Source organism: Phalacrocorax carbo, chromosome 2 (genome assembly GCF_963921805.1).
Source record: "Phalacrocorax carbo chromosome 2, bPhaCar2.1, whole genome shotgun sequence".
Classification (NCBI taxonomy): domain Eukaryota; kingdom Metazoa; phylum Chordata; class Aves; order Suliformes; family Phalacrocoracidae; genus Phalacrocorax; species Phalacrocorax carbo.
In genome coordinates, this window is record NC_087514.1 from 43,037,615 (window position 1) to 43,095,497 (window position 57,883).

Here is a 57,883-nt window from a genome sequence, read left to right on the forward strand (position 1 = left end):
TGCGCACTCAGCCCACAGGACCGGATTAGAGCTGCTCTGTGATAAAATCCGAGCAATGTGTGCTGCACGGGGCCTCTGCGCTGGCTGCTTCCCTCTGTAGCTCCCTTCCAAGGGTGCCGCATCACCTTTCCTGCATGGCTGGACACTGATTTTGGGAGTGGAATCTGGGTTGCCCTGGTGGGAAGGCAACATGACGGAAAGAAACCTGAGAATCTCTCTTCTGCTACAAGGAATGGATTTGGGGCTCATGCCATCCCTGGTACCGGGTGTTCAGCTAGAATAACCAGGCATCAGCAACAAATCATGACTTCAAAACTTCTGCTGTATACTCTTACAATATTATTTATTCACAGCTCTTTGTGTTAACCCCCAATGGTCTTAGGAAACACAGTTTATAGTGCAAGCAGCAAACTGCAGCATTGCTATTTTCTCATATGACCCGAAAAACCAACAGTTATCACACCTCAGCAGCTAAGTGTCACCACCTCAGGCCACTGACTCATTTTGACCTGCTTTTAATGAAAAACGAACCAGGAAAGGACAGTGCAGGTGCTAGCCTGCATCAATGGGGGCTGGCTGCCAGTTGCACTGCCTTCGTCCCCTGGCTTTCTTCAGAGACCCATGGGGAGCTTGAAGCGTTTAGATGCTGTGAAGAAGGTACCTGGTATCACCTCGCTGCCTATTCGGGTCACATTGGCCAGTTATTCTTTACCCCCAGCACAGGACAGCTGGTTCCCAGGCCTAGCAGCTGAAGCATCTGTGGTATTTTTCTCTAAAACACAGTTTTCCTGGTGTCCTACAGCAGTTGGGAGTCTTGCTGTGGCCAGTGTGGAGCAGCTCATGCATTTACTTCCTCTGCGACAAGCTGTGGAAAATGGTCCTGCTGGTGGGCATCCTAGCATTGCTGCTTGGTGTGTAGTCTCAAAAACATGACTTGACACCTGTCACCAAGGTCATCTGATCACTCTTCTCATGTACATGAAAAATGAAGTTCCCTGCATGGCCCAAAAGGCAATACAAAACTCATATTGCAGATGAAGACAGGAAAGGAAGAGGCAGTGTTTGCTTAACACAACCTGGACTCCAGCAGGAATTTGATCTGTTCTTAATATTCCTTTATCTAAGCTATTGTGAATTGCCATGGATTTTGCTATTCATTTTTGCTCACAATGGTCCTCCTGTGCAAGGCAGCAGCAACTTTAGCATGAGCAAACCTGTGCAGTAATCCAGTCTGCTCCCAGGCATTCCCTCAAACACCTGCACTAGCCTGGGCACCACAATCTGCTTTTAAATCTCTCTTAAAACTCATGAACTTTCTGCAAGACCAGATACCTATAAACTGTGATCTATAAATTCTGGCTCCTTTCATTTCTCACCCAAGCAGTTGACTTCCAAGCTGGGACCCACTGCTCCTTGGAATTTCTTCTCCTGGCAGTTTTCTAAGGTTCCTAATCCTCACTTCATCATGTCTGTCCACATACTCCGAGCTGGCCAAATACTCAGGTTCACTTCTGTCATGGTTCGTAGCTGTCAAACAGCTGCTCATCACTGGTTCCTCCTCTGGGCTGAACAGAGATCATGAACCTTCTATGGTTTTCTGAGCCTTCTGTGCTGGGAAAGGTCTTTTTTTTTTTTTTTTTTAGCTAACTGGACAGTGGTAATTTTGCAAAATCAACCAAGTTAGATTTCTTCTTGGCAGACTTTCATTCTTCAGCCACCGCATCCATTTGTGAACCAGTTTCCTACTTGCAAAAAGATGCAATGATTTCTCCATTTTGAAATTTTACAGTAAGTGACAATAATTTTGGATTACGTCATTCTTCTCATTAACAGAGAAAATAAGCATGCAAGAAGTCAGACTGTTTCCTACTTCAACCTATTTATAATAAATGCCTCCAGTTCTTTAAGCAAAGCTGGTAAATCAGAGCAGCAGCAGAGACAAGCAGCATGGTCAATCCCAGCTGCTGTAAAAATTATCTCGACCTCTCTTCGACTCTGTGCCTCAGGCCAAAACATGAGGTGGACCTGCTTACAAAGCAATTGCAAAATAGTTACATTTTGGACATTCTTATCTGATTTCTGAACTATTACAATGCATCCAGGTCTTGTTTTTGTGTTGGCTGTTTTCTGGGTTGTTTGTTTTATAACTGCAAGGACTACAGCTTTCTTTTTAGACGAAAGCTCTTCCTTTTCTATTTTTTTTGAGGCAATACTCTTTACAAGCTGCAAAAAAAAAAAATCAAAACGCTGCCAGTAAAGTCACAAACCTTGGCAGCAAGAAGCAAAAGTGGACACAAACAGTGTCTCTCGCAGCCGCTGCAATCCAGGCACCGTGGCATTCAGTTCTGCAGCCTGAACACAGCTCCGCTGGCCCTGCGCTCTGACCTGCTCCCAGGACTCAGCTCATTCCTGAGCCACCAGGACCACTTGCTTGTGGAAGATGTCCTGCTCTACATTACCAAACCACGAAGGTTGTTCTCAAACCCGACTCTTAACAGCACCTGTTCTAGACAGGGTTAACGAATACCCCCACTGGTAATTTCTGTATTGGGTGAAGAACCATCACGAGACTCGCTTTTCTTGGATGAACTGGGCTTCTCGGTGTCAAACCCCAGCACTAAAGCACTTCCCAGAGTGTGGTTTCTCCCGCAGCAGGAGCCGCAGCCCGGGGTTCCCCACACAGGCACTTCCTGGGGAACTCCAGCTTCCCATTTGGGGATGGTTGCTTTCCAGAAGTAGAGGTCTGAGCCTGAGCTGCAGATAACATTGCGCCTGCTGGGAACATCCAAATGCGCTGAGGTCCAAGGGAACCCTTTGGATAAGTCCAGCTGCAAACTGCATCCACGGAAAATCATTCCTGCACCAGCACGGACGTCTGGCATGGGCAGCCCCCCGGACCGACCCCCCCAGACTGACCACCCCCAGGGCAATGGGCTCTGCCAGTTTGGAGTTTTCTTGGGCAAAGCTGTCCGTGTTTAACCTTCCTAGGCAGACTTTCAGATTAAGTTTGCATATACCGGGAAAGCAGAGTGTACAATTTGCCCCCGTTTGACATAATCACAGGCTGTCCCGGTACCTGGAACAAATTAATGAATACCTTAGGGTGGGTTTTGCCGTCAGATCATAATACCGCCTTTCACAAAAGCTCTTGCCACTGTCACCATTGCTGTGTCTGACACTGTGACAATGTGATGAACCCCCGGAGCAGTGCACTCATATGGTAAATATATTTATTCAACCTTCAATAACTATGCAGAGGAATATCCTCTCTGATGCCCATTCTTTGGCCACATTTTTAGTACAAAAGATTGCAGAAAGGTATTTCATTACTCCCAACACAACAAAGGCACACTGCAAGCCCCTTTAGTCGTGTTTATGCAGTGCTAAAGCTCTGGTGGTGCCATTGCACTCCCCTAATAAACCACAGGGGTTTCACAAGAAGGTTGCAGCACAGCACTGAGAAAGAGGAAGAAAATGAGTTGAGCCACAGAGGGAGACAGGAAGGATCGCGCTGCTATCAAACCCAGACTGCCTCCAACAGCACATTTTTTTTCCTCAGCAGTCTGAGAACCCAGAAACCTGGAGTGACGTTTTGGGTTTTCAGTGAAGCCTGTGCTGCTGGGTAGCGCCTTGAAACTCACTCTAGTTTTAGAGCATCGTGAGGTGATGGGCCAAGACCTGAGACGTGTTGAAAGGAAGAGCCCAGCAAACACACTTGCATGAGACTTGAAAAAGAATGCACAAGGGGTGCATGGCAGAACCGTGCTCTGACACCCAGAGATGCCCCTGCCGTGACACGTGCTAAAAAGACACCAATCCTTGGATCTATATACAGACAAATCCCCAGCTAACTCAGGTTGGTGGGAGGAGAAGATAAATGGTGCAACCCTGCAGTATGTTGCAGGGTTTGTTTTGCAGAGCTGTGTGTGCAGCCCAGCTGGGGAATTCCCTGGTGCAGGGAAACCCTTCAGGAGAGCCCAGCTGCTGTCAGGGCTCCCAGGCAGGCTGCTGCCCTCCCCACCTCCAACCCAGGCAACAGCCCTGCTCAGCAATGCCCAGGCACTACCAAAGCTTCAGGCATCTTTGGGAGACACCAGAGGACCACACCAAGCAGAGGTAGAAACCAAACCCTGAGGTGGTTTTAGCTGTTCCTGTTGCTTCCTTTTAGCTAGCGATCCCTTCTGCAGCCTCCTGATGAACAAGCTGCCTTTTTTTCCCTCTGCGAGTGTGTGAATGGGCAATACGCTGTCGGAGCAGGCTGGACCACTTGACAGCTTCACCATCTGACAACTGAAGCAGGAGAGGATCTGAATCGATTTCAAGTCCGATTTTAGAGCATTTGTTCCTTCACCACTGCACACACTTGCAAAAATACCTCTGTTCTGTTTTCATACAAGTATCTAAAACTTCCTCACCACTGAAAATCAACTTTTTTTAAGTACTCTGGATCACACCAAGATATTCCACTGGCAGGAAAACCAAGATTTTTTGTGTTGGAAAGGCTAAGCTAGCAATGCTAAATTAGTTCATGCTACACATTAGGACTACCTTCCTTCCTTGGTATTTGGAGGTGGAAAGATTTGTGGCATGGGGGGAAAGGACAGTTAAGGCAAACAGTGAGTATGAGGCATATGAAAGCAGAGAGAGTAAACCAAATGAAAATGACCCAATTTTCTACCGATTTGTTCAATGAGTTACTGCAAGTAATTTTTCCCTTGTGCTATTTATGGGATTTCTCTCTTCTAAATGTTACCATGGTCATTGTGGTGTAACACTAATTTGTTTACATAACCTGAGTTGCGCATATAGACCCAGATGTTACTTCAGAACCACTACACTTGGGGAAGATTTTCTAAAACCTACACATTAAAACTTCATGGAACAGTGATTTTTTACCATAACACTAACGGGGCCTGCTTCAGAGAAGGACACAACACTAACCGTCCTGCCACGAAGAGACGGTTGCTCAGCCCTGCTGATGCTCTGCTCCCCTTGAATCTGCAACTAGGCTTCAGCATTTTAACACACTTGTTTTAACTGTATGTTCTATCGCTCCTCTTCATACCATGGGCCAGAAAAAGAAACCGATGGGTTTGATTCAATATTGGATTTCTTTACGATAAACCTAAGAGATGAGGAGCTCTGGAGCACACTGGAAAGTATAAAGCAGTATATATTTATTGCATTTAGTCCAAATATTAGTTAACTTCCCCCCAAAAATCTGCATTTTTCCGACAGCTTATTTTGTGGCTTAAAATTGGTAAAAGACCAAACCTCTATGAGCATTGCCACTTCACAGTAGCAATGTAACTTCTTTTTAGTCTAACATATCATACACAGAATACCACTTGCATCCCAAAAGAGTATTAATACTCTGGGCATGCGTAGTCCAGAAATTTAACTGCATCTCAGCCCGCATTAACTTTATTTCTACAGTATAAAACAGAATAACGTTTTACAGAAGCTCGTATCATGAATGAAGCTGTCCTCTATGAAGTATTTGTTGGTTGAAATTACTAACAACAAAGTAAAAATACTCGTAGATGTATTTTAGGCTTAACAGACTGATTCGCAGCCTTGGGGAACTTCACCTGTTCTGTCCGAGTGGGAAGCTGAGAGCAAACATTTATCACAACCCAGCAGAGCGTATTCTGACTTCAAGTTTTGTTTAACTAAAAAGAAAAAAAACCCCAACCTTTTGTACTTGTTGGTTACAGAGAGGAACAGCCATGAAAGATATTCTTCTACTTGCGGTGCTTCATGTGCTTGCAAGGCTCAGCAGAGACCTTTGATAAATCATTCATTTTAACCAGCAGGTTCGTTATATTGCAAATAAATATTAAACCAGTACATGTCGTACCTTTCATGTCAAATTTCAGCTTCCACATTTTGCATACTGGGCACCGAACAAAATCCGATTACATTCCTGAAGGTAAAAGTAAATTCACTGGTATTTCCCCCATAGAGCTTGCTTTTACAGGAGCAGCATTGGCAAGATCTCAAAATGCTTCTGAAGCTACTCCTTAACTTTAGGGAGGAAAAGAGGACAAAAGAATAAGACAACAATCTCTGTATGCAGCAATAAGCCCAATACAGTAAAATTTTAGTGTAGAGAGTACTGTGACAATCACAGTATTAATTTATTCTTCATTTGGCCTCATGACTCTTGGATTTTTTGTGGAGCTTGGAGCGAAAAGTTAACAGCATCATTACATACATGTGCCACTGCCTCAGTAGGTTTGGACCTCCTATAATACCAGCACTCTTGCCAACCTCCCCTGCCTCCTAGTAGCAAAATTCTACGGAATACTGAAGAGCAGAGAATTTCTTTCCTTCACAATTTCCTTTAAATATTGACACAGAGGCTGGCACTATCACAGCACTTCCTCCTTGCTGTAGTACAGCAGCAAAATGCAATGATACAAATTAGTCAAATTCTCTTCAAAGTAATCTAAAATACCATACATGAAGCATGGATGGAATGGCCATTAACAGCTTAGCACTCGTCTGGCACTGGAGGATATGGTTGAGTGGTGGACTTGGCAGTGATAGGGTAGCGGTTGGACTCCATGGTCTTAAGGGTCTTTTCCAACCTTAACGATTCTATGATTCTATGGATGGACTGTCAAGTTAGAAAAAAAAATGATGTCCCAAGTGCTATTCTACCGTACGGTGAACTTGCACCAAGTCAGGTTGCATACGTGTTCTTTAACATCACATACATACACAAATACTTTGGTCTCCTAACTGATTTGAAGAGTTCAATTTCATTCCTTACAGGGGAAAAGAACCAAACCAACCTCTTATTTGGTTATGCTACACAGTTATTCTATAGAGTTTTGTTTGTCAGCACTAATGCACAGTTTACTGCGTAGCCTCTGCTGCCTTCAGTGTCCTGCTGCACTCCAAGCAGAGGAGAAGCAGCACTTATTGCCTTTGAAACTATTTCCTACACTCTTACCTGAAAAACAGGTTCAAAATTGATCTTGGGTACTTACCACAAATGCATTTCAGTGAGAGTGACATATCTATGCCCTAGATGCATCTCACCCTAGACGCATCTCACCTACCTCATTTTCTGCTGGAGAAAGGCCTAAAAGCCACTCTTCCCTGCCAAGCCCCAAGTGAGAGCAGAAAGCCCTCACCAGGGAGAGGTGGGCTCCCTCTTGCTCTACCTGAAGCCTGTGCAATGATGCAAAAAGCCTCAAAATGACAGGGGACACATACCCTTCTGTTCACTGAGACAAACTTCCAATGAGACGGTTTCTTCAAGATATCTTTGTAAATAAGAGGGCTAGCAAGGAGGAAAAATATAAAATAAATAACAAAACCCAGAGGGTAGAGGTTTGTGTCACCAGACACAAACACGTCTTGCTCTCTCCCTGTCCTGCAACAAGCCAGAGTACTCACTGTAAGACAAAGCAAAGCTGAAAAGGTTTCCCAGCGAGCATGGAGCCAGATGGTCAGATGCCTTTGTTTGTAAAGCACAGACAGCAGTTCTTGACACACGGTGGCTTTCAGGCTATTCTTTTTGACCCTCTGAACACTTGAAATCCGAGCAAGTACAGAAGTAGCACACGTGAGAGTTGCAAAGAAATCCTGAACTCCCCTTCAACTGGTTGGACTTGAACCTCGCAAGACTGCATTTTATAAAGATCTCTTTTCCTATGTTGACAGCTACTCGACATTTAGAATTTTGCCAAAGTTATTATAAAATATTTATTGACAGTAGCAATAAACAACAATTTTTTTAAACAAAACTTAAAGTGGAAAACGGCTGCAAGTAGTTTTTGACGAGCCAGCTGTACAAAAGCTTAAGCAAAGCAGCAGTCAGGGAGGTTGGTTTGGGAAGAATCCACACTGAGTTCAGGAGATGTCATGCCTTATTAGATCACCAAAATAAGCTGTTATTGTCTTCAGTTTGTTATTGAGAAAATTTTGTTCTATTTCAACTTTCCCGCCTGGCCCTGCTAAGGAAGCCACCTGAGAAACAAAGAACAAAAAAGCAAATCAATCAATGCACAAGAAAAGAGGCAGAACCCCAAACCTTTTATTCCCATGAGATACCACCTAAAACACATCTTTGCCTCTGTTAATACTAGTGACAATATTCCTTGTCACCTAATGCTTCTGGTACTCTTTCGGTGTCTCCTTTTACTCACAGAAGTGGTTTGTGGCTTTCTTGTGACTGAAAAATCCTCTCACTCCAAGCCATGAAAATAAGAGGACTTCAGAACTAGACATAAGTAGTTATCACTTCACATGCTGTGCTGAGGCAAGAGGTGCTAGCCTCTGGCTTGCAGGGTACTTGCCATTTGAGACACCCAGTTGCAGCAAAAAAAGTAAAACTCCTGGAATTAGGAAGCATAAAGGTTGCACTGAAAAGAGGGGGGGGGACGGGGACGGGAGGGACGGGACACACACAACTCAAACAAAAGCAGCCCCAAACAAGCAGAGGAGCTCACAAAAAACCAGTTACAGTTTTGCCGTTGGTACTGCAACCCAAAAAAATAGTAGTTGTGTGCACTGGAGTCTCAGGCAGTGTTGAGGGTAAGGCCGCAGGCAGCTGAGTAACTACAGACAGGGAGAGCCTGTCAGGCAGCGCTGGCCCCACCTCTCGTGTTTACAATCACTGGAGTGAGAATTTCACTGTTCATGCTCTGTTGACTGAGCTCAGTACTCACCTTTAATGCTTACTGGTTACAGACAGACAACGTTTTGCAGCGGACTTTGCATTTTGGACTAGAGCGTGCAATACTCTCTCCTCTGCTGTTCCTACTCGTGATGCCTCATACCACTTTGAGGGATGACGGCCATACAGCCTACAGATTTCTCACCAGGACAGACTGCACACCCAGAAAGACGATACCACCACCAAAACTGGCTGTTGGCTGTTTTTTTCCCCCCACACTGCTGACCCCAAAGACCTGTGCTGTGGGTGTGCGCAGGGCGTCCCTGCTCCACAGCCAGTGCTGCTCCGTGCTGCTGTTTTCCCTTCCTGATGTAGGAAAATGACCGCTACAGTTCCCGGTCCAGGGAAACTTCCTGGGCAGACACAAACTGATCAAGGTCTACAAACCCGCAGTAGATTTTTAACTGATCTTTAAACTAAGAAGTCCGTGCTGTTATCAGCTGAAACTGAAAGTGCAGGCTGCATTATTGACACTTACAAATTCCTTTGAGACTTGTCTCTGTAGTGCAGGTTTAAATATAAACATGCTGAACTTCCTCTATTTTACTGTAAGTAAAAAGTCAGCCCAGTAGCAGGAGGAAATAACAGATTAATCTAAATTATACTTTGAACCTTTCACTTGCCCAGAAAATTACACTTATCTAAACCAAGCATTTACTTTTCTGCTTTGGTTTTTTTTCCCTTTTCATTTTTTTTTTGTTTCTGCAGACAAAAACAAAAGCGTGGGCAGTTTCTTCATCCTTCAACTTAATGGTAATAGGAAAAAAAATCTCCACGTTCTTGTTAAAGAGGAACCTGCCACTTAAGTAAAAAAGCAGAAGCTGGCTGACTTATAAATAGCCAAGAATCTGAAACTGGCAAGTGATCAGGAATGTTGATTTTAAGACTTATCTTTTCTTACTTGAAATCCTAAAAGCAGTTAATATTGTGGGCAATCCACATTTTTTTTCTAGGCAGACGTTAAGTTTGTACTTCTAATTTATTATGAACAAACGCTGGGATGTCCCTTACAAAAAGTGTTAGAGACTTTGTACTTTATAGCTAATGTTGTTTAACTATTCTAAAATATTAATTGGATTAGTCAACTTAATTTAAGAATATTGAAGGTACTGTCTCAGGGTTATATACTCCTGCTTTCAGGCACAGTTTGTGTCACTAGCATATCTAAGTATGACTAATGCATTGATACTGAACACAAATGTTTACTAAATATTTCTCTTAGGAGACCAAGTAAAGCAAAATGCTTCATTGGTAACACAGGCAAATACTGCTCCTCCGCTGAGGGGTGGCATCCACCAAGGACACCTGAGAGGCTACAAATGCTGTGTCTAGTCTCTAAGTGTTAAATCCAGGAAAACTAACAGAAATTTCAAACAACTACTAAAAGTATTTGATAAAACCAAAGGTGACCAAAATCTAAATAAGCACATGGGCGTAAGCTCTGCAGGGATGGAGCCGGTACTGCACACTCCTCGCCCTGCCGACGTTCAGAGGAGAGAAACGCAGATCTTCTGTGAGGATGCTTATTTGTAAATTGCTGGAGGTTGCACATTTAATTACGTAGGACTTGCCAAGTTTTCCTCAGAAGGGCTCAGTCAACCTTGACAGCGTAATGAGGGAAAGCTGCCACACACCAAGCTTCAGAAAGGTGCCAGCTTGGCGGATGCAAGCCCTCTAAAAATAACAGCAGATTGAGAAATGATGCTTTCAGAAAAGCAAAGGTGCTCACCTATTTTTAGAAATACCACATGCATCTCCTGTTTTCATAGTGAACTGCAACAGTGACTATGGAAAGGCTTCTTCATTTTTTAGAAACTGGACTAGTCCAAAATTTATTTTGCATTTTCCTGTGAAAATATGACTATTCCCTGCTGGCAACTCTCCTCATCCTGGTCTGTTCTTTAGCCCAAACCCACATACTCGGGGGGGCAGACACTGCCTCCTTTGCTGCGCTGGGTAATTCCGCACGTGCCACACGCCTCCCCGGGCAGAGGCAAAGGGTGCAGCTTCAGCTAACGCCTCCCTGCATTCCTCTCACCTGGATGCTTCATCAGCTGCTGACGGAAATAGTCCACAGCTACAGAGAGAGCCAGAGAGCATTAAAAAAAGTGGCCAGCAGGTTTGGTCTCAAGTTTAAAATAGGAGACACCAGAAAAGAAATATGAAAAGGGACATGAACAAAGAAGATTACTTCAGGAGCACAAGTTGCTTAAGGTGCAAACTTGCTTTATATTTTTCAGGTGTACTTTTGAACTCTTAAGGTTTCCCTGCTAGCCTTGCAGGTTCTTTTTTATCATACTGAAATTCCTTTAGTAAAGTTCCTTCCTATCTCTTCCAGCCACCAACTAAGTATTGCCATTTTTTGTCCCCCCCAAGAAACTTTTCTGGGGTGTGAGAAATACAGGCTTCTTGGCTTGATAGGCAGTCACACAAGGACACTGTGATTCATTTAATTTTATAGAACACTAGTAAAAAGAGGAACCCCCCTCCCCACACAACCAACCTAAAGGGTAGGGGGGAGAAAAATCCCAACCCACTTGGGAAAAAAAAGGCAATGGGTGTTCTTCACACTGAGCATAATAAAACAAAATGATCTCAGGCAGTATTTTTCAAAATGTACAGGAATGCAGGTGAATTATGCCACTGCCATGGTGGTGCTGCCACCCTTTGACAGGCCAGAGATCTATTTATTTTTTTTAAACTTAAGGTGGGCAAACTACAATTCAGTATTCAAGTGCTATGAGCTTTAGGAAGACTGAAGTCCAGAAGTGCCACTCTGAAAAGCTGTACACTGGGAGCATCTTCTGGCTTTATCTTTTATCAAGGACAGAGAACAGACGTGAGTTTAAAGTGGGCTGCTTAAAAGCTGCCATTAACAACATGATAGTCACAGCTGAAGTGTATGCAATTACATTCATTAGAAAGGATCAGCCTGCAAAACACATCAACCCACAGTTTTTTACCTGCCAACTCACCTAATACCCAAGCACCTTAAAAATACAGTCAAATTAGTCTGACTTCCTCTCCTGGCCTCTCACTCTCCGTTTTGCTTATTGTTATATTTACTCCTAAATAAAGATGGCATTGCTTGGCAGGTCCCATTTGGCTAGGTCTCCAGTCTAAAATCACAGCTAAATGAAAAGGGACAGCGGTAGCTTTACTAGTCAGCCTCCCATCAAATTTCTTAATTCACAGAGGTTACCGTGTATTTTATTAAACTGATCTCTCTGCTATAATTTTCTGTTCTCTGATTGACACCAGATAGAATTAAAATAAGTAAATAGGTAAATGAGGTTTACTCATCTTTACGCTCCCTTCATTGACCTGTAATTTAAAATAAATGGACTTTAAAAAACAGAAACACAGCAAACATCTTCCTGACCAGGCACTAGACTTGCAGACAAAACAAGGCTTTGGTGTCTAACTCTAGATTATCTCAAAATGGATGATGAAGATGGGGTAGGAACAAAGGCAGGGGAAAAAAGAAAAGTACCTGCGTAATGTGTATGCTTGACTACCAAGGTCAAGAGCACTTTGCTCAATTCTGAGCTCAGGGAATCACCCTACACACTAGACAAGGAACAAAAAGTAATTAATATCTCCTGGCAGTATTTGGAATATAAGCTAGGTCTGAGACACCAACATTTAGGACAGCAAGAGCTCCAAGAACAGTGAAATTTCACTAAATTAGGCATAGCTATCACAACCAACAACAAGGGAAAAATCAAACTCCAAACCCAGTAATCTAGTAGATTCATAAAGTTTTGCACCAGTTATCAAATCTTCAAATAGTAAAGATCCACACAAAGTTTTCAACACAGAAACAGGAAGACATCTGAAAAGTGACTGGTTAAAAAAAAAAAATTATCAACAGTGCATAAAGACTAACGTAAACCTTTTCCTGCCTCCAGCCCTTCTTCAGTTTTTAAAAACACAGTATCGTGAGTGAATAAATGCAGCCCGTATGATCTTCCTAGTGGGCTAGTGGGGACTCTGTTACAAACCTATACGACACCAAGCAGACTGCCTGTAGGTCAACTCATGATGGATGGAACTATAACTGGCTGGTAACAAATAAATCACGAGCTAGTTTAAGTGGAGAGAGGCTGCCAATTTGCATTACGATCCCAGTTTATATAGTTCCAAGTCAACCAGTAGGAATCAAATGGGAGAATACCATAAATAAAATAAACAGAAGAGCATACGCCTGTGAACACCTTGCTAGTGCACAGCATTTATCGCTTCCCACAGGATCTCCCACACAAGAGTTGTGAACGTCGCACCACAGCCACCACACAGCTGCTCTCATGGAGTGCATCCTCCCAGTGCTGCCGCTGTTGCATCCCCAAGTAGTACACCCACTGTCCTGTGCTCCTCCAACAGGCCTATGCTCCTCAAAAGCTATACCGGCTTGCCTTCAGCAAGGTTCAAAGAACACAGACATTTTTGAAAACACTTTGATCAGTCGAGTGATGTGGTCATGGAGAACAGAGGCTGCAGTGCTACAGTCTTGACTAAAGTTCAGAAAAAAACCAGGTCTTGATTGAAACTTAAAAGACAGAACCAGCTTTTCCTTTGCACAGGCCTAAGTTAAAACCCTTGAGGTGCTCTCTAAAGTTTCAAGGACAGGGAAAAACTGCTGCAGATACTGAGTAGTAAGTTATCTGCAGCCATCTAAAAAAAACCAACTAACCAAAACGAAAAACAAAACAAAAACACCCCCAAAACAATCAACCTGACAATGTTTTGCCTGTCATGCCTTTCTGCTCATGATTTTAAACCCAAGTATCTTGTTTGGTCCGTCAAATTTACAGAATTATGGTTGATGTGGACAGCAATCAACAATTAAGATTCACTGTTTATTCCAATATGTACTATATAATATATATTAATATATGTAATTATGTTAATATAAGAACATTAAGTTCTCTTAACCATAAAGTTTGTTAAGAATTTACTCCAATGCTTTATGAAGAGCAAAACTGTGTATATGATTTGATGAAGAAATACTACTCAAAAATGGTTAAAAGAAAGAATATTATTATTTGACACATATAACCCAAAAAGCAGTATTGATCCTCTCCCTCTATTACCCTACACTGTTATAAGGGCCAAAAATAGCTGGCTGAAAAAGGGGACATTTTGCAGAAGTTTAAAGCAACTCTAACAGGAAAAGACATTATTTTCAATAAATAAAATAACTCATATTTATGAAACTGTGAAGCAGACTCAAATTTTGAAGAGGGGCTGCTTTTCAATCATTCAACTTTTCAAAATACTTGACACTTTTTTTAAAAAATTAGATCTTTTCTCATACCCCATACCATCAAGAAGCCTGCTAGTGCAAAAAATTTAGAGCAAATTAATAGGGTCCGTGATGTGGTTTCACAACACGGTGGCTATAACCCTCTGAGCAGAGTCACAGTGCCACATCCCTTCTAGGGATCTATATTTAAGCTTCGACTCATCCATACAGAGAGAAAGGCTTCTGAACACTGGCATACCTTTCTTAAATCGTATGGGTTTTTCTTTTGTCACAGGCTGGATCTTGGATAGACCAAAACTTCTCTAACTCAAAAGACAGCTCTCAAGTTGAATAATTATGAGGCATTTTAACTCTCAGGATCATCTTCAATTAGCAGCGTCACTCCTATTCTGTCTTAAGAGCAGACCAATATTATTATAATAGATTCGCTTGCTCTGCTGTAAGGATCTGAAAGATTGAAATGTTATCTGAAAATTGGCCTCAATTATCCTGCTGTTTTGATATACTAACACACGACCCAAAATTAAAACTTGCACTACTGTATGCTTGAGATGTTGTATATACAACATTTCCAGCGGCTAGAAATCAGAAAGAATTAAAGATAACCCCATGGTAAATAGATAAATGTGTAAGATTGTCTTTTTGCTGAAAGAACAATCTGTTTCTGCATTAAACCCCAGGCATTGAGACTACATTTGGAGTTCTGTGTCCAGTTTTGGGTCCCCCAGTTTAAGAAGGACATGGAACTGCTTGAGCAAGTCCAGCAGAGAGCTACCAAGACGATCAGGGGACTGGAGCATCTCCCTTATGAGGAAAGGCTTGAGACACCTGGGTTTGTTCAGCCTGGAGGAGAGAAGACTGAGGGGAGATTTCATCAATACCTGTAAATATCTAGAGGGTGGCTGTCAGGATGATGGGACTAGGCTCTTTTCAGTAGTGCCCAACAACAGGACAAGGGGCCATGGGCACAAGTTGGAACACAGAAGTTCCACCTGAATATGAGAAAAAACTTCTTTCCTGTGAGGGTGACAGAGCAGGGGAACAGGCTGCCCAGGGAGGTTGTGGAGTCTCCTTTCCTGGAGACATTCAAAACCCTCCTAGATGCATTCCTGTGCCCCCTGCTCTGGGTGTGCCTGCTAAAGCAGGGGTGTTGGACAAGATGATCTCCAGGTCCCTTCCAACCCCTACCATTCTGTGATTCTGTAATTTGTACAATATGAATGTCTTCAAAGAATAGTGAAGAAGTTTAGGATAACCATGAGGGCACAATACAGTATCTGAGCAGTTAACCATCCATGGTCAGGGTAAGTAATAAACTCCTCATTCCTCAGTACCCCATCTCTCAAACTTGGCTAGGCTGGTGAAGATGTGGCCATCTGTCTCACAACATGCCAGGTCACCAACCAACGTTTTAGGCTCATCAGTTTACTGGGGAGAGCCATCATGCAGCCTGACTCCATTCTGACCACCAGTGAAAGAACAATACCTCAACAGCAGCATTCAAAACACAGCTTACATGAAGAGTCAGAAGCACCACTAAGTTAGTATATGAACACTTGGGAGGGTACGTTTAGGTATCTTATGTAGCTGAGTATGCCTTCTGCAATAAGGTCTTCCACCATTAGGAAGGTCCTACAGCAACAAATCCCAAGTTCCTCGTCCTTTGCTGCAAATATTGAGATACAGAAGTATTATCTGGTACAGAAAACAGCCCATGCAAGAGATCGGGCTACTTGGGATGACTCCTGGTCCCTGAGGTGAGTACACACTTCCCACTTTGCACAATGAGGCAGATCACAGCTTGCTGAACATTTCATAAACAACATTTAATCATTCTGTCTCAACAAACTTGCTTCTGAAGTCACTCATAAAGGTCTCTGTTACATTTTGCCTGAGTATTAAGACCTAAATGTAGGATCTCCCTCAGATACCACCCTTCTTCCCCTTCACCTGGTAGAAATGAAGCAGCCAAGAAGAGGAAGGATGCTGGGGAAGGTTGAGCATTCCCTGCTGCCACTAGAGTCAATCAACAGTAGAGCAAGGGGAAGAAATTTATTTCCATTCCCTTTCACCCCCTCTTTTCATCAAAACAAATTCTGCCAAGGCATGCATGTTTACTTTTTTTTTTTTTTTAATATCAGCTTAAACTAGTACTGCTAATTCCCACAGAAGACAAGAACAGTTTTCAACTACCCAAGTGTTGTTTTCACTTCATTTTGCTGGGGTATAATTTTCATTTAAATGTGCAAGCCTATCTCAAACAGCGATTTCCAATTTTTTCCTACTTTGTGGGAATTCTAAGTAGGTCAAACTTCTTATTTTGCTTTTCAAAAACACCAGTGGCAGCAAAATACAAGTTTAGCCCCCCACAACTGAAGCAGTATTAATATGCTTCTGACAGGTAGTTTCCACGACTTACCCTCTTTTTTTTTTTTAAAGGGACGTGAAAAAAACTTAAAGGACTCATGTAAAGATGCTGCAAAGAGATGGGTATCAACAAGGGTGTCACACATGAGCTACATAACAGACACCATTAATAAAACAATATATTTTTATGTATGTGCACATATATACAATTCCTGATAACTTAGAAAGAATATTTTGAAAGATTGATTGGACCTAAAAATGGACCTGCATACATTACAAATTTTCTAACAAGTACATGCTTGTAAACAAGATTTGATGCAATTAAGGGAAATAGTTCACGTTTCTTGTAAACGAACTAACCATATTCCGCTGGTTCGCTGCTCCCTCTTGAGGCAGAAGTACAGAAGTTCGTTTCTCCTCTTCCACCTAAACTCTGAACTTTGTAACGGAATTCAAAGAACCCCATCTCTCTCTACAAGAATAACCCCACGCAGAAAAGGCTGCGCCTGCAGACATAATAAGCACTGGTTTTACAATAAAATCACGTGGAACCAGGTTGGATGTCTTGTCTACTATTAAGGCAATGAACACCAAGTCCTCCGACACAACTATGTCAAGGTCAGCTACCAGCTGCTTTCACACCAGCAGCAGGATCCCTATTCTACATTAGCTATCTAGCTGTAGAAAGAAGCACGTATCTTCCACTAAATTTGCACCACCTTAACTAAAGGTTAAACAATATTTTTATTTTAAGGTTGCTTTAACTGCTGGGCATTTATTTCCATTTTTGCTTGAGGTCCACTGTCAGACAAGCAAACCTGCACTGATACACTGCCTTACAGTCGGTATAACCATTGCAAACCTCCGTGAAGATGTTAATTAACTCAGCTTCTACATCAATTTTAACTGACAAAGCACACAAGCACACCTTGGCTGTAGATTCAAGCCAGTCAACGAGAGACAAGAGGCAGAGTACTTAAAGTTTTAATAACTGCCACCTTACATGTTAAGCATGTTAGACCACCTATTTTAGGAGCTAAGCATCTCTGAAAGCCTTACATACGTGTATGAGCATTCAGAGTTAATATCTGAGGACACAGAAGAAGCAAATCTTACATTCCTGAGCAACGCCATCACAAATCAAACTCAAGTTTTTAAGTTTCCATTCAAATCCAAGGCATCAGATAATCTGTTCAGCAAATAATGCCTTATCCAAGTTATTCAGTTTTCAGGTATTAATCTCCTGCAAAAAATGTTTAAGATTTACTTCATCAAGCTTTTATAGGTGCCTAGAGTTTATGGACTACATTCACAAGCCAAGCTCCATCACTACCCCCTAGCAGTGGTGTCCACAGGCCCTTGCCAAGGCATTTGTTGCAGCAGAAGCCACCCTATCTGGTCCACAGAAAAGTAAGATGGATGAGAACTGCAGGCAAAACCATGAGCAAACTGCGAAGACAACTGTCTACACTAACCATTAGGAACTTCAATGATACATTTTTTTTTCCTGGAGTTTTACAGCCCTGGAAGTGTGGTGGCAGTAAATTCAGAAACTTAATTCTTAAACACAGCCAGAGACGAGGGCAGCCAAACCCATAACCAGTCTCCTGCGGACCAGAGGGGGGACCGCTAAGGTCATGTTTGGGACGGTCATGTTTTATACACCTCTGTCCACACAGGATTAAGACTACATTTGCCTAAACACTGGGCTAGATTCATGTTCTCTTCCCCCAGCCTCAGATCATCAACATTTAGGGTTGTTTTTTTTTAATACAGGCACAATCTCTAAACAAAGACACGAGGAGCTGATTTCTCTCCCTGAGAGTAGCACATAGCCTGGACAACTGACCTGAATCCAGGGCTCCAGCCACATGCTTTTAACAACTAAGCCGTGACCACAAAGCCATGTTTTTGAGAAACAGCAGTTACTCTTCAGCGATTTGTGTAAAGGCAAACCCATGGATATGTATCAAGGAACACTTAGAGCACACCAACAACATTCAGAGCCAAGATGTAGAGGTGGCAAGACACCTAACTCAACCATGTAGAGGTGCTGAGCTCTTCTGTAGGAACAGGTGCAAGCCTGGGGATAGTACTCTTATGTGAAATGTAGATGCCTTTGTGCATTTATAAATACAGTAAAAAGTGCTCAGTAGCAGAGCAGAAAATTGTTAAGGTTCATCACGGGAATGAAACATTTGATAAAATGCAGAAGTTGAAAGTATAGAACCTCTGCCTAAAATTAAGGTCCCTGTTCAGAGATTCATAAGCCACTTTGACATTTCACTAGCCTGAAATGCAAAACACAACCAAATCATCACCTGGTGCAGCAAATGGTGCTGCACATAGCGTCAGCTCATAGTGTGCTTATACTTAGGCCATGTGAATTTCAGCCTGTTCCTCAAGCTAGCTGTTTGCCACCAATGAATTCTGCAAGCCACCATGTGGCTTGAGACCTTGCCTGCTCTAACTCAGACACAGCTTTTGGAAAAGGAGGAAATAATCCTGAGAAGTTCTGTGGCATGTTGGAGGTGAGGAGAGCACCTCACTGCTCCCTGCTTTAGCTACAAGACATAATTAACATAGAAAATACACAGAGGAAACTAAACCAGACACTCAGGGGAATTGTTACAGTCATCTAATTACTTTTAAAAAATCTAACAAAAATCTCTAATACAAAAAACCCCAAACCAGTGAAACAAATTGTGTATCTAACTCTCTAATCACTGCAATGCTAGCAGCCCATATGGAACTACACACTTGTGTGGAGAGCATCACTACCATGTCTGGTGGCATGACATTTGTCTCTGACCTACTAATCAGTGATAGTAGTGACTGCAGGCTGTTCAGTGATTTCCTGCAACTCCTTCATAAACTGAAAGCCATGAAAGTTTAGGACTCAGCAACTTCTGAGATAGTAAGAGCTTGTTAAATATTTTTTTCTCCATTTAAAATGATGTATCTGTCTGGCACTCAAGAAATCTACCAGCTTTGGATCTTCTATACGAACCTCCAATCTGTTGCTTTATGACGGAACAGTATCAAAATCATGGAAATAAGCTACTGCTCCCATTTCTAAATATATCAAAAGTTCTGCAAACAGAAATCACTTAACATAAGGTTCAAACTTAAAACAGCCCACCACCACCGCCATTCATCTGAACAGACTTAAAAGTCTTAAGTTTGTGCTTACAATACCTATGTTTTAAGCCAGCTGAGCTTTTTGTAATTACCAAACCCTTATCCAGTAACACACCTGGTCAATGTCAGCATTCCGAGGCAGAAAATACACAATATTGTTGGTGATCTTCTTGGAGAGCCTAAAAATTTCAAATGTAAAAGCCAGTAAAGGAGAAAACAAGAATGGGGAAGGAGAAGTTGCTTTAGATTCATTAATTTTGAAAGTATGTCCCAAATTCAGTTATTATACAATTAAAGTATAGTTAGTCTTCTGGGCATGACTTAGATACTCTTCTGAAATGCAGAAATTAGTATTGTCTAAATGTAGAAACTCTATTTCACCATTACTGCCTTAGAAAGTAGAAAAAAAAACCCCTACACCCCACTTTTTAAGAAAATTTAACTGAACTACAGAGAAGTATTTGAGAAATTTGAATGTAGTTTATAGCTAGTACATTGGTTTGATATTTGTTTTCTAATCCATTTCGTGGAATCTCTCATGCGTGCATACAAAAATTTCCTTGCTCTTACAAATAGGGCTACATTTTAGCCAAATAGGAAACAACCGAGATTATTTTGGGAGAAAAAAACGCACCAGACTTCATATTTAATTAAACTACTGTCCTAATACCTTCCCAGATGAATGAGTGCTCAATACCGCTGTTAATAAGTTACTATGGAATTTTATACATTAATTAATGGGTTAATATCTTGCTTGCACTCTTCTGTGATTTCCCAAGTCATAGGCAGGTGCTATGATTGAGAATAGCTTGAGTAAGATATTTTAAATTATTTTATAAATCAATTAAAAAGTGGAATTAATGACAAAGTCGTGGCTCCCATAACTAGTTATTTTCTACATATATGCACACTCATGGCTATTTGATTACCTCAGGGTATTTTAATAAAATAAAGGAGTTAAGACTGCTAAACTAATGCTTTCATATAAGAAGTTACTACAATTCTCTAAAGGATTTTTTACTTTTAGTAACAACTCTTTATGATTTTTTTTTAAATAAAAAATGGTAATAAAAATATTTAATTTTAGGTGGTCAAAGCCATATAGCTGAGTTTGGGGGAGGAGACCTAAACAAATGTGGCACATCTGGGACTCCAGCCACGGGTCATATCACCCCCAGACAGCTAACTGGACATGCAAACCCCATGTTGAGAGGAAGGAGGAGAAAGAGATAAAACTGCTCATAAACTACTGAAAACCGCACCAACAGGTAACTTCAAAAGGATATCCATCTGGGCAAATCATGGTTTGGATGTCAAAGATTTCGGCAGTGGCGTAGTCAGGCCCCCCCCAGGGGGGGCTGAGGAACACAACATCTGCTTGCAGGTCAGCGGCCAGCACCATGAAGTCTCCGCACACGAATTCTATCTGATCTGCCACGCCGTACACCTCCGCGTTGTTGCGTGCAAGACTGAGCTTCTCTGGATCAATATCGATAGCAATCACTGCAAACAAAAGAGGGAGCAAACACACAGGTTAACATGACCACCAAAAGGACGTTTCAGAAGGAAGGTGCTCTTCTGCAGCCACCAGATACAAGTCACATCTATAATCTACTGGTGTGCGGTGAGTGACTACCTCAGTTCTGTAGGTCATGGTAGACATGACGCTATAGTTCCTCAGAGGGGAAGGACCTGCCCTTGCATGGCAGAAGCAGAGGTTCCACCAAGAGCAGAACCGCTGCGTTTACAAACCAGCAAGGGAAGCCAGGCATCCAAGACTGGGAACGTTCAGCTGCTGTTGCAAAGCTGGGAAGCTTTAGCTTTTGGCAGTCATACATCTACTACCATGACGATCCTCCATCTCAGCTCTCGTAGCGGACAGGTAAGGCAAAGAGAGGAAGTCCTCCTCACTTCAGTCTTGGCAGGAGCCTGACAGCTTAAATGGTGTCAGTTAGAAACTTACTCTCCTTCGTTAAACGTTTATCTGTGGCTGAGCACGTTGTACTGAAATTTGAGGTTAAAAAACCCACCCAACACAGCACAAGAAAGATAATACAAGGGCAGTACATAATCACAGAAATAAAAATTTACCCAGGAAATACACAAAGCTAAGTGAAATTTAGAAAAAAAAATATATAGAAAATATAGATATATATAGAAAATGTATATAGAATGGATCATAGAATCATTAAGGTTGGAAAAGACCTCTAGGATCAAGTCCAACCGTCAACCCAACACTACCATGCCCCCTAAACCATGCCCTCAAGTGCCACGTCTACATGTTTTTGAACACAAATGCAGTAGAAGCTACCATGTGTCTTGCTCAGAAATTACTGAGAAGCGTTAGACGAGCTGGTATTTCACCACAGGGTTTGATGAGTAGATAGTCAATGTTTTTACAGAAAGCACTCTCAGTGTTTCACTGCAATTTCATTACCTGGCAACAGGAACTTAGACTAATATTAAGTTATCGCTTTTCTGTATTTGATACTCCAGCACCTGGAGGTGATCCCATTCAAATGTTTTAAGTACTATTCACATGTAACCTGCTTTTGAATACACAGACTTGGCGTAACAATTGTGAAAAGGAGCATCTTTGTGGCATCTCTGCAGGATGGCACTGCAACAGAACTCAGCCTTTACCAGCAATCTTCGGAGCACCTGAGGGTCTAGTTACTATGTCACATAAAAACAACTTTAAGTAGTACAACTCAAATCCAACTCTGAGTTAAAGTAGTAGTTTTACAGAAAAATAGAAAGCTTATATTGTGAGTCTGATGAAGCAAAAAAAAAAAAAAAGCTTCTGTTGCTTCAGAAACACTGATAAAAAAACCTACAAAAATCAGCGAACAAAGCGCATACCCAAATTTTTAGGGAAAGAAATTGAAGAAACAAAATAATGTGCTATATACAACACCTGCTTACCTCTTTTTGAAGTCAACGCAAACTGAATAGCGTTTCCTCCAACACCACAGAATGCATCCACTATGATATCACAGTTGAATGACTGACTAACACGGATGGCAATATGCTCAGCTATTTTCTCAGGAGTAACAGAAAACCAACCCTCTGCAAAGGAAAGGGAAGACGTATGGTTTTGCCTCTTATTTCAAGGTCACCTAAATTAAAAACAAACAAACAAACAACCCACACAAACTGAAGGTTTAGCGTTAATCCCAACAATTTTGGCTTAGAGCATTCGACCAGGAAATATAGGCTTTGAAGATGATAAACTCTGGTCAGTCCAGCGATTTGCTAAGCAAACAAAGTCTCACTGAAGCAAACAGATATGCCTGAATCTCGGTAAATGCTTTGTTGAACTTAGTGCTGAGGATTCTGGCTTATCAAGGACAAGTCCACCAAGACGGCTATAAAAAACTTTATACATCACAAATACGCTCTGTAACAAATACAACCAGAAATATATTCTCTCTTATCCAAAATGTTATTTTCTTTACAGCAATGTCTGGTCTGAGAAGTAATCCATGTGTTCAAGTGGGAGAGCATTAGAGGCAAAAGGCTTACAAACCCAAGATACAAATAAGCAGTAATCCTAATTCCTCCTTTACCTATAAATTTGTGATTTGGAAGTGGTTTTCACGTAAACATGGAAAAAAGTAACTTTGAAAGTGACTACTGAAAGTCAGAACAAAACTAGATCCATCAGCATATTTGGAAGTTTCACAAAACTATTTTATAAAAAACACTGAAATAGAAATATGTCATCCAGTTTCTGAAAAAGTCCTGACCAAGCATAATTTGGGTACAGTATGATCTTCAGCAAACACCAGGATTAATGCAAACAGGGGTGTCCCATGCTGGAAGCTCCAAGACTTCTGTTCACCTGCCTGCTGTGGGATGGAATTAATCCAGAGGTGCACACACACACTCAGTAATGCTCGTTCTGTAAGAAAATCCTTAACCTGCGAGAAGGGCCACAGGTTTGGATACATTTTATACCACCAAGTCAGTGCACTCTGTACTAAACACACCTCTGTCTAGTTTAATTCCCTCGTCGAACCGAGAGAACAGCCGGTAGCGTTGTGCCCAGTACTTGGCCAACTCTGGATCGGCAGCAATCTCAGCAGGTATAGCTCCCAGCATCATTTTGTTCCTCCTTCTCCTTTTTTTCTCCTTCTTCTTTGCAGTCATTTTTTCATCTACAGCTGGAAGACACTGCAAAAGTTAACAATCACTGTTCTCGTAGGCTAGGAACATAACTGGTAGGTAGGTGGATACAAAATGCTCATGTTTAACACCACTGCTAAGTGTCCTTTATTGCTGTTTGCCAGATTATGCAGAGTAGTGGTTTAAGGTAAAAAAAAAAGCATCCTGTATTTCAAGGCAATAGTGTTACCTGACAGGTATCAGACACAGTCCTAAAAATCGTAACACTTCAACCATTATTGAAGAGCCTTAACAGGCTAGCCATCATCTTCAACTGACGGTAATAAACTCTACATAGTGAGCAAACAAGTGGATCAAGCAAATGGATCAGAGACAAATTTAATGCCTTATATATATATGTAAGGAATTTGAACCAATCTAGACAGGAGTTTTACAGTAGAAATCTACCATAACTGAAGTATTGTAGGAAGTATTAAACTGTATGTAGAAACCTGAATAATCCTGTTTTCCTTTGGTTACAGGGTTAATAATATAATTTTCTTCCCCTCCCTTAGAAAACAATTTTAACAACACATGTTCACCAAAGCTCAACAATGTGCAGCTGAGACCCGGGATTCTGGCGCTCCAGGAATAAACTACTTCCACTAGCACAGCTCTCAGTCGGCCTCATTACCCCTTGGACCTACAAGTCTCTTTGAATAAACAGAAAAAATACATACCACACAACGCTGTAGTTTGACAAGGCAGTATTAAGCCTACTACCAATTCATTTCCAGTTTATAGGAAAATGATGTACCTTGGTTGATGTCCTCTGTCTCTGCCCGGAGATAATCAGGAATATCCAGAGAGACTATCTGCCGCCCACAGCCATGCTCCTGCCTCCCTGCACCCTGCCCATCGGAGCTGTTCGCCGCCGTGTCCTGCGCTTCCTCCTCAAGGTTACTCCCTCCACATTCTGTGAAGGCCGCACTGGAAGATGGTGGCTTTTGTTTTTCAGTGTTCAGTGTTGCAGTCTGTGCAGCAGTAATGTTTTCCTGATCCTCTGAGTCGCTGCTCACCAACAATGCCTCCACATTACCCTGAGGGGAGGTTGTCTGGGATGGGGCTTCCTCCCCAGGTTTACTGACCTGCTTTAGGAACTCTTCCACCTGCAAGTGTCAAATATCATAGATGATTAGATGGTGCTGCTAACCAGCTACCTAAAGCATGGTTTAAAAGCCTTACGGTTCAAAAGCACCCGCCATGCATGCACTCTGTACCACATGTATTTTGAAAAAAGTAAAATATCCAGAGTCAAAACATTCAGGAAGTCCTTAACTGTGCTCCCTTTTTACAGCATTTGGAAACAAGTTGTCTTTGGGAACTAGATACCAGCTACTTGCAAAAGAGAAACTCACAAAATTGTCTCATAAATGTATTTATAAGCATTAGTAAGGTAATCACAGCAACGCTAACAATTAAACCTACCTTCTTCAGAGTTTTACTTTTTTTACAAGACGTTTCAGATTCCTCTGTAAAGAAGATGTGTGTGTTTTTGCTCTTCCTTGGTTTACGCATATCCAAGAATTTGGACCTGAGCTTCGCTTTTTTCTCCAAGTACTGCACACTTCGGTGGGTGAAATCTGGAATTCCACCATATCTGAAATTTAAAAAAGCCAAAACAAAACCAACTAACAAAACCCAAAACAAAAACAACCAAAACCCCAAAGGCCATAGTTGGTTCATTTCCAGTCTGGAAGCTTTAACATGAATGTTGATGTCTACAGAAAATTATTTAGACTAAACTGTTTCTTTATGAGACATTTGCTCCACACTTAAAATATATGTCACTGGATGTAGCTGCAAAACAATGTACCTTCAGGAAAACTTTAAGATTTCTATTTGAAAATGTTTACCTAAATTGGTTTTAGATTTTTAAAATTTTTTTTTCAATAGTTGTGTAACTTTAGGTGAAAACAATTTATCAGACCAGCCTGAAGAATAGGAAATGAAAAAATGTCTTGATTAGTAGAATAAAACCTCTTTTTGGTGGATGTAAAGAACCTCCAAAGCAGCTACTTTTGTCCCCTAGCAAATATAAGGGCAATCACTTAAATAAATTTTAAAAAGTAAAACAGAGATTGTCAACTACAAAACACACTATATATATATGTCCTAAACAACTGACATCTTGCAGAAGTGCTAGACCTAAGCTACAGTCCACCTGTACCCTCTGATGTTACTTCTACAGCACTGACCACCAAATCTTTAGGTCATACCACCAAAAGTGAAATTTCACTGGTCAACACCCTGGCAACACTTTATTAGTATAGCAACAATTTACTAGAATGAAACAACCTCATTCCAATACAAAACAGCTATAAACTATGACCTAAGCTTACAGGACTCCAAACTGAAAGGACCATTTGTTGTCAGAGCTTTTAAGGTCTAACCGAGTAGCTGACCAGCCATTTAACATTTACACAACTGCAAGTACCTTACGAGTTACACTTCTGTTTCAAAGCACTTTTCTTGTTCTTTAATTAGACCCCATAACTTTGCATGTCTCTCTAGCCAAAGGATGACAGTTTTATCAAGAGCAGACTATCTTTGGGAATCATCTTCAAAAGTTTTAACAAAATGGGAATGGAGATGAATGGTCTATTTGAATAATAACAAGAGAGCTGACTTGCTATGAAAAAAAGCCCTGAGTTACTCATAAACAATTACTTTTGTCCTGTGCCACACTTGAAACCCAAAACAGAGCAGGTTTCCTCAGGATCTTCCACTGGGTTCTCATCGACATCCAGTTCATGGCTAGGAAAAAATGCAGATGACAAAGTTACTTTCTGTAAAAAACGCTCTTACTTTACAGATATACCAAAACAAAAGTATTGAAAACATTTAAATGTGGGCTTCAGTAAGTTCTTCCGTGCACTGCTGAAACCAAGCAAGGCAGATAGCATCAGCCTATTCATATGCATGAGCACATACCTTTGTTTTTTTTCTTAACCCAATTTTAGATATACGTGTCCTTCTATTGGGGTTAAAATTTCCCAACTATTCTGAATGACCTCTTAAAACATATCAAGCCGTAAGTGGAACTGATGAAGATAGCGTTTGTTCACCCTATTTCCAAGTTACATTCATCATCTATTATGTCACCTATAGTATTATCTATTAATGCTACAGCAACAGCAAAATATTAGAACAAAACCAAAGCTATGTGATTAACCGATAATAATTCCTTCACCTTTGAGTTTGTAAATTTATTAGAGAGGAAGACCCCTCTCATCATCTTTGAGGCTATTAATTTTCTGAGAAGAAAGAAGAAGACTGTGACAAGGCAGAGGTTAGCTATTTTATGATTGCCATAGCACTCAGCACTTTACTGGCACCACACAATCCAGTTAAACAATACAAATTATTCCCTATTGTTCTTGTATCGTCTACACTACTTAGACCTAGATAAGCAAGTTGTCCTATCCAGTTTACCAATCTTTTGTACTTCAGTGGCACAAGAATAGTGCTGTTGCCTTGCACAGTCACTGAGGCCATACGGTTTTCATAAAGCAACAGAAGAGAAGAAATATCCACTGCTTGTTGCCAGGTAAAGTGATAAGCAATGATGGAACACTATGTGGTTTTGTACTGAAGTTTTAACCCACAATCTCAATCAAATAGTTACTATAGATCAGGAGTCTTCTGGACCTGGGCTTCTTGAGGAAAAAAAAAAATCATCTAAATTTCATGACTTGCCTTCTCTTGACTTTGGCATGTCTGTATTCAGGAGGCTCTTCATCCTCATCTTCATCTCGGTCATGAAGCAGCAACTGCTCTTTGTTATTTGAATTCAAGCTACACGACCCCCGTGAACCTAAAAAAGATAGATGAAATCGTATTTCCCTTCTGCATAAATCCATTCCTTTTCTTCCTGTCCCCAAAGTACGTCTGCAGCTACAGTTAGGTTGTTGCATATACTCAACTGTAACAAAGAAGGCACAAATGCCAAAAACATGTATCTTTACCTGTCTTCGTTTGAGGGGCAACATACCAGTACAAACTTCCAGTATTAGTTACACTGTAGAGTTAATAATCTTAAGTAGGACCAACTTCAAATTATCTCAGATAGCTCTCCAAGAAAAATGAAAAGCCTACAAGGTACAAATTTAGAACAGTTTCTTCCTTGCGCATAAATTTTGTTTCCATTTCATTAGCTGTGCAAAGATATTCACATACAGAATCACAGAATGGTAGGGGTTGGAAGGGACCTCTAAAGATCATCTTGTCCAATCCCTCTGCTTGAGCAGTACACCTAGAGCAGGGTCATTTAATAAGAGACAATTCCAACACTCCTCTCATTTCTTGTTGGAAAGGAAATTTTCCTTTCACTTCTCCCATTCCAACTCTACTGTAGGATCAAGATGGGACCACACCTCTTCTTCATTCCCTAGAAAGTCACTAGCAACAGAGTCAGAGGTTTCCCACCAAACTGAAGCCCCAGCTGCTGACACTTAACTCACCTGCTTCACCCCTCCTCTTCACCAGGAGAAATTTTACAGCAGTCAGGAAAGACGTTACACTGCTGCTTACAGCAAACACTGGCAGGAAGAACTGGCAGGCGAATGAGATGGCTCTCTCTTTTCTCTGCACGCTGAGCTGTCTGGCAAAAACGTCTCCAGCCCAGTCTTGTACCTCCCTCACAGAACTGCAGTGTAAAGCACAGCCACTGGCTTTCACCATACCACAGTATGACCTGGCACTTTCACTTGTTAGCACTAGTTGTGAACGTATGAATTTGGGATTGTAAAGATGACTGCAGCTCACTGACTAATTGATAACTCAGTGCTGGAAAGCACCTCTCTAAGACATCTGGTCCGCAGCAACACAGTACAACAAAACAAGAGTTTACTTCAAGCATGGCACTTTTAGACAAAAGGCAAAAATAAACCCTAACCCCAGAACTGCTGTTCTTAAAATCTGTCAGATTCATGAGAACATCAACCTGGGTTTTCATTCATTTTAGATTCTCAGTGAGAAAAGACACATCAGCTGAATGACACAGCTGCAATACCAATACTAAGGTAAATAAATAAATAGGCACTAGCAGTGCTCTCACTGCTTTCTGCAGTGCATTTGAAGATTTATGAAGTACCTTTTCTGTTAAAATCACTTCTGGCTGAAGAACACATTCAATATACAGGTTAGAGAGGAGAGACATGGTCCAGAGAAGCAGAGGGAAGAAAAAGTAATCATTCCATAAAAATACATGATCGACTTTTTTAAAATGGCATAATACAGACATGCCATTGTTTCTTACATAAAGCCACCTAGAGGAATTCTGGTAGAATCAATTTTAGCTGATTTTGTATTACCTGACTGGTTAATACTTTTATTTTCACAAGATGCACTCCTTTTCCTGGTTCCTCCATCACAGGGCTCCTTCTGGCTTTCACAGTCAGACGAACTATGTTCTTGAGGGCTTTGGTGAGCTACTGTTAGAGCTGCGCTGCTCTGCTCCACCTCCTCCAAATTCAGATTTAAATTACAAATCCCGGAGATTATTTCACTATGGAGCTCAGCACCTGAAGGGAGTGTTTCCTCACTTCTGGTGTTAGAGGGAGACATCTCCAAGCTCAGCACTTCACTGCGTTCAGCCCCTGGGCTAACCAAGTCCATTCTTCCCGAAAGACCCATCTCCTGGTTAACTCCATTAGCTTCCACACTGTCACCGTGTGAGCTCTCAGTAGTCCAACCTTGACTTGTCCAGTACTGAAACTGTTCCCAGTAATACCAGTACAGTTCGCTATAATGCTGCTCCCACTCCGCCCTGGTGTCTGGACTATTCCAAGGTTCAGAGGCTGTGGTGGTCTCAGACGATGAGACCTCTTGATGCTTCTCCAGCCAACTTTGCCAAAGAAGGCCCTCTCCGTACTCACTCCAGTACTTCTCCCATTTTTCTTTAAGTTTGCTGGATAAAGCCTCATTTGCAAGACTTTCTGAACTTTCACCGTTCCCTTTACTTACATCCTGAGGTTTGCTGCTGTTCTCACATTGCTCTGTAGCTAGGGCCAGCTCACCAGAAATGGACTCGATATGACCACCACAAGTTTGATTCTTGCAGTTCTGCACCATTTTATCCTCATGTTTTTGCTGTAACTCTTTTTTCTTCTTCTTTTTCTTTTTAATAATCTTCATGTTACCCCTTTTTCTATAATTTTCTGTTGCCTAAAATATAATGGAAAAACATATTTAGAAGTCCACAAGGTATACGCAGTCTTTTCTTGTCCTCTCTCCAAGCACATTTCAGTTTCCATTGTAACCTTCTCTCTCACTGCAATCCTGCTGTTAGCTTTCTCCCCACAAAAGGTTGTAGGGTTTATGGGTCTGACAGGGCCCCACTGCATAACCTTGGCTGACATTTCTGAGGAAGCCGTGAGAAAGTCTATAGAAAGACACACACACAAAAAAGGCAGAATTACAGACAGAAGTGGGGCTGCTGAGAGGGAAGTCATTAGTAGATCGAGGATTCAGAAGGAAAGACAACGTGAAACACTATAAAACACTAAAGGGACGTTGGTCAGGAATTGAGGGGTCACTGGGTTGAGCTCAACAGTAACATGGTATCTCAGGAACATCAAGGACCTATCTTAGGGGTCTGTGGAGGCTGACCCTTCCTGTTGCCTGGTAGCTGTCCAGCCAGCAAACGCTGTTCAGGTGTCTTACTAGGTTAGCGAACATATAATGCTCAGCCTAATGGAACATTAAATCCTTGCTATCTCTGGGTGATTTAAACAAAAAAGTATCCATTTATACTTGTAAATTCTGTAAATCCTGCAGCTGAATCTCTAAGTCTGAAGCGACTGACACAAAAGAGGGGTGTAATATTCTCCCCATCCCATACTGATCTCCAAGTTGGCTAACAGAAACACAAGGAAACAGCCTCCTCTCCAAAGAGGCAGCCCTTTCATTTGTGCAATACAACCATTTCACTTCTTACAACAAACTCAGACTACTACAGCTGTCTAGCGAAGACAGAAACCTGTTACTAAAGGGAAACACTAAGGTATCTGATGAAACCAACAAGTTACAACTCCCTTGTTTTGTGGGGCTTCCTGTGCTTACAGATATAAACAAGATAAAAACATGCAAGAATAGTGAGTTTTTCTATCAGATAAATGTACCATTTTTTTTTTCCTAAACTGCCAAATTAGGTTTGGCAGGTAAAAAGGTGGTGGTGATAAGGGACTACAACTCACATGGGCAAAAGACTGCAAAGGTACAGATATTACTCCAAATGTCCCATCAGCTGCAATCCTTAGTTTTGTTGCATTGACAAACGCATAAGGTGGACTATAAAGAAGTCAGGTTCAAAGAACTGGCATTAATCTTTCATCCACATCCCTCATAATGTCAGGCTAATACACACCGTGCAAAAGCACAAAGCTTAGTTATAATCTAGTAAAAACATACATTATTTTCTCATTCAACTTATTTGCAGTATTACTACATAGCAACAAAAATTGTGTGTATACTTTGGGCTTGAAGTTGGATGCCTGTAAGGTCTATTTACGTGCCACCAATTAAAATAATGTACAAGTTTCTCCTATTTATTTACAAATTAATCAGGTCAGAACCATGAAGTGCTCCGCACAGAAGTACTCTCTAACTGCTAGGGAGGTCTATATTCCATGAAGCGGACAATGTGGATATCCCACTGGCTTTTTCTCATCTGTGAACAACTTCAGTCTGTCTCTAAAGCCCAAATGCTCCCTATGGGAAGCAGAGCACCCAAAGCACTCCCACCCTTTGGAACAGCCTGGCTTTATCATCTGCAAGGGGGATCTGAGAAACTAGCGTTTTAGATTAGTATCTAAAGCTACATGGTTAAAGCAAACAGTGTGAGCGCACATGCTCAGGCTAGAGTGTACTAGCTGTCCTGATGCAAAGCATCAACGTTACCCTGGCTGTTTTAAACTAGCTCCCTCTAGTAGCAAGAGGAATATAGATATTGAAGCATAAAGCACAGCCTGACCCTGTTTAGTCAAATTGGCAGGCGGGTTTTATAAACTGCACACACCACGGTGCTGTATGTTGGTACGAGTATGTGAGACAGGCAGCTGAAAGCCAGCTCGGATACATTTCCATGAACTACAGTCTCAAAAATAACTGAGCAGACATGAGCTACTTCTGGAAACACAAAGTACACAACAAATAAAGCAAATAAAGTTTTACCGCAAAGTCCCTGTGGGCTGACTGCCCACCAAAGTGAAGAGGCAATCCCATACTCTTCATAAGCTCGGCCTCCGAGTCTAGTTCAACCTCTTCCAGATCAAGAGCATGATTAGTATCCTCCTTTAATGTCACATTGGGACAACGGTTCTCCTCCTCGGACGCTTGTTCCTCCCCTATTAAAAAGATTAAGTGAATATAACCCGCTTCAGGTACCTTAATGCAACAGCATGACCTACAAAAATTAGCAGGACTGCCTCTTAAGCTTCCTTTCCCATTTAAGATTTTCATCACAAGCATCTTATTTTCCCACATAACTATCAGTAGGAACCAAAATCTAACTTCGCCAGCCAAAACATTGCACTGGGTCTGGCTGGGATGGAGTTAGCTTTCCTCATATCAGCCTGTATGGCGCTGTGTTCTGGATCTGTGGCTAAAACAATGTGGATAACACACTGATGTTTTGGCTATTGCTAAGCAGTGCTTGCACAACATCGTAACTTTCTCTTCTCCCCACTTTGCTCTCCCCAGCAAGTAGGCTGAGTGGGGCAAGAAATCAGGAGGGGACTCTGGTGGGACTGCTGACCCAAAATGAAGGGATAATCAATACCATATAATGCAGTGCTGAGTAATAAAAAGAGGCAGAGGGTGCAAGTGCTTGGGGTTAACCCACCACAAACATTCACCTCGATAACTTGTGAACTACAATAACGCCCAGCAAACAACAGGGAAATTAGTATTAGGAAAATAAAATTCTTTACAGGAGTTCCTTTGGCATGTATCAGAGCAAGCTTGAAATACAAGAAACTGCTGGTTTTGTTACAAATCTTTCAAAAACACACTAACAAAGATAATACAATTTTACAGAAATGTAATGTGTGAACTACAAGACATAATTACCTCAGAAATAACTGATCAACTGTCAAAACATTGTTTGCAGATCAAATTTTTAAGCAACACCATATGTATATAAAATGACAAATACCACTGAGAAAGTAGGAACTGTATATTGATGAAACCAATGAAATAGAAAAGCTCTTGAAACACTTGATAAAACTGAAAACTTTAAGATTTGGGTTTTGGGTTTTTTTTGGTCAGGATATATTTACTGCCAAATTATCACACTGCACAAGACTCTTGTTTTTTTAAAAAAAATTGTGGTGGTGATTACTCTCACCACAATTCATCATATATGCACAAAATCAGGGTTTACATTCTCCTTCTTCACTCCATTCACACTGCCTCCATTTAACCTGCGCTATTCATTCCTAGATTCCATGGACATTCCTTTCTGTTCAGACTCCTTCCTTTCAAATCAAACTATTATGATACTGAGGCTAGCAAGACAGCAGTGGAAAAATTAGATACCAAGGGAGTTATGTTCAGATAGGCACGTGTGAGGAATCTGGGAGGATGGAGCAAGGTACTGGTGTTGAATTTGCTGGAGCATGCACCATGATTATTCCTAAAATACAAGCAAGTAGGGAGAGACTTACTCCTCTGGTCCTCCTCATACGTTTCCTCATGTACATGCAAATCATAATTTCCTCCATCAGGGCTATTGCTTCTTCTCTACTTCTGGCCCAGCAGATTAATCAGCAACAGCTAATGTCCCAGGCTGGGGCAGAGTCACCAGGACAGTATTACTCCCAGGCAAACATCTAGGATTTGCAGACCTTCTGTTATATAATTAAATTTGAGCTAGGGAAGTTGAAATTATGCTTTGAGAGCAGGTCAGGCACTTGTGAGCTAATCTGCTCTGTGCACCAGGTGGAGATTATGCGAGCTGGTAAATTTGCACAAACATGAATAAGCATCACACCTGGTTTGACACAAACTTCCACATCAAGATTACAGTAACTTGAAAGTTATCCAAGTGCTAAGTTGTTATTCACATCACCCCCATAACAAAAGTACTGAAAAACAAGCCAGAAATAAGAACAAAACTATGGGTTAGCAGTTATACGGTCCTACTGCATAACTTAGACAACCACACCTAACTCACTTTCAGTACAACTGCACATCATATTGCACAGTACGTTTTATTGCCTTACCTGTACTGTCATTGTCATCTTTGACATAGAAGCCTTTTAATCCCAGTTTATATAATTTTCGATCTCTGTAGAGACATTAATGCAGAACATCATCATTAAAACGAGGTTTTTTTTACAGTAAAAACAATCATTCAGTGGAACAACCTTCCCAGAAACACGGCAGAGTCCCTGTCGCTGGGGTTTTCAAGATGCGATTGGGCAGGGTGATAGGTAACCTCATCTAGGCTCCCTTTCCCACAAAATGCTGGCCCAGATGATCTTTCGTGCTCTCTGTGATTCTAAACACAGGAAGCAAAGAAAAAAATATGAAACAGGCGGCACTTTAAAGCCTGACGTGAAAAGGCTACGCGGGACGTGGTCAGAACGTGTTAGTGCTACACGGAATACCTGGGAATTAAATTTTTTGGCCCTCAAAACATTCTGCTCAAGTGGGTGGAATTTAGTGCCTTCAGTCCGAAACTGCAAATAAACACTGCAGCCACCACCCAGCGCTGAAGGCGCCTCATCTCTGCACATGCCTCCCTCCGTTAAACACCGCGTGTGCTTAACATCAGAAGCTCCGGTAACGGCCACGGCCTCCTCTCCCAAATCGCGCATCTGCGACCGACCGACCGACAGACAGACAGCCCGCCCGTGAGCGGCACCTCCCCCCCGAGAAACCCGCTCGTCCCTCTGGCTCGGGGAGGCTCCAGGTCCCTCCGCGGCCCTTTGGGGAAGGGGAAAAGGGGACGAGAAGGGGACGGGGGGCTTCTGTGCACCTCTCCCTGCTTGCGGCCGCACCAGCACGGCCCTTCTCCCCCACCCCCCCCCCCGCGGATACCTCCCCCGGCCACGGGGGACGCGGACACGCGGGGCCCGCCCGGTGCCGGCGGCGACGCCGCTACTCACTCGACGAAGGCGCGGGAGCAGAGGCAGAGGATGGTGCGGGCCGGCCCCGCCCGCAGCAGCAACTCCGCCACCAGCCGTCCCCGCGTGTCCTGCACCATCCCTGCGGTGGCACCCACGCCGCGGCACGGACCCGCCGCTGCCTTCCGCCGGAACTAGGAGCTCCGGCCGAGGGCTCGGGTCGAGTCGGGCCGAGAGGTGCCGAGTCGGGCCGAACGGAGCCGAGTCGGGCCGAACGGAGCCGAGTCGGGCCGAACGGAGCCGAGTCGGGCCGAACGCAGCCGAGTCGAGCCGAACGCAGCCGAGTCGGGCCGAACGCAGCCGAGTCGGGCCGAACGGAGCCGAGTCGAGCCGAATGGAGCCGAGTCGAGCCGAATGGAGCCGAGCGGAGCCGAACCACCTCGGGTCCGCTCAAGGAGCGCCCGCTGCACCCGAATTGGGGGTTCAGCTTTTAGCGCTCTGCTTTGCCTGTCGGCGTCCCAGGCTCCCCAGCTGCAGAGGAGCTGGGCTGTTGAGAGCTGTAGTTGGGGGTGCCTGTGAAAGGGCAGCCGTAGTTACACGACTTCTGGTGCTTCCAGTGACTCCCTACAAGGGAATATTTGTATCTTGATGGTGTTCAGAGTGGGGAGAAAGGAGGGGAGGAAAGGACATGGCAACAGAAATCTGCCACAAAAGATATTGCAGCAAAAATCTGGCAGCAAAAATCTGTGGGGAACAGGAGTGGAAGGCCTGAGCAAAGCATATCGGAGTAGTGACTGGAGCAGAAGTAACAGCAGAGCTTAAAACGAGGAGGGAATGGGGACAGGGTGTACAGAGGGAGTCGAAATGAAAACAAAACCTGGTGAGCAAAGGGGCCTGGGTGAAGGCAGGGCAAGGTGGCAAGGTGGGAGTGAGGAACCCCAGAGGGAGGCAGGGGTTGGGTGGGTGGGGAGGGTGAAAGCGCTGGGGAGCAGCCATGTGTGATGCACGTAATGGTGTTTTGCCCCCGGACTTCTTTCCTGTGGAGGGAGTCCTGCTTCAGGCAGCGGTTCAGATATAAGCTGGGAAAGCATTGTTGTGGGGTGAAAGAGACTGTTTTATCCGGGAGACCTAATGATCTGCTGTGAGAGTTGGAGGGTGTTCAGAAAAGGAGGTCAGTAGGAGAGAAGGGAAAGCGCAGTGTTGAGCAGACCAGGGGAAGCTGCCCTGTAGAATCAGATTTTATCCTTGTCTCCATTGCAGAGACTTTATATGATGATGCACAAGGTTTGAGAGCTTTTCTGCATAAAACACTGAGCAATGGACTATTCAGGAGCAATGGAATATTCAGCTCTACTTAGATTAATCAGAGTGTATCTGTAAAATGCATGAAATCCAGGTGTGTCTGAAGACCATCGCAAAGCCCTCCCTAGACATCCCTGGGGCAGGATTTCTCAGATAACGGTTATGGACTTTATGATCTCTTCTTACCTGCTAGCCTTCCTACTGGACACTGGGAGAGTATTAGAAAGAAGTGTATCATACATGCCTGCCCTGCTTTGAGGTCCTCTGCAAGGTGTTTGCTTTTGACAAGCTGGGATACTGGGCTTTACGTTAGCTGCATTCAACGCATGATGTGCCGTGCAGTTTGTCTGCTGTGCTGTCCCATTGCATTCGTATCAGTACATTTTGGGTAAGAAGGTTATACAGCCTCATGCAGGTGCAAGATGTCCTTGGGATTTGTAAGATGTTTCATGTAGGAAATATGCAAAGGGGAGCTTGGAGGCAGAAGGACTGACCGTTCAGGTGACAGTAGCACAAGTACTGTCCAACAACAAATTCTGTCCACTTACAGACAAAAATCTTAAACCTAATTGTATCCTGAATCTTGCGATATCTGATAAAACCAAGATTATCAAATCCTGTCATTAGTCAGGATTTGTGATACATCTATCACAATAGTAATTAAATACTTTAGAAATACAGGGAAAGGTTACACCAGTTCTAGCACTTGTATGGGTATAACTGCATCTGCAATTAGGGTGCTACGTAACCCTCATATTTCAAAACTGAAAAAGCAGTAAAAATAAAATCTTTCAACACAAATAGTTTAGCAACAGCCATGTGCTGAGTGTTTAAAATTTGAACTGTGAATTGCAAAATATTTTGAGAATTATTATTATACTCCTTGTCCTAAGAAAACAATACTACATCACAAGTGAAATGCAGAGATTCCTTTTGTATAAGAACAAGACGGCTGTTCTTTTATAATATCCAAGCCCGATATCCTGCATCCTCCAGGAGGAGCCACCAGCGGGTAAGGCTAGACATATGTGGGAATGCCTCCTAATACTCTCCCATTCTCCAGCCATCCGCAGCTGATGGCATATTGTCTGTTCAGTAAGACAGTGGATTTCTCCTCATGGTACTTGTCCAGTTTTCCCCTGTGCCCATCATCTAGCAGTGAATTGCACTGGTCTATCACCTTGCATGAGAAGTCACCTTTTTAATTTTGAATGTGGCTTCTCCCAGCTTCTTTTGATGCTTCCCTTATTGGAAGAGTAAATGAGTGATTGGGTCCCTTCCGACTCAGGATGTTCTATGACTCTACGACTGCTTCACATTGGGTTGGTATGGGCTTGATATGTCCTTCCACTGGAACCTCAAGTGATTTACCTGATCCACACAAATGAAGCCAAAGCAGCCAGGGGCTCTGTAGCCTGCTCTCCAGGCTGCCTGCCCTCCTCTGCCCACCCTTCTTTCCCCTGGCAGGCCCTGTTCTGAAACGCTTCTTTCTCCACTTCCCTCATCTGTTTTCTGCTCCTTGCTCCTTGCTCTCACACACTGTCTTGGGCCCCAGCTTCAAAGGCCTTTTTGGACCTATCTGTTGCTATTTTTTTTAATATGTATCTTAGGTGGTAGTGAAAACATCCACTTCCCGGTGATCCTGGATTTGCCGCTTTTATCTGTGCTTCTCAGAATGTGACCTTGCCTTGTCAGCTGGGAGCTGACTTTAAAGCTTTTCATTATTTCCTTCTTTTTAAATCCCTTTTCAAGGCTAACTTCCATGACATATACTGACCAAATAATGATAAGTTGAGGGATGCTGAGAATAGCATCTGTAGGTATTAAAAATAAGAAAAAAGAGCAAATGTATGCAATGTGTATAAAATAGAAGATACGATACTCTCACAGTAACTCTTACCTGCTCATGTAATTCTGAGCTCCAGCATTACATGCACATCTCTCTTACATGTATGAGAAGCGCTGAAGAAATAAGGCAAATATTTCTGGGTCAAGTGTTTTAAATTACATAAAGCGAACATGATATCCCCGCATGTTAGACCTAAATAGGTCTATTACTTGCTATATGGTGCATTTTTGATCCTTAATTGCCTTCTTAAAGACACCTTAAGTCTCATCCGTCTAGTAATAGGCAGAATCCTCTAATTGTGCTGTAGCTGTGCTCAGATTGTGTCATTAGACAAATCTGCAGGAGACGCAGGTTCTTGTAATCATTGTCGTTGCCTTAGCTGTTATGGTTTGTTCGGCGTTTGCAATTACAGTGACACAATAACACTGTTAAACAGTAATTACTTTGCTTTCACGAAAGCAAAGCGAAGGTATTTAAGAGAAAGTCTATCAGAAAACAAGAATTAAAGGACTTCTTCGGTCACAGCTCCACGTCCCTTAATTCCAGGACAGAACATGAATTTTAATTGCTCTTATTTTTATACAGTGAAGGGCTTTGGGTGTTTTTTTTGTTGTTGTTGTTTTGTTTTCTTTTGGTTTGGTTTTACATCTCTCTGTGCTTGTATAGGGTTGTTGGGGTTTGTTTATTTTTTGTGATGGTGGTGTCTTTTCTGTTCCCTTTTCTGTATAAACCAGGCCAAATAAGCATACGTGACATTTCACCACAGTGGAGAAATTGCCACAGAATAGGTAACTGGTTTGTTGCAGCGCTGGGGAGTCCCATCGGTTATTGCTGGTAACTTTAATTCCTACATAAAGAATCCTCTAGCTCACGGTTGGAGGCAAAAGCCAGAAAGACAAGAAAGATAACAGATAACTTTTATAATCCTTGTACCACGGATTTGATTGTCCCTGATTCCATGTGCCTTCACAGCCCAAATGAATATTGTCAGTGCCTGCTGTCTTCAGAGCACCTTTGAATCCTGTGAGAACCATAATTAATTGGAACAGTACCTGTTTGGTCTTGCCAGTTATCAGACACTGTTAACCTAATACTTCTGTTTCTGCCCATTGTGGTCTTTGGTTTAACTTTTTATATTGCATTTTTTGTACGGTAGTACATGCAGTTAAATTGTATCCAGCTACATAGTCCTAGATAATGGACCAGACCATTTATTTTACAAGCAGCCACTATTCATTTGCACTTTTGGAAGTGCTGCCAGTGTAGTTTAAGCCAGAGGAGACCAGATCCTGAGACTGTGAGCACATCGGGGGCATCTTAAAAATTAATTTAAAGACATGTAGCTTTAATTCTTCTCTACCGAAAAGTATATTTCTCTTTGAATCGGACTAGTTTTTATAGGTGTAGCCTTCTGTGACTGTTCCTATAAGGAAGTTTTGTAGTGCTTTATTACAGCTCTGTTTTCCAGTATAGCTCTGGAAATAACAACTTTATGCTTCTCTGTTGCTTATTATTTTTTCCTTGCAAGTTCATAGAGTTTTTGGCATTGTGTAAGAGCCCTAGTCAAAGAGCCATTATGCTGAACAGTATATACTTACTGAGCAGAAACATTGTTTCTAACAAAGAGTGGGTAGCAACTTTGTGTAAAGAATGCAAGACTTCTGTGGAGATTTGTTACGCTTTCAGGCCAAAAAGTGATGTCAAAGAAAGACAAATCAACGGACATGGCCATAGGCAAGAGGTTATAGAAGCAGTTAATTTTTCACCTCAACAGCCACCACTGACCACAAAACAAGATCCTGCTGGTTGAAGTAACTGCAGGGTAACAAAACCCATCTAACAGATCTAGCCTCCCAGAAATCAGGGTGGCAAATTAGGGACATGCCCTTGCCTATCTGGAGTAAAACAGTTTAATGTTAGTGCTTCCATAGTAAAAAGGCGGTCTTCCATACAGGGGTTTTCCTCTGACACTGAACGTGTTCCTGCTGAGGTCCTGACCTGCAGGTGGAAGGTGCCCTCGCTTGCAACTTAATGCCTGAAGCTGGGGAAAGCTGTAGCAGTAATGGGCTGGCGCTTGCTAGAGCTTCTTTTTTATGTTACAACTTTAAATGACTGGTAACTTTAGCATTTTCTTTTGGTAAAGTTAATAACAATTATATATTTATTTCTTTCATGGTACATTTGGATTATATGGTTTTAAATTTATTTGCTGTGTTTCACAATTAGTGTTTTCAGTAAAATTCTACAGCATATGTTGTTTCTCTGGAACTAGTCATTGAGCTTTTTTGCTTCCCAGTTCATATTTGAGGATTCAAAAGCTTTACCTGCATTTTTATTTTCAAGGGTTTTTTTTTTTGCTGAAAGGGAAACTTTTATTTCATTCTGCTCTTTCTGCACTCTCTAGGCCCATCAAGTATTTTTAATTTCCTTAGATACACCATGTGACTTTGAGAAACTATAGACTGTTCATCTGGGAAGTATTTCCCCAAATTCAACAGTTCAGTTGCAAACAATACTGACCAATGTGAGGAGAGACTACCTACTGAAATAGTAACTTGTATTTCTTACAAGTAAGAAATTTCCTTTCTGTATTAGAAGTTCACATTAAAGGGTGACCATACACAGAGATGAATGGCACAGGTACACACCAAGACAGCAACTTTCTTTGAGATGAATAGCGATATAATTAGAGGATCAAGAAGAAGCTTGTTAGTTTCTGACTACATTTACGCTAGGAAATGAAATAGTCAATCATCTGAGTTAAAGAGCTATTGTAATTTGAGTGTGATTTGGGGTACTTAAGCTAATTCCTTACTGTTTTTTAATAGCATATGACTTTTTTTAACATAAGGGAGTGTGACAGGGAAGACTCGCTTGTCTCATGGGCTTTAACTCAAATCAAGATCAAAGTGATTTACTGATTTATTAATGACAATTAGCCGGCAGTCAGTGAACTTCACATTCTGGATCAATACCAGCAGGTCAGCAGATAAAGCAGAGTACAAGACACTTGCAAAATGTTAAAAAGCACCTACAAGTTTCTAAATACCCTTTTATAACTAACCTCTCAAATTTCTAGTCCCACAGGAGCATGTTCATGTGTGCGCACCCCACTCTTGCAGGACAGGGGGTGACAAGCGCACCCCCTCTTTTGGCAGTGCATGTTCTCCTGCTGGAGATGGGGCTGCTCCCGCTTTGTGCATAGCAGTGCAGCTCCCTGCAGCCTGGTAGCTTGTGCGCTGGCAAGAGGGCACCCCACGAGTCCCCGCACACACCCCGAGCTGTGGGTCCTTCTGCTGCTGCACCCTGTCCCATCAACCCTGCTCCCCCCGTGGGATGGAGAGGATGCCGTGTGTTAGGCTGGGACGAGGGGGTGATGGCAGCAGGGTGCCTCCTGACAGCATCCGAGGCAGAGGTCTGACTGCCGCGCTGAGCACCTTCCCACTCCCAGGTCTCACCCCAAAGGCATGAGTTTACTTCCATCTTTTATATGTCTCCTCAAACTGACTCTTCTCAAAATCCTCTTGGTAATGCCTTGGTTGCTACTTAATCCAACATAAACAAACATTGTCATTATTAGTTTCTTCATCTGATTCTCAGTTTTGGGGGAACCTCCTCTCAGACCAGGCAGTTTTGGGTGTCCTGTCCGTGCGGGCTGTTTACATTCACACTCCTGCCATACCAGCAGTTACTATCCAGGCCGTGCTACCAGGACAGGTCCATCAGGAGGTTCTGTTACCTCAAAACTCAACTGGTATAAAATTACTACTATAACATTTCATATCCTTGACAGGTGAAGAGCTTTGTGGGGTGGAAGAAACGCCAGATGGTCCATCACTCACCCTGGAGCCATCCCTGCTGCCTCCTTGTACTTGATTGCTGGCTTATTCAGCCAGAGCACAGGCTGGTCATTTCACATTCAAAATACCAGGGAAATATTCTCATTGTAAGAGAGAATGCTAAGTAAGAAATATTTTAAATGAAAGTATTTTGATGAAATTCACAGATAAATATGTATCTACAGCAATTCTGGAAAGAGAAGAGTAATATAAAGAGCCAAACCAAAGGGGCAGTTATCCCAGTCATCCGCCTTCAGTCACGGCCAACTGTAGCTAACCAATGCTGAGGAAAAAAAACAAGCCATGTATGCTATGGTAGTTCCCCAGCTAAATTTGAATGATATATAATGGCATAATTATATTTTCTGTTTTGTTTTCTATTTATTTTCTTGTAATTGCCAGCATTTGATTTGCTGTTGACCATAACTGATCATGGGACTCAGTAATAACATTTTCACAGAAATATCTGTTAAAAATTCTGGATCTCTTTCCCAGCTGACTCTCACCGCCTATCCCAAACTGACAGAAATCATGTGACTTCTATTAGTCATAGGAAATCTGTGGTGTGCTATTGCTCATAACTGTTAACAGGGCATAGCTTTCCAGAAGCCATTATCAACGTAAAGCACAGCAGTGCCCTTTCTCCTGCTCTGTGTCTCTTTATTAACACTACATTTTATTTAAGGTAAATCCAAGAAATTTCCTTTCTATCCTCTTTCCACACACCTTGATTTTTCAGTGCTTTTAAAATGCCAGTTCACTGATCCAGTCCTGAGCACAGTTTCTCTTGATGACTACCAAAAGCAAAGAGGTACATGACAGGGACATGAGAACAAGGGCTGGGGATTTACTAGACCCAGTTTTCCACCAGAGAAAACATGATGTTGGATGACATCTTAGAAATAAGGTAAGTTAAATAACGTATTGCTAAATTGGGTTTATTCTTGGCTCTCCAAGCTCTAAAATAAAGCTCTTCTAGGCATGTACAGGTGATGACTTAGCAAGGAGATGAGGCAATGAAAGATGTTACTGTGTTTGCCAGTTTAGCTCTGCTCAGGAGGGAGAGTGTTTATGACCATTAGGTTCACCAGAGACAAAATAAGCTGGGTTAGTCTAATATGTGAATAAGCAGGGTGAACCAAACAGGCTGATTTAGTTTGAAACAGGCCAGGAGTGTCCACACGAGCTTTTTGATGGAGTTGGGTGGGGGTTTTGCTTTTTTTTTTTAAAAATCTTCAGTAGCATAATAAATACCAATTTTTTAGGAGGGGTAATGTGTATATTTTGGGCTCTTGTTAACTGAAAGGTTGGGATGTTCTTTTGATACTGCTTTACACAGGTCCAAACAAAACTCATCAGTTTGCCATGTCAGGTTTTTAATTAGTGTGACTGTGGCAATATCAGACAGTAGTGAAGTTTGGATATGTGCCCTACAGGATTCCCTGTAAGGCTGTATTTGGTCTGGATCAGGCACGGCCATGCATTTTTTTTCTGGATTAGAAAGAGAAAGAGGAGGGGAGGGGGAAGGAAAGGGAGTGGAGAGGGAAAAGCCTCAGTCTCTTTTCCTGGGCCATCTCTCTAAAGCCTTTAAGACTTCTAGGACTTTGGCACATGAATGCAATTCAAGACACAAGACAGGGTTCACTGGGCAGTCTGGACAGGGTGTCACATCAGGTTGTACCACAGTAATTAGAAAAGCTGTTTCTACTGGAAACCCATGCTGATAATTTGGTTTTTTCTGTTATGTAAATCTTAAGTGGTAGATTTATTCTCTGCTCTTCATTTAAGATTAAATACTATATTCCTCAAAACAAGGATGAATGAAAAACCGTAATGAGTCCAACTGCTTTGGGGGGCAATTCTTTATTTGAGAAGTGGCACATGGAGATGGATGAGAGGTGCCATTCAAAAGAGAGAAGGATGTTTCAGTGTCTGTTACCAGCAAAGGCTTGTAACCCTGAGAGAGGCCTGGGGGAATATGTTTTTGGATCATGGTGCTGGCTGAAAAAGGTTTTGAATTGTGAGTAGGGAAGATTTCCCTAGTTGCCTGAGTCTTCCAGTGTTTGGAAAAGCAAAACTCTGTACTGTATGATAAATTTATTCAGTTGTGTGATTTTACCAGCAGTTTCTTTTAACCTACAAGTCCCTAAACATTTGGCCTAAACAAAATCTATGCAAAGAAAAAGCTTTAGAAGGCCAAGGCAGAGATTTTAGATCTGAAGAAAATTCCTGGTTTTGGTCTCACATCAGCTCCAAACCAGGGTAATAACCTGTCCTGGTTATGCTGTAGCTTTAGAAAGAGGGATAGGATTTCCTGTTAAAACATGATTAGAATATGAAATGTATGGTGGTTTTATTTTTCTCCTAGGCTTCTATCTGGAAAATCCACAGTGTGTCACTGATGTGTAAGGTTGGGGTCTCAAACACTTTGCAAAAACACAAGGAAGAGACTTTGGCATTCAGACTTGTTTTTATGGTGGTTTGGCTCAGTGGCTGCCAGGTTTACTACAAACCATAAGAGCCAATCCACATTTGGCCTAATGGTAAGCAGATCAGGGGTTAAGACATACTTTCTTGTAGCAAGGGGGGTCTGAGTAAAGCCTGAAGGCATCCCCTATGGCTATCAATCATCTCATAGTCTTTATCCTCTTTTACAGTGATCAGAAACAGCACACCTTGGAAATTTATCCTATCCCTATCCATTAGCAAACCTGTGTGTAAAGAGTGTACATTAACCAACGATCCAGGGAGCTCAGCAGTACCTGCTGAGACTTCTTGCCCTCAAGAGGAGGAGTGGTATAGGGGAGGTTGAAGGTAGGTGGAGTTTCACAAATTTATATTGTGGCTCTTACATACAATCATTAAAGCATTACACATGGACTTATGAAAGGGTCGAGATAAAGGGACCAGTATCTGCCGAGATAAACTGAAAGACAGTAGCTAAAATGTGATTATGGGTGATCAGAAGAGAGACAGAGTGATTCAGAGCATTAGCAAGTGGAATCCAGAATACGGCACATCTTGTTTTTGATGTCACCCTTGACTAATGGTTGAAATCTATTGCCATCTTCATATAGGCTGTTTGCCTGATGTGAAATAAGTTTGGGATTAGCTTGGTTAGCCATGAGCACAACAAACATCAACACAGTTGATGGTGTTTATGCTTACTGAGAGCCTCAGGCGCTAGCTATGCTGGGAAATCAAGCAGGATGGGGAAGGGCCAGGCAATCACTGTTTCTGTTTAAATGCCAGCATAGTCCCTGCGCAGTTTTGGCCCAAGCCATCTTGCAGCCTCCTAGACAATTCCTGGGCACAGTCTGGGGGACAGAATTAGCCATTGACTGTTCCCATCGGTCAGAATGGATGAAGCTACCCTGCTTTGGGGGAGGGAAGAGAAAGGAGTTCAGTCCCATGGACGTAAGGACCCCTTGTCCTCAAGGCCAAGAAACAGCGGTTGTCCTGTTTGATTTGCTAATGGAGGTACAAGCAAGGAGGCTGAACTACGTGGCCCCTAAGGTGGGTCCTACAGATCAGTGTTAAAGTAGCAGCACAGGGAAGCTTGTGCTGCCACTGTATTTGCTTGAAAAGAAAAAAAAAAGCTTCTATTTCCAGTGTGCCAGTCTGTATCCTAATCCCTGTCCATATTAAATGTCTCAGTTACAGCCTGAAGTCCAGGGCTCCAAGATGAAGTGCATATTTTGATAGGGGCTCCCGGAAATATCACCCTGCAGCTGTGCATGGAGGACCCTGGGCAGCTCTGCTCCTTTGGAAGGTCCTGGTGTCACCTCTGCCATGGGACACCCTGCCTGCTGGGGTGCTACAGGATGCAGGGGCCCATTTTCTTTTCCCCTGGGCTGCCTGTTCCACAGGCAGGCACATTTCTCAGGATGTTTAGAAAACAAAATACATGATGAATTAACTTAAAGCAGGTTTACACCAAACCCTGCAGTAAAGCAAAATGCAAAATAAAAACCAAACCTGACAAGCACACAGAAACTCAGAAGAGAGGTCAGAGCACATTTACAAGACAGAGAAAATATAAAACAGTTATATACCAGCCAGGAGGAATAAGACAATGCTGGATATAGATATCAAATATGAATGGAGGTACAGATATACATGACACCAAGTTGAGTGGGGAAGTAGACACTCCAGAAGGGACTCTCCCAGAAGGGAGAGCTGCTCTGCAGGGACATCTGGATAGGCTGAAGGAGTGGGCCAGCAAGAACCTTATGAAGTTCAACAAGTAAGTTCAACAAGGAAAAGTGTTAGACCATGCATCTGGGAAAACATAATCCAGGAGTGCAGCACAGCCTGGGATCCACCTGGCTGGAGAGCAGCTCTGTGGAAAGGGACCTGGGGGTCCTGGTGGACAGAAAGCTCAACATGAGCGAACAGTGTGCTGCTGCGGCCAGGAAGGCCAACAGGATGCTGTGTTGCATCAAAAAGGGCATCGCCAGCAGAGAGAAAGAAGTCATTATCCCGCTCTGCTCAGCGCTTGCCAGGCCACACCTGGAGTACTGTGTGCAGTTCTGGTCCCCGCTGTACAAAAAGGATGTGGACAGGCTGGAAGGGGTCCAGAGAAGGGCCACCAAGACGATCAAAGGCCTGGGAAGCCTGCCGTATGAGGATAGGCTGGGAGAGCTGGGTTTGTTCAGCCTTGAGAAAAGGAGGCTCAGAGGGGATCTCATCACCATGTTACCAGTACTTAAGGGGTAGCTACAAAGAAGATTGAGAATCCCTTTTTACAAGGAGTCACATGGAAAGGACCAGGGGGAATGGACACAAGTTGCTCTTGGGGAGATTTTGATTGGACACCAGAGGGAAATTTTTCACAGTGAGGACAGTCAACCATTGGAATGGTTGGAATAATCTCCCCAGGGAAGTGCTTGACTTGGCCACATTGGACACCTTCAAGAGTCGGCTGGACAGGGTGCTGGGCCATCTTGTCTAGACTGCACTCTTCCTAGAAAGGTTGGACTAGATGATCCCTGAGGTCCCTTCCAACCTGTGATTCTGTGATTCTGTGATATATAAAAAGTAGGAACAGACATTACAGTTTTTGTCAGACTACAGGAAAGGTAAATACTGGAAATAATATTAGGGGGATTCCTTAGGAAAGTGGATAAGGGGTACTCTGTTTAAGCTGTGGTATTTAATTATTCTGGAACCTCAAGAGTAGAATAAAGAACAATAAATTATGTTTAACATTATAATAGAAGAACTTATTCTTGTAGAGATATATGATATATATATTGCTTTTAGAGGAACAAAGAAAGCATGACAGTAATTTTCAGAGTAATTTAACGCCATTCTTTGGGGGATCAGGAGAGTTTATAGAGTACGCGATACTAAATACAGAATTATGAAACTAAAAAAGAAACCACAGACCTCTTACTTTTAAATTAATTTGTCAACAACATCTTAAAGAAATCAGTTTAAAAAATGCACATCCCTTCCTTTTGCTTGTATTTTCCATATTTAGGCAAGGTGATTCTGGAAAATAAGATGATATGTGGATGGTACACTTTAGGATGGTCAGAAGCACTCCCCACCAGGGCATTGGAAATGAAAGGAAATTAGCTGGCTGCACTGTGGTTTCAGTTTGTGGCTGTGATGGAAACAGCATAGTAGTTGAAGAGTTGAATTAAGAACAGAAGACAATATTTGTCCTAACATGACAGTCTCTTAACCGAATGAAGTAATAGTTCATTGAGTAACCAATGTGCCAGGTCAGTCCTGACCCCTCTGGCAGGCTGCTTTTAAAGCTCAGAACACCAGAGTTGATGCAAACAAAAAATGTGTTTCTCTAAGCAGCGTCTGTACACCCTGTGAAAGTAGGAGGAAGTGCATCATGAGCACTGCACTTCATTGTTTCACAATGAATTACATTAAAATTGGCTATTGGTTTCACTTTATCCGATGCTAGGTGCAGCATAAAACTGGTAATGTAACTATAAAACTATATGAGACATCAAAAAGCAGTCCTCTCACACTCAGTTCAGCCGCAGGACTTTCAGGAGGTCTGATGTGCTACCGGAGCCAGGCATTTCAGTTCAGCCTGCCCTGGGGAAGACGTTGTGGCAATGGTTCAACTATACCCTGACACCCTACTGTCTGTTACAGTGGTCTGAGCTTTCCACCCACCTATTTCCCCTGGGAACACTGAGCAGTAAAATAGAAACTACTGCCACATGAAGTGTTTGGGGTCTTTAGAGCAGGCATCCTGTTTGAGGAAGGAAGGCTGGCTGGGGCTCAGAAGGCCCCCCACACCAGCAGATATTAAGTTCACACTTTGAATATGAATCCAGTAGCATTAAGTGTTGGGGACTTTTGATGGCACCGTGGGTTCTGCAGAAGAACTGTGCAGGAATACATGCTCATGAGCTGTACAGTGGCTTTCAGTCCAGTCTAATCTTCATTTCAAAAAAGGGTGGGTTTCTGCAGGACCATTAAAAGGATGGTTTAAGTAGCTCAGTACCTCCCCTTACCACTTCTTCAGCCCCATGGCTGAGGAGCAGGAGCCTAAGGGAACGGATAGAAGTGCAATAGGGTAGTGTGATGAAGAAGAACAGTTAATACAGAGGCAAGGAAGGTGATGAACCAGAGCTGAATGGCAAGATGGGCACAGCCAGCTGCCCAGACCTTGCTCCCTCATGCCTCTCCTTTAGACCACCTTCTGACCACACTAAGCTGCTGATAGCACCCATTCAGCATGTTGCTTGTGTGGCATCAGGCGTTAGTTTGCAGGTCTACTCCTGGGAAAGGAAGGGTGGTAGTGTGAAACCTAGGGCCAGGAGAGATGTGGCTGTGCTGGAGCTGAAACCAGGCCACCACCAGCTAGCCAGGCTGGGCAGGGAAGTCCCGGGGGCTCCCCAGCAGTGCTTCTTGTGGTGCTGCTCCCCTGAGCTTTGGGGCAGGTGGTGGAAGAGGCCAGAGTGGAGGCTGGAAGGATCCAAGCAGAAATACTCTCAACACAGGGTAATACCAGCCTTGAAGGGGGAACAGCTTCTCCCGCTTGAGAGCTGGCCTCTTGGCCTCTCCCTCTCTTCTGAGGCTTGGTTGGAAGGTATGAGAGGGCTCTGATACAGTGATAAGCATGGGGGAATTTTCTGTTGGGTGAGTAGAAAGGAAGTGGTTGGAGCAGTGAGTGGAAAAAAGAGGGTCCACGGCACTTGGGCACACAACAGATGGCTTCAAAGGCATAAATAAGGGCCTTTAGAGGAGAGAAAAGATTTCAGACAAAAGCAGGATCTTTCACACACTGTGCAAGTACTGCAGGATGCTCTGGGCAAGGCATCATTTGAATCTATGGTACCAGATAAAACGAGTGACATCTTTATGAATCTGGGAAGTGTTGGCTGTGCAACAGCTGATAAAAAAGCCTGCAAGTGACATCCTGCTAATCTTCAGAGATTTGTATGTAAGTGGTGAGAGATTAGACTACAAAACTGATTTTTAAAATGAAAATAAATCAGACATGAGCAGACTATTCTGGAAACACCATCTTTATGGCATTTCAATAGATTTTGTAAGAAGTCCTGTAGTGTTCAGGCCAGAATAAGAGGAGATATGAAGGTAAGACATCAGATGTACAGGGTAGCAGTTTGCAAATTTATTTTTCCTTTCAAAACAGTTCTGTCCATGCAGGTGCTTCACTTTCAGGACCGAAAAGAAAAATCCTAGTAAATGATTTTTCACTGTGGAGTTCACTTTACTCCCTTGCTGTTGTCAGTGGCATTAAGGCTGTCTGTACCACAGCACGGGTAGCTTGTGAGTCTCTGCAAGCAGGAGGTGTTTTGCTAATGGTTTTCAAAGATCTTTGCTGATAGTGGTGTAACATCGGGTGCTACTTACAGTGGCTGCAGGGAAATTATTATAGTTTCTGCTGCTTATCTGTTCCCAGTAGGTGTCATTTACCGCAGCTCCTTTTACCTGTTAATGCCGTAGCCATGTTCTTTTATTACCTCTTGGTTTCTTTTTTTCTCTAACATGTCTTCATCTCTGCTCCTTAGTACAGTAAATCTACTATTTATTAATGGCATTCTTAGTTGTAACCTCTGTTAGCAGTCCTGGGCTCCTTCCCAGGCTACCTTTGGCCTCAGTCATTTTGGAAAAGCACTTGCAGCAGAATTGTGCAGCTTTGAACTTGGTGTTCAGAAGTTAAAAACAAAGACCTTACAGTGCACTGGGCTGTAACCTGCTTCCATGAGAAACTGCTTCCGAAGATCCCTTTGGTTTTGTTAGTGAAGCGCTTTTAAATTGATTTTGACTTGAAATTTCCAGGTGAATATTTCTGCTGGTTAAAGTGACATGTATTCTGCTACGTATTTTAAACCACAGCTGGTCAGAAAATAGGCTTTGTTTTCTGCCACATATTTTTAACTTTATTTTCGTTATATATATCTTTTTTTCTCCTGATTTGAGGACAAACATTTAAAAAGCAGTCTTCTGCTGAAAGGGAAGTCCATGGTATGTCATTTCAAAAACTCAAATAGACAAAAATGTTTTCAAAGCCAAATACACTTCCCAACACTCTAGCAGCCCAGATTAATTGAAAAGCTTGTCTAACAGCATGTCCAAAACAAACAAACAACCTCCCCAAACCAAACCAAACCAAAAACCCCAAACAAACAAACAAACAAACAAAAGGTTTGCTGGAATCCAGGGGACAAGGAAGATTTCTTCTAAAATTCTCTGAAATTTCCAAGAGAATACTCTTGTCTTTTAGAACCTGCATTTTCTGAAGAACAACATTAGAAATGTTATTTCAAATCACCTCTATTTAAAATATGAAGCAATATGTAATGAGTAACTGAAACTTCTTTTAAAATAGCTTTGTTTATTTAAAAATAAAAATATTTCCTGACCTTTATGGTTGTTTTTTTTATTATGAATTAGATATGAAGACATGTTCTCTGACAACAGGGGTTCAGATATTTTTGTACAAAAGGGACTAACCAGTATCATATTTCCTTCCAAGCCAAACATGTACAAACCATTCTTCTCGAAAAGGTATTTCTTTGAGCTGGCAGAAGCCTCTGCAGCTGTAAATATTGCTAAAACGCCACCAAATCCAAGAGAATGAAAAGCCTGTAACCGTTCAGACTCCTTCTTTGCACACTTCAGAAGATGCTGCAGGAAGACTGTGAGAATACTTGATTTTTGAACTGAAAATGGAAGTGCAATCTCACATGAGGCTTTCATACTGCAGGAAATGAAAGTCCCTGTGCTACCTAGAAAACAAAAAAATGGACTGTCTATAGATAGATTGCCTTTCCTTATCACTTTTGCTTTGTTTAAAAAGAATTTTGAAATTGTGGGGGTGTGTGTTTTGGTTTTAGAATTGCCCTTTTTATTAGGAGTCTTTTTTTGCTTCCACATTTCTGAATTAAGGGTGAATTTCTTTGGTCACCTTCCTCTTTGGACATGCATGTGCAATGCTTACTTCTTTTTAATCACGATGTCCAGAGAAGTAAAAAACCGAATTTTAAGATCTCTAACAGGAACTAGCTATGTGCTCTTGGTTGTATTGTATGCACAAATACCATGGTGTTCATAGCCCAAGAGACAAATAAAATCTCAGGTGCAGATTTTTTAAGCAGCTTCTTTGCAAAGTGTAATGAAAAGTTTGATCACAAAAATGGGTGACTTTTTATCACTAGGATGGTCTCCGGTGCTCAGTCGTGTGATGATTTCATATTTGTCTTGTCAGATTTCTAACTTCAGAATTATTCTTACTTCCCGCATGTACTCATTTATTTTGGTGTTATTTTTATGCGTAAATTTAAATTCCAAATGATAGCGTGGTACATCTATTCATGTATTCGTAAGTTATACAAGCTGGTGCTAAAAAAGCTGTTATTGAATGAGCTTGTAATAACTGCACAAGCGTCACAGAAGCTATACAATCAAGAAATTTTAGACCTCTCTAATCAAATGCTACACAAGCAAAGCATTCCATATGTTATGCTTGTCTTCACAGCATTTTGACCATACTGGCACTCTGAAATGTTTCACTGCCAAGACTCAATGATAATTGCCGAAATTTTTAATTCTTGACTGCCCACTGAATATTGACTAGTGTGTACTTTCATTTACTGTGTCCTCAGCATGTTGCAAGGAGTTAAATTGTAGGATGGCTTGCCTGAAGCTATTATTGGAACTATAGCATTCAGAGCACCTGACTGTTCATGAACAATGTGGTGCAGAAACCACACTGGAAGGACCTTTGTGTGTTTCTTATTACCACGATGCTGGTCTTATGGATTACAGATGATTTCTGCATTAACACAGGCTGGCTCTGCCACTCAGCAATTAATCACTTTATCAGCAGGATGCCAGGTAAATACTTCTGTGGTAAATAAGATGTTTAGAGCCTAAATTTGTAACCTGAATTCAGACACCAGCCTCCATTCCACAATATACAGAATGGATTTTCTGTTTTTCTGTTCAGTATTTCACTTATGCTTGGTTCAGACACAACTACTGTCAGCTGGAAGAATTAATTACCTAATTATTTTTTTACAATCATTTGGCGTCAGAGTTGCAAGCAAAAATATGAACCACTTTAAATAACTTTTTACATCAGCATAACAAATGGATTTCATATACAGTAATCAAATCATGCCACACTGATGTGTAAAAGTAGAAAAGGCATATACAGGTTTTAAGAACTGTGCAAATGAAAAAGGGGACAGCAGAGCTTTGGCAGAAGCAAGAACAGTCCAGAGACAACTTACTCAAAGAATGTCAGACAGGAGAAGTAATTCAGCCAGTTTTTTCCCACCATCTGGGAGTTTTCCTCAACAAATCTTTCTTGTTGCAGATAACTCTATCACTAACAACTGCCTTGATCTGTCCTATTCTCATCCTGTGACACTTAATTGCTATGGCTCTTGACCTCTTATTAAAATTCTTAAGCTTGATGATGTGGAAGCATCATGTGTCAAGTGGGGTAGGTGCTCTGTGGGCTTTTTCAGTAGCCTCTGCCTGTACCTGAGATTTCTGGAGACTGGATTTGCCCCATTATTCTTTTCAGTTCTGTGTTTTTATATTACAAATGGGAGTTGAGTAGCTTGTTCCTATTAGGGTTTTTCAGTATTTGTTCAAAACTCTGATGTCGTTTGTTCATATGGCAAATGAAGTGGCTTTTATCTGTGCTCCTGAGTAAGTTGTCTATGTTTGCTTTTACTGAGCAATTAATTTTTAATGTTATTTACTGAGAAGAAAAAACACAATTAAAAATACTTACCATTAAATTATCATTAAATTCCAAGGAAGAGAGAATTTAAAAATTAAAACAGTGTTCTTCAAGCAAGAAAGCAAAAGAAGTTGGATCTTTGTACGAAAACATCATATTGCACCAATATTAAAATTATGATTATAGAACTTAAAAGATATTTTCAATAGAAATTAATCTTATTCCTGGCCATAACTGCTCAAGTAAAATAATAGTGTGAGAAGTGAGGATGTGAATTTATAGAAGAGTTAAAAAAAAAAGAAGTACTGGAATTACATTTCATCAAAACCAGATAAAAATGCAATCCAGATTTAGCTTGTGAAAACTGAAGGAACTGTGTTCACACTTCTAATAACAAATTACATGTGGGAGAAGAAACATCTATGCAAAATGTGACCATTCACTTGGTTTCTCTTCTACTGATATATCAAAAGAAGTGTAAGATCAGTCCATCAGTTGCTCTTTATCAAGAACCTTGCTTGAGAAACTGCCACGATCTCAGGATGACCCAAAAAACACAAACTCGAAAATCTTTTAAGTAATCATGAATGAAATGTAATATTATAGGCTTCCACAAAATATATTTGGAGATCGATACTCTTTGAGAGTATCTGTCATCCCTTTCACAGAGGCTAATGCCACTGACCTTCTGGAGTAATTATTACTTTCTAGGAATGCAAGGGCTGAGACCAGTATCTTGTCACTTAGTGGAGCTGTATGAAGGTCCATGAAGGCATGTACACGTATCTCAAGAACAGAATACTATCTATCTGAAATAACTTTGGAAAAACACACAGTTATAAAATGCAACAAAGACTTAAAAGAAGTCCCCAAAACTAGAAATCAGTAAGACACATTTTGGGGGAGATGAGGAAGCAAAACAACTCTGTGTATTATGGCTACACAATTAAGAGCAACTTCTAAAATGCACTTTTACTAATTCAAGCCTAGATATATTTAGACAGGGAAGACTTTGCCAGCAAAAGTGCTGAGATTGTCTGAAGAATTACAAATGCTTTCTTGCAAGCAAGAAAATACAAAGAATAGGAAACACATTAACAGGGACACACTCCCAGTTAATGGGTTCTAGTGGCAGACCCTAAGTCTTACAGGGGAAGTCATGGAATTGAATCATGATCCCTCCAGACTGCAGAGTTGCCTGCTTTCTCATTTAAAATGTGAAATGACTGTCAGTCAGAGACAATCAGAGACAGCTGAACTTCCCCTAGAGTAGGGATGGACAAAATAGCCTCTCAGGGTCTCTGCATTGTATTTTTTAAATTTTACACTATATGTCAGGGATTTTTCCAAAGGAATTCCACTGAATTTTATGTGAACCTGCTTCAAATTTGGATATGGTGTGATAATTTGGGAGGATGATAATAGAGTGGACGTTCTGAGATCCTGACGCTATGAGTCTCAGTAGCCCACGCTTTTGAATGTTTCAGACCACTGTTGTGATATCTGGCTATTTTTCCCAAAATCGTGATGGTCCTTTTGTGGCCATATGGCATACAACATAAGGGGTGAAGAAGACATTTTACCCTCCAAATCTAAGATTTCTTTTCATAACCACTTGGGAAAAGTGGCAGATATCATCATATGCATAACTTTTAGAAATGCCTGAGGGACTTCTTTAAGCTTTATGCAGTAATAGTGACATGTCAATAGAACAGGAGTTTCTAATCTACCAGATGTCCAATTGTTGTACTCTAATGAATTTTGTCAGAAGCTGCCTCTAACCTCCCTCCAAGTCTCCATTTATGCTGCAAGTAACCACCTGTTGTGGTTTAACCCCAGCCAGCAACTAAGCACCATCCAGCCACTCACTCACTCCCCTCCCACTGGGATGGGGGTGAGAATTGGAAGAGTAGAACTGAGAAAACATCCGCCACTTCCTTCTTCTTCCCCCAGCTTTATATGCTGAGCATGACATCATATGGTATGGAATATCCCTTCGGTCAGTTTGGGTCAGCTGTCCCGGGTGTGTCCCCTCCCAGCCTCTCGTGCACCCCCAGCCCGCTCGCTGGTGGGGTGGGGTGAGGGGCAGAAAAGGCCTTGGCTCTGTGTAAGCGCTGCTCAGCAGTAGCTGAAACATCCCTGTGTTATCAGCACTGTTTCCAGCACAAATCCAAAACATATCCTCTAAACACAGGTACTATGAAGAAAATTAACTCTATCCCAGCCAAAACCAGCACACCATCTTGCTAGCTTTCTCCGGCTTTAAATGTAAGGCAGGTTACCTTTTCTGAATCTGGTACTAGGCCTTTAACTCTAAGCAATTGATGTCCTTTGTAAATGATTAGGAATAATTTTGTATAAGATGAAGAAAAGAAAATCTTCATTAACAAATAGGAGTGGAAGATGAAGTGGTAACCTTGTATTAAAATACATCTAGTCCTGTGGAATTTCGACAGGTTGTTTCAACAGACAGTGCAATTCCCACTATTACATGGAGGGAAATACATCTGTAATGCATGTAAAACACGACCTTTAATCTGGTTTTGTATCATTTACAAGTAATTTATACAGACAAGCACAAAATAGAAAGGACAGTAAGATTTGCTAATGTAAAATCACAAATTGCCAATCTTAGGCTAACTACTGCAACATGAGCTGACCTCCTTTGTAGATGAACATGGCACAATTTTCTTCTCATAGGATGCACATATTAGTTGGTGCAAGTGGGTGCAGATGCATCAAGACACTAAAGATACTAAAAATCCTTTTGTGTTTTACATCACTGTTGTATTATTAAATAGCTTTTTTATGAAACTCTTTTAGAAAAAGAACAAACCCCCAAAACTCAGTCTGTACCTAGATATATATAAAATATATAAAGAAAAAGAAAAATATCGATGCAGAAAGACTCTATATAATGTCAGCTGTTACACAACATTATTTACTGGCACTGCTCTACCCAGGATAATTAATAAGATTATTTCCACATCTGGGCGGTGTTAATGGAAGACTTAATTATTTGTTATAACTTTGATTAAACTGTTTACAAAATATGACTTTAATATCAGCTCTACGACTTATAATGTCTAGGTAAATGACACTCCTATTGGTTTCAAAGATGGTCTTGACCCACAGATGTGAAATCAATTAATGGTTTGTTCTCTCACTTTTACATAATGATCCTGGTAAGTTCTGACAAGGGTACAAAAGGAGCTTGAATCTCAAAGAAGTCCCTGACTTTAAACAGCTTCTTATATTGGCCACATTTGCGAAGGTCAGGAGATGCTTCTTCACTGAGGCATCATCGCACAGAGGCACACCACTGAGGCAAGAAAGAAAATAAAAATCTACTTGATTTTTTTTTCTTGTTGGCTACTTTCAGCTGCACATTTAGCACAACTGTCTTGTTGGGTGAATGATTCAAAGACACTGTTCTGTCTATACCCTGTCTACAGGGTATAGGAGACAAGTGTTTTGTTAGGGCTCTTTGGACTATATTACTGTAAAGCAGAACTTCCGAAACTCCCATTAAATGAGTAAGCTATTTAGCAATCTACCTACAGCTCATTAGGTAGAAAACATCAGTGTAACGACAGCTGCACTTAACTGCAGACACTTCTCAGCAAATATCCTCTATTTTTAAGACTACCATGAGAAATGTGTTTTAAGAATATAAAGAAAATGAATAAGAATAAAAGAAAATTAAAAGAACATAAGAAAATGTAATTTTAGTGTATTTGTCCTGATTCAAGGAATTAAAAAGGGCATCTTTTTTTTCAGGTACTCTTTGATTAATTAATTCAACTACGTGTTCTCAAATATAAATAATAAAAATTTCAGTAGCTTCCTACCTGAGGATGTCATGAGTAAGGACATCCTTCCAGGAGCAATGGCATTTTGTTTTCAAATTCAGTTGTTAGGTTTGGAGTTACGTGGATAACCAGTACCCTTGATGGATGGAAACAAGAATGATCTCAGCTGCAGGACTGAGTCACAGAGCAGACAGGCAGTCACAAGGCCTCGAGCAGCAGCTGAAAGAGGACGTTAATTCAAGATGAAATCTGTAATACTGTGACCAAATCATCAGGGAGTGCACTCTTTAGGACTCATATTTTACCTAACAATTACAGGTAATAACAGAGCATTAACAACAAACAGATATTTTTACAATCTTTCACCAGAATTACTTAATTTCTTAGGGACTAACAAACTTATCCTTGTCCATCAAAGGTCAGTAAGCTAGGACTGTTTCTGACATCACAGAATCACAAAATCACAGGTTGGAAGGGACCTCAGGGATCATCTAGACATGAGGCAGTCCTGAGCCTGTATCCTGTATTAAAACTCCTACTATGTTAAAAACTAGCTAGATTATGCCAGCTGTGAAGTATTCTCAGCAGCAAAGTAACTGGAGTCTTGAAGGTGTGCAGGTTTGCATGCTGGTGTGCCTGGTCTTCAGAGCTTGAAGGGTTTTTAGTCTTACAGCGAGTACGGTAGCCATGATCCCTCCTGCTCCCTTCGTGCCCACCACATGAGTACATGGGATGGAAAATGTCTGTCATCAGGCAGACCTCCTGATGCCAAAATCCCAGAATCTGTGTTATTAGCAGATTCTGGAAGAGAAAGGAAGAATCACAAGAAGTAAATATCCATAAAGGCAATACATTTCAAAGGACGGGAGCTGGGGGAAGTCACTGTTGTTTTTGCTTCCAAGTGGCTTTTTATATGCATGTTAACTTCATGGGAGACCTTCAGGAGCTGTTCGCAGTTACTGAGTGATGGGCTTTATAATCCCTGAGGCAAATAAGAAATGTGGAGGCCTTTGTCACTAGTGGAAGTCCTTCTGGAGGGCTCAGTAGCGGCAGGGCTGTCAGAAGCAGTATGGATGCAGTTACAGATGGGACATGGGCAATGTGAGAACAGCAGTACACATCCTCAGTACACTGAGGCCACAGATACAGCTTGAACTCTGGTGACATTGGCTG

The 57,883-nt window shown here is 41.9% G+C and overlaps 1 protein-coding gene across 1 annotated transcript; it reads right to left on the bottom strand.

Annotated features, from left to right (window-relative positions):
* Positions 1-5,155: 5,155 nt before the first annotated feature.
* On the bottom strand, positions 5,156-34,935 carry TGS1 (trimethylguanosine synthase 1). The gene is made up of 13 exons (XM_064442708.1): positions 34,748-34,935; positions 33,860-33,924; positions 31,809-31,981; positions 28,949-29,801; positions 27,333-27,450; positions 26,304-26,390; positions 25,062-25,233; positions 24,391-24,742; positions 23,459-23,632; positions 22,392-22,535; positions 20,751-20,969; positions 19,582-19,658; positions 5,156-7,983 (listed from the first exon to the last, which is right to left on the bottom strand). Exons 1-13 carry the CDS (start codon positions 34,843-34,845, stop codon positions 7,867-7,869), a joined length of 2,649 nt encoding a protein of 882 aa, XP_064298778.1. The 5' UTR covers positions 34,846-34,935; the 3' UTR covers positions 5,156-7,866.
* Positions 34,936-57,883: the final 22,948 nt, after the last annotated feature.

Excerpts from the sequence above, each read along its gene's own strand:
- TGS1 (XM_064442708.1), bottom strand. The coding sequence starts at position 34,845 with ATGGTGCAGGACACGCGGGGACGGCTGGTGGCGGAGTTGCTGCTGCGG. Across the intron at positions 27,451-28,948 it reads TAAAAGTATTAACCAGTCAG|GTTCACGGGGGTCGTGTAGC; the intron begins GTAATACAAAAT and ends TATCTTTTTTAG. Across the intron at positions 23,633-24,390 it reads GACAGAGGACATCAACCAAG|CTGTAGATGAAAAAATGACT; the intron begins GTACATCATTTT and ends AGTGTCTTCCAG.